A 61,804-nucleotide genomic window follows, 5' to 3' on the forward strand; every position below is an offset into this window, starting at 1 on the left:
CTTCACTATTTTGCCTGGTTTTGTTGTAGACAAAGGTCAATATTGAACAAGACATCTCAATATTCGTTTCAAATCTCAACATTTTGCTTTGTTGGGAACCAATGTCGACTTTTGGGAACACAAATTGCTTTTTATTTTAGAGGAACAATTTTTTTAAAACTCTGCTTTTTTTATAAACAAAATTTCACACCCGTTTGGAACTTCTCGGTCGCTCGTTTAAATCTCTCCAATATTTTAATTTAGTTGAGAACAAATGATTGCTCATAAATGTTTAAAAATTTTAAAAACACACGTTGGGAACAAAACGTCAATCTTTTGTTTGGAACAACATTTTCAACCTCAATCTTAGTGTTTTTTGGGAAGTCTTCAACATTTTTTGTTTCACTGGGAGCAAATGTGAGCTTGTTTCGGGAACATGTTTTGAGCAAGATAAATATGTTGATGAAAAAAAAAGCAAGTTTTTTTTCTAATTATTTGGTATTTTTCTGAGGGAAAGAGCTCCCGTCTCCGACGAGTGGTTTGTTTGGAACTGGCAATGTCCCCGTCTGTGACTGCTGTACACAACGCGGACGCCAGACTGTTTCACTGACTTTATTAAGCGATAATGCGAGTCCCATACACAGCGGGCGATGAGATTATGATGACGAGGCATTGCTCGGCGCATGGTGCCGAGGAGCGGAGAGGCCGTTCGGTGAGAATGGACCCTCTAATTCACAAGCCCAGCTCCATCAGTTCCAAATGCACATTAACAAGTCCGAGCCGTTATCCCAACACCAATAACCATAAGACCAAACTTGGGCGAAAGGCTGCAGCCTTGTAGTCAAATAGTGATGAGATTAAAGCTAGAATCTCATCAGACTGCCTGCCTCGGGTTTATATCAGTCAACATTCAGAAGCCTTAGCTCGCGAACAGACAAGAGGATGTCACGGGGTCATTCTCTCATTAAGACTCCCCGTGGCAAACGACCGACAACATCAATGAGTACAGGTCACAACCGCGCTGCGTGGCAAAACGTCCCCGATAATCCGGACCAGCGAGTCGAGCCTGGCCAACCTTTGCCCTACAAACCTGGGCACAAACCCACAGCCACACGACGGATGCACAATTGGTTCCATCACCATCAACAGGCCAATTGTGCGATTCTTGAATCGGCGGCACAAACGCTACTGGAATGTCAATAAATTCAGCTGTTGGCCAACTCGTACTATAAATGTGGACTCTCAATGTTCGTATAAGGTGCCATGTGATACAAAATTAGGATTTGGAGGAAGGAAAAAGAACAAGAAGTTTGAGAGTTTATACAAGCACCGTTTCTCCCCCTGAATCGTTCTCACGACAAGTTCTGGCAAAATCGTCCTCGCGAATTGTGTGAATCAAGCTGAACTGACTTCACACGCTTCGAAGCTACCCTGTGCGTTTCTGGTGTCCGGAATGACGTCAAACTTGGAAATGAATTATGTATTTTCCAAGTTCCTCGTTAATCCACGAGAATATCCTGGCATCCACAATACAATAGTGTTTTCAATGAACCCCAGCCACCTCCTGAGACTGTACTTGTAATTACTGCCGTAACAAAGCACTACTTTGCGACCAACACAGACGCATGTTTAACGATAACTGACTGCAACTGTTAATTTGGCTTAATAATAAAATGAACCAACAAGAGAGCGTAATGCCGCACCGAACGGTAAGTTCGACGACTAAATACAACGCAAGACGTGTTATTATTTGCACTTGTTCTCTGTTGGTTACGTCACAACCTCTTCCCCCAAAAAAGGCATTGCCACCTCATTTTTGCAAACCGGCCTGGAAGATCGGCAACGCTCATTTGAAAGACAACCGGTCCGTCTGCTGTCAACAGCGCTACCCTCGGTCACGTGCCATTCGATCGAAACCTCACAACGTAGAGATGCACAATAAATAAAACGTAGAGAATGCGTACATCATAGCATATCGTTTATGCACAACGACCGGATATCCGTCAAATTCACCTCCACATCAGCACTGCACCAGCGACAATGCACACACGCACGCACTCAACTAGCTGCTTAGTCGGGGCGCACAGTATTTGCTAATAAACTTCGGAGCATTCTCATGGTCCCTTTCTCCAGTAGCCTGGTCCTATTTCACAGTACGCTGTAACGTCAAGTGCTCGACAAAGATCATTCTAATTGGGTTAATTGCACGTCACTCATCCCCTCTACTATAAATTACTTGCTTTACTCAGTCACGCACACTCAACTTGCACACAACTCGACAGCGCAGCACTGCAAAACAGCCCAGGTGATGGACTGCCACGACCCTGCGTCAAGGGGCACGCAATGGAAAAAAACCCACCACAGGCGCGGGGAATAAAGAGGCAGCAGGGGTATGCAGGTAGACGGGTAGGTGGCTAGGCGGCTAGGCAGATGCGTACACCCCTGCTACCTTTATTTAACTGCTGTAGTAGCCACCATGATTCTACCTGAAACCACTTCTCTCCCCTCCACCAAACACGAAACAGCAGGACCTTCGCCTCCTTTCACGCCACATCTAACTCCACTTCCATCTTGGTCTCCAAAGTGGAAGTGTCTTCACTGTCTTCACTTCCAGCTGTTCCTGCTGCTGCTCCTGCTCCTCCTTCTGCTGCTGCACCTCCTACTCCTCCAGCTCCTCCTGCTGCTACTGAGACCAAGGCTGGCCGCACCACCACCTCGGAGACTTGCGAGGAAGGTGGCGGTGGTGGCACGTGCGGTGGCAGCTGGACCGGCACTTGGGTCGATGTTTGGACTGGTACGGCCTGAGCCGTGGCTTGGGCCTGGGCCGCCAGCCCCTGGCCGGAAGAACCCTGCGATGAGCCCTGGCCCAGCGTGATTTCGGGGCCGCCCCCGTAGAGGGAGACCAGGTAGTTCCAGGTCTCCCGGGAGATCTGCCCATAGTCTGCACCTGTAGTGGTAAGAGGGGGTCGACAAAGGTTCACGATTGTCAGCTGTTGCTCGGAGTTGCTCGGAGTTATTCACATCCACCGGTAATTTAATTAAAGCATTACACACGTGACTGTACTTATACAGGAGGTACAGATGTTACATATCGAGCAACTCCTGATGCCATCGAAAGAATTACCAGATTCGACACAGTTACAATTTCGTCAGTTGCTTTTCAAAATCCATGTGATTGAAAGAAAAGATTACACACAACACAAACTAAAAAGCGTGCATTGTTACAATTGCGATTCAATGCATGTATCACGAACTTTTAAACAATATTCATGCTTGTATCACAAACTTTGAATCGATATTCATGCATGAATCGACGCACGGCTACACTGCTTAATCATGCCATCTATTATAATACAAGTAGCTGCAACGTGAGCGCTACATTCATGACGGTTGGTTATTTCCCATCACCTGCTTTAGCTGCGATGTGGCCGCCCTTGTTAACTGCAATTTTGCTGTTGTCGATTGGCCCTGGTGCTTCTGCAACACAAACGCAAAACACACTCAACAGTGAACAGCAACAGACCATACTTCACCGTGCTGGTCAGCGCAGATTGAAGGGGGCAGCAGAGATATTGGAGCACAGAGGTACAATACAACACTTCGATTTTGCTGCACTGCTCTGTACTGCCCACAGCATGCATGGTGGTAACCACCCCCCGTGGGGGTTTCAATATTGCTCACTGCCGATGTTAGCTGTAGCTAAGAATCGAACTCGGGTCGCCAGGTTAAAAGTGTAGTGCACTAACCACTGCGCCACCGCCAATGGCGGAGCCAGTGGGGAGGTGGGGTTCACGTGCCCCCCCAATGATCCGATCAAAATCCCTAATTTCGATCGAATCATTGGGGTTTATTAGTAATACATCGGCATCTTGCGACCCCCACTGCCACTGTGTAGCATATTATCACGTGCCAGGGACACTCTGAGATGATAGGACAATAGTCCGAGTCCATAATTGGCAATAAGTAACGGCAAAGCAGTTATAAGTGACTCACATAATTGTGCGCAGTTGTGTATACAGGACACGACTTCCCTGAAGGCAAACACCTTCAGCGAGCGCAATGGCGATCACACACGGTTCGAATTCGACCCTCGATCGATGGCTGCGCCCATCGCCGCACACGCGTCGGATAAAAAGCAAGGGACAAGTCCTTACTTACTAACAACTCCTCTATCATTTTTCATTGCTGGAAGGTTTGCCCCCCCCCTACCTGAAAATCCTGGCTCCACCATTGGCCACCGCTGCACCCCCGATAAGTATTGTTGCATTTTGTCACTGCAATTGTAATGTGCCTGCAAGAACTAATTGATATTTATTTTCCTTGTATCAACTTTGTACTTTTAACCCAAAGAATGCCTGGATATCCAGGCGAGCCGCAGTCTAACGCGTTAAGATTCTCGCACGTGATCCCACACACACATCGCACTTCTCAAAGAGACCGACATTACGCACATATGGAGGCATCGGCCAGGGGAACTTGCGGCAGCTTACACAGCCAAACCCTAAGCCGCCCTCCTCGGCGATAATACTGCTGCTGGTGTTAATACTGCTGCTGGTGTTAATGCTGCTGCTGTTGATGATGCTGGTGGTGTTACTGTTGATAATGCTGATGTTGGTTTTTCTGCGACCGCCACTCACCGCTGTCTTTGCCTTTGACGAACCCCTCCCACTCACGGAACCACTCCATGCTGATGCAGTAGATCACGCCCGGGTGCTCGTCCGCCTGGAACGCCTTGTTCTTCTGCTCGCACCACACACAACGAGTCTAAATGGTGTGACCACACCTCAAGACTTTGGGACACATGCCCCTCATCTCTAGGGTAGGTCCCGAACAGGAACAAAACTTTATACCCAAGTTTTGCTCGTATCGGATCATCTTTACGAACATTATCGTGGGCCCCCCCCCCACCCCCCGTTAGAGTCAGACAAATGGGCAGACCAAAAGGCAGGTTGACTGAGCTAATGCATTAAAGCACTTTCAACCTGGACATTAAAAAACCCCTGACATCATTTGAAACGGGCAGACCATTTGTATGCCGGCATCATGGTTTGCCAAATTCTAAATATTACCCGCATATCAAATTAGGATTACACGCACGGGAATCATCGCCCCTGACTGGCAAGGCAAATGTCCGCTTGCAGGCCAGGTGCCGAGTGACCTTGCGCCGCACAGGGACAGCTGCTTTGAGATCCGGACATCTGTGAAAAAGAGCTTTCCAGCTCATCAGATGTCCTCTGATTCTGAGATTAAACGTGGCACAAGTCGCTTATCGCGTGCAAAGCGCTCCGAGACGCCCCGGCCGTAAAGGAGGGTGCTCTATAAAAACACAATAATTCTCATCAAACCTTAATTATCCTGATTATCATTAACCTCATTGGCAAAGTAAGCATGCATGTTGAACTTCTTTCTCACCGTACGGAGCCAACCGTGCTAATCGCAGTTGCGGGACGCTGCACAAAGAGGTAGCAAGTCTTAGCGAGTCTTGGCGACCTCACCCTGATGAAGGTGTCCATCTCGGTTTTGCGTCGTCTCTCGAGCCGGTCGATCTCCACTTGGCACACGCTGCACACGTACAGGTGGTTCACGGCTGGACCGCCCCCATATCTGTGCGTTGGTGGGGGGGGGGGGGGAGACAAGCAGAGATCCGCTATCAGCATGCAGAGCTCGTGTTTTTTTGTTACAGCATTTGAGAAGTATGATTTTAGACGTACAGTATTACCTCGTTACATAACGAACCGTGCTTGTAACCATCTCCCCATTTCGAGCAAACGTAGCCATAACAACGTGGATTTCTCCCTCCACATGGCGATTATGTTACGTCAGGGACCCCGCGTATCACGATCGCACGCAATGGCAAATGTCTAATTATTGCGTTCTTACACTATGCGGGACTGTATAGTACACATTAAAGTAAATAAGGACATTAAAACATCATCACCGCAAATGTGTAAATGTGTATGTGCACAGCTCTCCTGGTCAAATGCAAAAAATTAAAAACATGTACGTGTACAGTATTGCTTGTACAGTGCACACACATGTAGTTGTGTCGTGTTTTTGTATTTGTAGAACTGACCAATAACAACACCACACACGCCCAAAGAACGATGTTGACACCAACACCACCAACGCTGTTGTTACTGCTCGTTTTTGTACGTTTTAGCGAGTCGACAAGCCTCACCTGTTGTAAAGGTAATCCCACACGTTCTGCGGGAGGATCACCACCAGGTCGTCTATATAGCTCGACTTGTGTGGTGGAACACCTGGTGAAACACACACAAAGACAGAGATCCCCCGCATAACCTTTACCAGACTGTTGGGGCAAGTGCTGCTTGCAAGCGCAACGCACACTCAATGTAACAATTTGACAAATAATACCGACAGTTGTGTGTGTGAATGTGAGAGAAGCAGGTGACTTTCTAACTCAACGACCAGCCACACAGGGTCAACGGCGGTCACAGCCGCACCTCCGTGGGAGCACAGGAAGTCTTGGTTGGTGATGGGCCCAGGCTCGGCGAACGTGTTGAGGCGGTTGAGCCACTGGCGGGAGATGTAGAACTCGAGCAGACTGGGCTCCTTGAGCCCCGCGAGCGACATCACCTTCTGCCGCTCGCGCATGGCCTCCTCGTTACTCTTGCTGCAGCGGGGAGGAGAGAGGCGAGAGAGGCGCAGAGGGAACAGGAGGAGGGAAGTGAGATATGGAGTGGGGAGGGGAGAGGGGAGGTGCAGGGAGGAGAGTGAAGGAGATTAAGAAGAGAGGCGTGGGAGGTGAGCAGTGATGATGAGTGGGGCGGCAGAGCGAGTTGTGGAGAGGGGAGTGGAAGAGAGGGGAGGAAAGATGAAGCGAGGTATGGTGAGCGGGAAGGAGCGAGACGGAGAGGGAAGAGAAGGGAAAAGTTGAGATGAAGGGGGGGAGGAGAGGGGAGGAGTGGCACAAAGACAGGACGAGTGGGGAGGAGGGCAGAGGAAAGGGGAGGGGTGGAGAATATCCGTCTCAGGGTCATTCCAAATTGACTTCAATAGAATATCCGTAATGATCAGCGTCATAATAAAATCGTGATAATTTTTGTTTAAATGCACAGCCCTTTCGTCAATCCACTGTTGGATGAAGGCCTCCCCACGGCGTATTGGACACAAGAATTTCTTTGTGGCGGGCTTTGGATATAATCAGGTGGTGAGAACTCAAAGAGGCCAGAGTGAGTGTCATTTGCAAGTGACCTGGGGCATTGGTCTGAAAGTGTGAGTTCTTGTGACCTGCAGTGTGATGGTTCAACAGTGTAGAATAAAACCAAGTCCTCAAAAGTGTGCATGAGGAATCGACGAATCAAGCTCAGGGGAACAGTAAACCACGGCAGTAGCGATTGAACAGCGTCAAGGAGGCGACGGACAAAGCGCTGGGTCACGGGTTCTCGGTTTGCACGCGCCGTGAACGTTGGGCGGCACTCACCGGTAGAAGAGAACGTAGGCCTCGGCGTTCTGCACGACGGTCTCGTGAACCTCGGTGACGCACTGATCGTCGAACTCGTACCACTGCCCGTTGATCACGTTCTGGCAGTACGCCACGTAGTGTCCGCCTGCGGGGTCACGGGCAGGGAGGGTGTCCGTGAGCCGTCGCCCCCTGTTACTCGAGGCCACGCAGCCGGTGCCGATAAATGGATACATATTTATAATGTACAGACACGGCTAGTTGACAGGTGGCTCAGAGATCAGAGCACTGAGCTGGCATTATGATACAATGTGGATTTGTATTACGTCTAATTTATAATTATAATTTTAAAAAATTGATTTATATAGCTTCATTGTTCATGCAAATTGCATCTCACAATTGCATGAACGCTGAGGAAGCAAGATGGAAGGCGGCGAGCTGTCACAAGCAGTATATGTCCGAGATCTGCAATCATCTATATATATTAAGACGTTATGAACCAATTAATGCGCAAGAGGTGGGACCCACTTCCAGCTGTTCCGTGGTGGCAGATGACGGAGAGGAGGTCGTAGGTCGTAACTTGGGACTGGCTCTCCTTGGCCAGGAAGGGCCGCATCTCAAGGCCCTCGGTGGGGAACGCCACATGGCTGCCGATTTTGGTGGAGTACATGAGTTCGTGCCGGAAGCGCTTGAGGTGGACGCAGAGGATCTGAGAGGGGGCACAGAAGTAGGGGGGGGGGGGTGCGCGAGTGGAATTGTTTCATCTCAAGGAAGCTCTCAGATTCATTTTTATAACATGACAGTGAACGTAGCGGTCGCGTGACACAGCGGGACCCAGAGGAGAGGCGGGGGTCCAGGTGTAACGTGCAATGGACGTGAAATGTCGTCGTTCACCGACCTCGGGCAGCTTGAGCACCTTGCAGTACTTGATGCCGTTGCGCAGCCTGCAGGCACAATACAAACACGTGGGGGTCAGAGTTCAGAGGGCAGCGTGAAGAGCCTAGGTGGTTCCATGCTCCCTGGATCTACTTGGGTTGAAGCTCAGATTAATGGGGTCAGGATGCTGTTAGGGATACGACTGGGGGCAAGGGTTAGAGTTAGGGCTTCCACGATGGTTAGGGCTTTTCATCATCATCAGGCCTTCTCCCACCTCCCCCTCACCCCAAGCCATTGCCATTACTCATGGTCTCTGGATGCAACATCCATCCAATTACTGCACACAATTTTATCTCATCGGTGGGTGGTAGACTGTGGTGGATGGTGGGTGGCAAGGTAGTGGGTAGTAAGTGGTGGGTAGTGAATGGTGGGTGGTAGGTAGATGGTGGTGGGTGAAAGATAACAGATGAGGGCAAGTCAAGAGGGCAGCGGTTGCGCTTGAGATGCAATGTGAGCAGTGGGAGTCACTCACTTCTTGCACCGCTCACAGCTGTACATGTTGTCTCCTATCCCACCGGGTTGGCGGGGGGGGGGGGACGGGGGTGCAGTGAGAAAATGTGAGTGCAGGGTGATCATCATTGGAACAACATCACTGTCATTATCATAAATGTTATGGGGCGGTCTAGGCTTTGGTTCACACGCAAAACAACAATTCCCATCGCGTCCAAATGTGAATGCAACTCAAGACATTTCACATCATGCAACACAAAGCCACATTGCGGGAGAGGAGGACGGAGGAGGCTGGGTGGTTAGAGCAGGGGAAAACAAAACTCCGGCACAGCCCAAAGGGCAAAATAACCGGGGCAGCACCAACGAGTTCCAGGGCATCCCTTAGGGGGGGGGGGAGGGGGAAGGGGGGGTTAGGGCCTTCAACAAAGTCGAGATCATCCCTTGAAAGGGGCTTGCACCATGCAATAACAAATCAACGATCCACCAATCGATAAGAAAAAGCCGTTAAATGGGAAGCGGCTGGTGTTGTGGGTTCAACTCCCGTCCCATGCTGCCGGAAACGGCAGCCTCTCCCCCCAACCGCATACAAACCCCACGGACAGCTGTCACGGGCACGGGCACTGGCGATGCGGCGCGGGCGGCCGCCCCAGCAGCAAGAGACAGCGCCGGCTGGACCTAAGTGAGCGCCGGCGGCCGCTCCCTCACCCTTGAGCTCGTCGGCAGCGAAGAAGGCGGCGAGACAGTCCTGCAGCGTCACCACGGGGCCCCAGAACCAGCTGGGAACGCAGGACACCACAAACCTGCGCGTCACGGTGGGAGACGCGACATGTGACATGCGCCCTCCGCCCCCGCCGGGCACTCCGCGAAGGGCACCCGTGCGGCCGGCTTGCCACAAGGGCGGCCACGTGGCACGTCAGCCGTGTGCCGAGCTCGCCGCTGCCGCGAACGCGTCCTCTAGCGATCACACGCGGCACGGGGGACCCTGCCCCCGGCGCGATAGGCAGCACGCTGGACTCACAATCTAGGGGTGGCCGGTTCGATCCGATCTCCCGACGAGGCAGTCGATACAATGGAGTTTTATCCGGACTTTCTGCCTGGATCTTGTCCTGACAACGCTCGACGCAATTTCAAACAAAACGGATTTGCAACATTTTGTTGTGAGAATTCTGGGGAGATGATATAATGATAATAAATACTGGAACACCACGTGACAATTTAATTTGTGTGGCCGTGTCAGGTGGTGAAAGGTCGTAACGACACAAATTTGGCCAGATAATGTACGTGGCCTCGACTACAAATCTATGATTTATTATCATTGTGATGTGTGTTAACCCAGAAAAGTATAAACGAGTCTCCAGACTGCATAATCAGGAGGGTCCCGCCAATATTGCTGTGGCTGTGTGTGATCTCAATTGAGTAATTTGCAGGTAATTGTTGCAGCATTGGCGATGCTTAGGCCAATACCAGTTATATTGTACAGTTTAAATTAGCTATGGGTGGAAACCGGAGAACCCAAAGAACAGGGGGAGAGAACCTATAGACTCCACACAGAAAGGTCGCCCGACTCGTGAATTAACCCCAGGGCTCTGAAACACTGCACCACCACCCTGCTGTCCAGACCCCTGGCAGGCGTTCCACCCACCGGCCCCTCCCGCCCCCGTCTCACCTCCGCACCACCCCCCTCAGCACCCCCGTGCCGCACTCACCTGCGTATGTAGTCCATGAGGAAGGTGAGCCAGCTCTGGGAGCTGTACGCGTCAGAGCACGCGCCGCCCACCTTGACGGCGGCGCCCTGGTGGGCTGCCGAGTGCAGCTTCGCCAGGTCCTCCTTGCCGGGGATCGGCAGCGAGATGTCCTGGAACGTCTCCACCGTCGCCGACACCTGGGCCGCACGCAGCCGCGCGCCACCGTCCACCGCCGGCGCCGCACCCACAGCCACAGTCACAACCACGGCCGTGACTGCCCTGCCTAGACGGCCCCGCGCCTCGGCGTCGTGGCTCATCGACGTTTTCAAACAACGCTGCCCGAAGGTCGTTTGAAAAATCGACGACCCCTCGCACTCGACCGCGGTTTCCAAACGACCCCCCCCTCTCCCCGACGTCGATCACCCGCTCACTTGGCCAACGCAATGGACCACTCCCTGCCACTCATTTAAAGCCGAGTGCGACCAGGTGTTTACTTAAGGCCGAGTCGACCTGTACGCGTGCATGTATGGACGTTGAACTTCTCTCGCACCGTACGTAGGCAACCGTGCTAATCGGAGGTGTAGGGTAAGGACCTAAAGGAGCTGCAAGACCGGCGTGGATATCGCTCACCCCCGACATTAGTCGTGGCCAGGAATGGAACCGAACTCACGTCGCCGAGTTAAGGGCACTGCGCGCAATCAACAGCACCACAGCTCTACCTCTTCTCAACCATCAAGCTAAAGGTGCAGCCCTGCAAGTGCTTGCTCGCGCTACTGCAGGTGCAAGGGGCCTCCACTAGAAGCAGCTCCCGAGATGCACCTATGGAATATATCTTGGCTTAATCTTCGACGCTGGCCGGGCGTCTTTCAAGAGGCAGGAGCGCCCACACTTGATCCCTACATCCCACACGAAGGAAAGGAACCACACAGTTCTACTCGGGCAAGGGGAGGCAGTGGCAGGGGCTCACCCTGTCGCACGTCAGGCACTGCACCGAGCTGAGGATGGAACCGTCAAAAATGTCTGAGATGACGCTCCGGAACTTTGGCTGCTGCCGCTTCTTCGACATGAAGGACGAGCCTGCGACACGCGCACACGCACAAACAACAGAGGCAAAGGTCCCCGTGTAGCCTATACGGGCCGTTACAGCAAGCGCCGTTAGCGAGCCGCACCTATGAAGGCCGGCACGGCGCACGAGGGGGTGGTGTTACCAAAACCTTAAGCGCTGTTGGCGAGCACTGATGGGTTTGGACACGTGCACTCACGTACGCACGGGCGACATCGCCCCCCGCTCACCCCCCCCCCTCTCCCCCTAGTGGCGACGGTGCGTACCCTTGCCGTGGGACAGCCCCGGTGGGGCACGCACGGGGCTGGCGCGGGGCGGGCTGCTCGACAGTTTGGTGTAGACGCGGTCACCGGGAGCCGGGCTAGACGGCCGCGACGGCGTGTACGCGCCGTGCTCACTCTCGGGGTCTGCACGGCACACGCAGCACGTCGCAATGTCCGATCCACTGCAGTCGTCGTCATCGTCGTCATCAGCCATTGTCTATCCACTTCTGGATGAAGGCCTCTCTCTCGTGCCAGGAAAAGCCCAACGAGTCGAAAGACTCGTTCTCAGGAGGGCCCTGCTACATTGGGATGTTTGGCAAATCGTAATAAAACTCGAGAACCAGGGATGAAACCCGCGCAGAACAGGGGAGAAACAAACTGCACGCAGAAATGAGCCCGAGTAGCGAGTGAAACTCAGGCCCTCCTTGATGCGAGGCACTGCACCACCACGCTGTGTACAAAAAGTTTCCCCGGAACTGGGAGTCGCACACAGCTGAATACCGGCCACGGGACCGGCAGCGCGCAGAGCCATCCGCGTCGCCAAGCACAGCGACGGAGCGACGGAGCGAAGCAATCGAACCGCCGGGGGGCGTCTCACCGGAGTGCCGCGGAGGCACGGGCGAGCTGCGCTGCGCCGGCGGGGAGGTGCGGCCGCCGCAGCCCAGCGAGTCGCTTGCACCGCCGCCGCCCCCCCCCTCGCACCCCGCCTCCCCCTCCGTCCCCTCGGCACTCTCCGAGTCGGCCGAGCTGGAGCGGCGCAGCCGGCGCTTGCGGTCGCGGTGGCGCGTGGTGGGCGGCAGGTGCTGGTTCTCTTGCGCCGCCGCCGACGACGCCATCGACGACGACGCCGTCTCGTCCTGCATGAGCATCTCCATCTCCTGGTCCTCGACGAGGTTGGCTCGCTCGCGGCACTGCACGGCGCAAGGGGTTGGCGGCGGCGGGAGGGGAGGAAGGTGACAGTGATGAGCACCGTTGCACGCACGTACGCTCACACGCGGCACATTGTCAGTGCACCCTCGCTTCGCTTGGTCTGCTAGGGTCTGGTGCGTTGGTTCACAATGAACGCCGAATACGGCCTCATCCAAAATCTCACTGATGTACGTATGTGTGCATGTTGAAATTCTTCCGTGCCGTACATAGCCAACTGTACTAATCGGAGGTGCGGACAGCTGGTGGTAGCAGTGGAGTTATTAGCAAAGTGGTGGACCCAAGAGAGCGAAGGGCGACCGTCAAGTCTCTACAAGGTCGGTGACGGACGTCTGCCTCATCTTAAACAATCCATGGGGGGCTTGAGGGCTCTACGATGTTGATGGCGAGTTTAGTGGTTTCATGAGCAGGGGTGGACTCGTCCATGTGTGCAACACGCCCAGAGAGTGAGTCATTCACATGCGACCAACAGTTCAGTGCGGCATAAATTACATCACTGACAACACATTGCACGGCCCACTAACGCTGATGCTGGAGGGCGACTGCCACCAACTGTACAAGAACATCCTGCACGAACCTCCTCTATAGAGGCCGATCTTGAGACCGCTGATAGCGGTCATCGGGAAGTCCACTCAGCTCCACATCCTCCTGTACCGCATCAGTCCATCTCCTCCCTAGCCCACGCAACGCCCATTTTCTTCCGTTTGATATTAGGAAGCGACTAGAACTATGCACTTTTAGATCGAGATTAAAAACTAATTTCTTTCTAACTGCTTTTTTGATTAGTTTGTCGTCCTTCCCCCACACCTCCGATTAGCATGGTTGGCTACGTACGGTGTGAACAAAGTTCAACATACTGTACGTACATTTAGCCCCCTCTATCTGGCCACGAACAACAATATCTGGTTTAACACACAAACACGCGCGCAAACACATACACACACGTACCCCAGATCGCGGGGGGCGCCCCCCCCTCACCTCGCTGCTGATGCCCGAGTCGCAGGACACGAGCTCGTCGTCGGAGTGGGTGCGGTGCTGCTCGCACGGTGCCAGCTGCTCCATTGCGGGCCCCGGCGCAGGGGCATCATCCGGCTCGGTCTCCTTGAGCTCCTCGTGCAGCTGGTCCATAAGGCAGCGCAGGAACTCCTGGGCGTCCTGCGAGAGGCAACCTCCAGTATAAGTAAATATTCTGAGCTGCCCTGGAACCGCAGTTTGTCATCAACCGGCAGTGGTCACCGAACCGCCATTGCTGGCCTGCCGCTACCGTTACTGTCACTGCACGCAGAAGTGGCGTTACGTAATCGCCACCACAATTGCATCACCAACGCACGAGCTCTATCGATGCCCCATCAAAACAGAATCGCGCTCATCGCTCCACCACCACCACTACAGCAAGATCAGGGTGCCGCAACCACTGCATCATTCCATCACCAAACCATCGCAATAGCATCACCACTATTGCCCAATAGTCTCACCATCACAAAGCCACGTCCTACTCAATGTGACCATCGCCATCTCTCCAACGTCATCAGGGTTCCAAAATCACAGAATCATTCTCCCACCAAACCACCCCAATCGTCACTACCCCACCAACGCAGTCTCACAATCACCAAGCCATCGCCCCTATCGGTGTGTCACAATCATCACTCCTATCATGTCACCACCGCACCGCCACGGTCTCATCATCACCCACCGCACCATGACCAGTCCACCGTCACCACCATAACTGCCGTGTCACCATGGCCACCCTGCCAGCACCACCACTGACCCTCGTGTACTGTTCTATAAGTAGCCACACGTACCTGCTGTGCGTAGCCCCGGAACATGGGGTTGATGAGTTTGATTCCATGAGCCAGAGTCGTGGGAACCAGGTAGCCGTGCCTACGATTGATACAACACACGACATGACGTCCCGCGAAATTGATCATTATCATCATCGGTCATGATCCATCCGCCGCTCCTCCTCCATGAAAGAGCACGGCAGCCACTCATCTTGTTTTCTCTAGATTGTATACTCATCGTTCCGATGGCGTCACTTCACTAGACAATGACATTTCTATTTGAAACCTTTGCAGGGGGGAGCGCACCACCTTCTGATCCCGACCCTGACGCACGCTCCCTCCCGCTCTCACCTCTTCTTGTTCCAGATGTCGGAGACGAGCTTGTGGTAGCTCTTGCAGAGCGCCGGCTTCTTGTCGGTTCGCACCAGCCCTCCACACTCGAGGAAGAACTGGGTGAGCGGAGGGCTACTCATGTCACACGCGCACAGACACACAGAGACACAGAGACACACACACAAACACAGAAACACAAAGATCCCCCGTATAGCCTGAACAGACTGCTGGGGCAAGTGCTGTTAGCGAGCACCTATGAAGGCTGGCACGGCACACGAGGGGGTGGGTGGCCAACACTATGCCCGGCCGCCTTTGTCTCCCCAGTGGTGATGTTTTACACACCACACCAGGTACTAATTTGAGGATGAGTTGACCGACGGGTGTTGGGCATGAGCGGGATTCGAACTCGAGTCACCGGGTTCGTAGTGCAACGCACTAACCGCTACACGACACACACACACAGACAACGACACACACACATGGACACACAAACAAGGGCAAACATGCAAGCAGAGACACATACACGCGCGTACACACATGTACGCACGCACACAACACTGCATTATTGCAGGTACATGATGTTATTCATTCCTCGTGATTAATTTCGGTTCGGTCTGTCCAGGTCAGCGACCTGCAAGATATTTAGACACCCAGCACACCACACCCAGTTTACTTCCTCCGACTATGGCCGTCGCTCTCAGTCACCCTTCATCTCAAGCACCGGAACGTAGGTCCACGCCGCCGATACCCCGCACGAGCTAAAGTGCGCGAGGTCAACGCCCCGCACGCCGAGTTTGGAGGGCCACTCACCAGTTAGACAGCGCCTGCAAGGCGGCATTCATGTAGCACGTGTTCCCAATGTTCTTCAGACCGGTGAGGCCTGTAAGGAAGAGGTCGCTCACTAAAACTCTCGTCTCCGCTGGCGCAACGCTTCCCTGCCTCTGGGTGCATTCCACGAGGCAAGCGAGCACATCGCAAGCCCAAGAATCGATTTGAATTGACGTTAAAATCTTTATCATCGTCAGAGTCATCGTCACGATAATTGGTGACCTTTCCACCGCGGCCCTGACCTCGGGGTCGAAGGTCGTCATCGTCGACCTCGGACTCTCCCTCCTCGCCGGATGTCCCAGGGATGGTCTTGATGGGCGAGGCTCCTCGGATGCCCCCGTCCTGGCGAGTGATAGTCCACAAGACAAAGATCTCCCATATAGCTTTTACAGACTTTTGGGGCAAGTGCCATTAGTGTGGGCACACACACCAATGCTGAAAAATAACCTGCAAATGACACAGCAGCAGCAGAAATATCACCCTCCCTCCTGCGAAAACTCGGCAGCACCCTCCTGAAAAATAGGCTTGAGACTCATCAGTGAGGCTTTCCTGGGTAAACACACATCAGTGCTGGCTGGTAAAGGTGAATGCCCAGGACCAGCTAAGATATCACTTGTCACTGATGTTCGGCATGGCCGAGAGTCGAACTCCGGTTGCCGTGTTATAGGGCAGCGTGCAAAATGTTGTTCTTCTTTAATATTGCAGATTGGCAACGTTTAAATGTCTATATGAAGTTTGGTGAGCGAGCCAGTGAAACTCTGCCAGCGAGTGATTGAAGCGGGCAGTGGCGTTACTATGAGGTCCATGGTTTAAGATATATACTAACATGGACAGCCATTAATTTACATAGAAACCCACAGATTGACATTCACCCATAGACTTGCATAGAGACTCATAGACTTGATGGACACGGGGAGTGGCGTTACCATGTGGGCCATGATATGAGGTTTGTGGCTCGCAGTCGCACTACGAGCTAATTACGAACTGCCCATCAGTATTGGAGAAGAGGGCTAAACATGCCTGCGATGTGCCGATGCGGTCGTCCAATAACGACCGGGGAAACCTGAAACCGTGACCATCTTGTGTGGGGTTAGCGATCAAACGCTCCCGTGAGCAACGCTGCCGCTGCTCCAGCTCAACACCCACTGCCACTCACGATTGAATGAGGACGCTGTTGAGTGCTTGCGCAGAAACCACTTGCGACATGAACACATGAATTTGTTGCAATGCCGATTGTCCCGATGTTGAAGTCCAGAATACACACCTCATTCAAGACCCAAACATCACATCTCCTGGAGCTGACATTACTCCTCGAAGAAGATGGAGTAACCATCAACCGCATCAGAACATCAACAGGCCGATGCGCGAGCCTCCTTCATGAGTGTAATAATAAACGACAAGGTGCAGATTGGTGGCCATGCAACTCAAAATATGGACCAAAAAGATAAACCACTGTACTCTGCACTCTTTAACAGAGGGATAAAATAGCAAAGCTACACGAATGATCTCTCTCCTCAAGCCCTCTTGTCGTTGGCAGCAGACCTCGACTGAACATATTGCTGGTGCTGCTGCTACTGCTGCCATCATGCACGTGAATATAACGGTCTTTACTCAAGACCTTCTTCCACGAGAGTGAGAATTTCTGAACGTTGCCAAATGCGTTTCCGGGTCGTACCGCACGTCGCTCGGCATGAGACAGCATCGGAAGAGCCGTGCACAGCACAACTGTAAACGCCGACACGGGCAGTATATTTTCCCAAGACGTCTCCACATAACTGCTAACGCAATCTTTTAAACAAAAGAATCGCAAACGTTTAAACGTCAATTACGCTTCGCATGCAATCGGCCTACATGCAGGCGAAGAGCCGCACCACTTAGTTTGCGTTGCGGCGGCAGGCGGTGTCGACAGCCGCTCGTTACATTATTCATTGACCCCGCACTGCACCTTTTATCTTTTTGCTTTTAATTTCACGAGGCCACGGCTGACGACCGACATCAAGGGCAACCGTGGCAACATGCGCTCCGTCAATAAAACTACCGCAAGCGCACAGACACACACGACATGAACGGCACTGGCCAAAACGGTCAAAATGCTAATAAACACATTACCGGAAAATTATTCAAACGCGATAACACATGGCAACATCGCAGCCCACTCTGCGAGAACTGGGCAGGACCATCCTGAAAGGGAGTGTTGAGACTCAGTGAGGCTTTCCTGGCTAAACAAGTGTGCCAATCATGATAATACAAAACCTGCAAATTATTTGGGAAACTTTCTCGGGTACGTAAGGTTTGTCGGACTACGTTTTATGTACCGCAGTACTCTGGTGGTTTTTACAGCAGTTCAAAGTAAAACTGCGATAAGCATGTTAAGGCTCTGGTGGATGTACACCTCATAAGTTAGCGTTGCAGAGTGAACGGTATTTACCCCTGTGACTCGCGACTTCATGGCAACGTTGCATATTACCAAATGGAAATACATTTCGCTCGCATCGGGTCAAATGTGGAGGGTGAGTTACTCATCGACCCAAAACCTGAACTGCATGCACACGTAGGTGCTATGGAGTTCGCAGCAGACAATGGTGCAGCAAATTATAATGTTGTACTGCACCGCCATGCCGGCCCATCTATGCTCCGAGCCTTCACCCACCCGTACTGACCGTGGTGAAGGATGGTCAAGTAACCCCCACGACCCACATGGCGCCCTCCCTCATCCAGCAGTGGGTTGACAAAAGGGTTAAATATATATACGCACGGCAGGCGTACACTAATTAAAATCTGCATGTACGATTGGTTGCATTTTACAGCGCTTGAAAACGCATCCTACTCAGTGTCATATTTGGAGGGCAAATTATTCTCAAAGCCCCAAACACTTTATCTGGAGCGTCCCACGTGAGCATGGACGGGGAAGCAGAAGTGCGCACACACACACGCACACACACACACGCACACACACACACACGAGGGCACACACACAAGCGTGTGCATACACACACACACACGAGCACGCACACACACGAGTGAGCACAGACACAGACAGACAAGAGCGAGCACGCGCACACACACACACACAAGAGAGCACACACACGAGAGAGCGCACGCACACACACGAGCGTATGCACACACACACATGAACGCGTGCACACACGCACACGCGTGCGAGCGCGGGTGCGATCGTACCGGCATGGGCTGCGCGGCGGCCGGCGAGGGCTTGCAGGGCGCGGTGCCGCCCGCCGCCACCGCCGCCTGCTTGTCGAGGAACACCTCCCGCTCGCACACGTAGCACCACACCCGCAGCGTAGTGAGGTTCACCGTCAGGCTGTGCTTGCTCGTCTGGGCACACGCACACACGCACACACGCGGCGCAATAAGCCGTCGGCACGAACGGCCGAAACCTCCCCGGAGTACGTGCGGCGGTAGCGGCAAGATAAGCGGGTTTGAGCCTGGATAGTGCTAGTGTAGCGACATAGAATGGGTCACTACGGCGCATAGCGCTGGTTAATGGTAGACAGTGGGATGGTGGGTGTAGTGGCCCGGTCTAGCAGCAGGGCAGGTGAAGTGTGCCCAGGAGTGTGTAGCGCCGGTTGCTCACAGTGAAGGGCATTTGAGGATACAGTGGCCGGTCTGACAGTTGGGCACGTGACAGGCACGGATGTAGGGTAAAGGTGACAGAGGGGACACGTGGGGCAGAGCCCAGAACCTTCTGGTAGGTTCTAGAAGGGGGCGTGGCCGAGGGCGAGCCAGGCCACGCTGGGGAGGATAAAAGGGAGGCCCCGACGCTGGTTCGAGGCTGCTGCGGTTTGGGAATGGAGTCGTCGTCCACGAAGTCTTATATAGTTATCCCCTAGACTGTGGAGAGTGTAGAATTAACGTGTATGCCTCCTACTATTAGTGTCTCCGAAGTGACTCGCTACACGTGGAAGGGGCCACTCCCACCCAGAAGATGCTGTTGGCTTCTGGGTGGCACAGCGGTGACACTTGGACTTCACAGAATGAAGGAACTGGGTTTAATTCACCAATTGGGCACCTTTGAGTGTGCAAGTTTGTATGTTCTCTCCCTGTTCTGCATGGACTTCCACCGGGATTTACGGTTTCTTACTATAGCTAAAAACACACAATATAATCGGTTTGACTGAAACCCCCAATGTAGCAAAACTTAAATAATACGTCTTCAGACCGAGTGTGACTGTATATTGTTGGATAAATAATAATATTATAATCACTGCAACTCAAGACAGTGATGCTCCAAAAACAGAAGTTGAAATTACAAATTTATTTTAATTTATCTCGGCTGCCTATTGCAGTGACAGCCGATGCATCACCTACAACTGACACACGCAAACTGTTGAGACCACATAACTCACGTGCATGCTGGATTGACGCATCATCATCACAACCACAGCCAACATATACACTCGATGCACATCGCCACTGCATTTATCTGAATGCACTTCGTGATCATGAATAAAATGGTGGGCGCCTCAGCACCACCAGTCAAAGAGAAACCATCATTTCCCAGCACCATCGTTTGCAGCGTACACAAACAAGGCTGTGTCACTCCACCCATGACTACATTTTCAGTTCCCCTTGGTGCGAGTCTATGCCTTCAGAGATGCTTTGTTTAGCCTCGTAGACTATTGGGTTAAGTGCTGTTAGCAAGCACCTATGAAGGCTGGTATGGTACGCAACGGAGTAGTGTTGCTGGCACCGTGATCGGTTGCACTGGTCTTCCCAGTGCTGATGTACACACCTTACCAGACACTCGCTTAAGGTTGAGGCAACTTAGGGCAGGTGGATGAGTTATGCTACCACTTGCTACCGATGTTATCCACGGCCGGGAAACTAACGGCGGTCAGCAGATTCGCAGCAGGGTGTGTCGACCATTTTGCTGCCACTCCCGATACATCCAGAGCAACAGTGATGTCAACATCGCTCTTGTGCCAGGCTAGGTGCAGCAGTTTGAGGCCACCAATGTAGTGGTGTCCTGTGACCTCCGGCAAACCCTCCCTCTCATGCTCGTGCACACAGCACGGGCACTCCCATGCGTACCTGCGCATGCAGAGTGCTGTGGTCAGTGAACGATTCTCCACAGCCCACGTATGTGCAGCCATCCTTTCCGGTGAGATGAACAGACGCACACAGACACGCGGGAGTGTCATGGTCAGGCGGGAGGCATCAAACACCTTTAACCATCGCGATCAACTTCATTGCTGGTGACGCGCGTACGATCGCAAGGTCCACACTCGGTAGTTGGCTCGAGTTGTAACATTTCTGTTAAGCTTGGATGAGTAATGCAGACGTGCGTGCACGTGTGTGTGTGCACATGTGTGTGTGTGTGCACATGTGTGTATGTGTGCACGTGTGTGTGTGCACGTGTGTGTGTGCACGTGTGTGTGTGCACGTGTGTGTGTGCACGTGTGTGTGTGCACGTGTGTGTGTGCACGTGTGCACGTGTGTGTGCACGTGTGTGTGTGTGTGTGTGCACGTGAATGGTGTTCACCTGCAGGCAGGCCCAGAGGTTGGGGCCAGTCGCTGCGCACGACTGGCAGGTTCCCTGTAACACACAGTGGGGCCACAGTGTTTAGCTCCACGACCAGAGCGAGTGTCAAGGCTAGAGTTAGTATTCAAGCTTATAGCCATCTGTATGTCCATCAGCAAAGATTATAACTTGATACATTTTGAGCTGTTGGGTGGCTTCAGGAGGAGCCTGGTAAATATCTGAAAAGTTTCCAGTGAATGAGCTTGGCAGGCAACGGTGTTACTGTGCGCGATTCGGTGTTTGAAATCGGCAATTGCGATCGCACAGCGGGATGTGATCATTGCTTTGAATAAGGGTGTCAGAGCTACGGTGACAAACTACGAATAGGGTAAGAGTTAGCGTTGAGGCTTTGGTTATTCCGAGAGTAAGAGCTGGGATTGGTGCGAGTGCCATGTTGCGTATGCACGAGGTGTGCGGAGACATGCTTTTTGGAGCCACCTTGGACTTCTGGATGAGCTGCTCCTTCGTAACCTCCCCAACGCTGCCGAGGTGCACACACTCCCCCTCAGAGCTGCCCATATCGTCGGCCACACGGCCCTGCTAGCCGCATCACAAACACCACACGGCAGTTAACCTGACCCCACAGCACACACACAGGACAGTTAGCCCAGCCGCACACCATGCATATACACAACTTCCGCGCCACGGTTAACCCAGTCGTGCACCACCACGCTCACACACACCAGGTGACACCACACACACACACCTGGACACAACCCCATACTCCCCATCCAGGTAACCTCTTTAAACGCAAAACCCCAGGTCTTACCTCCACACATCATGCTCACATCACTCACACACACCCCAGGTGTCATCGCCACACACCATGCTCTCTCACACACACACACACATCACGTGACCGACCCACAACACACACAGCACCCTGGTGAACCTTTCAAACACAACACACTCACAAAATAATAGGTGACAAAAACCACACACAGACCAGGCATCCCCTACACACACAAACACAGACTCTGGGTCTCTTCTGCTCCCACCTCCAGGTCTGCATTGCTCACCGTGAACATGCGACCTGGCTGGGGGAGGGAGCCTGGTCGGAGGAATGTAGCCTGGCTACCCGCGCGTTGTGTCTCGTGTACCCTCGCCTCAATGCCCGCATGCCACGCCTGCCTATGGGCAGCAGGCGAGGATTATTTTGCGATGGTGGGGCTGTGTTTTGTTGACGGTGCTGTACAGTGCCATAGTCCAACTACATCGAGATGTCGATTCTGTCCACTCCGAGCTGTCTTCCTCTTCAAGTTGCTGCATGCTCCCTGCCCACCCCCTTCATTCAAATTGTCGAGCAGCCTCCATGGCTGGTCTGCCTCCTGACCTCTACACCGACATTCACAGCCCTTCCGGAGATTCCTTCATCACGCTCTCACCTCTGTGAAAATGTGCCCCGCAGATCTAAACATTTGACCTTATTCTGGGTCATCATCATCATCACACATAGCATCATCAGCACCGCCAGCATCATCATCACACATAGCATCATCAGCACCGCCAGCATCATCATCATCACACATAGCATCATCAGCACCGCCAGCATCATCATCATCACACATAGCATCATCAGCACCGCCAGCATCATCATCATCACACATAGCATCATCAGTACCGCCAGCATCATCAGCACCGCCAGCATCATCATCATCACACATAGCATCATCAGCGCCGCCAGCATCATCATCATCACACATAGCATCATCAGCACCGCCAGCATCATTATCATCACACATAGCATCATCAGCGCCGCCAGCATCATCATCATCATCATCACACATAGCATCATCAGCGCCGCCAGCATCCTTTCGTAGCGAACTTCCTTCATCACGCTTTCACGTCTGAGAATGTGCTCGATTCTGGATTGCACTGGACGCCTCACTCCTCCTGAACCCGCAATAACATCTCGTTTCGTTCCTCGTAAATAGGGGCACTGTAAATGAGTAATCAGAGGTACAATTGAGATAAATTAATTTAAATGGATTTCTACTGATTGGCATGCTTTGTTAATCTCAAAGTAGTGTTTGACGTTGTCTGTGGGTTGGTGAAATGTGCTCGCGAGAGCGTTAAGCAGCAGTAATGAGACCCCTGCAGTGAAATGTGCCTGATCATCATGATCATGGGTGCAGCGACGGTTCGTGAAGCTGTAATCGCGACAATGTGGGTGCCGAATCTTGTGTAGCCGGTGCTAAATCGAGGGCGAGTGCAATGGCTATCGTTAATGGTCGGGCTAGTTTTAGTGGCAATCTTAGCTTTAGGAAGAGTGCGATCGTCAGTGCTACGGCTGTGGTTAGCGACAGGGCTACAACGAAGGCAAGTGTTAGTGCCACGGTAAGTTGTTATTGCTGCTGTTGGTGTCAGTGTTAGTGCTACGGTTTGTTTTGGCTGATGTGACACGTCTGGTGCCATGGCTCGTGATGGCATGGCTCGTGTTGGGGGCGAAGCCAACGCTCGTTTCGTTTCAATGCGAATCGCTGCCGACGCCACGAACCCAGACGCGAAACAACCGCGAGCTCGCATGGCTGTCGGTATCAACAACAACCAAACAACACTCGCAACACAACAACGTTGTTATAGAACAGACGTGACAATGACCTGCTGCTGCTGCTGCTGGTGGTGAAGAGGGCTCACCTCCTCACGATGACGCGGCCAGGCCTGATGAGGCAGGAGGAGGTGGTGATGGCGGAGAGGGGCAAGAGAAGGAGGAGGCGATGGTGGTGGTGCTGCTTGGGGGAGGCGATGGAGAGGAGGCGGAGAGAATGAGGAGGTGGTCAGGAAGGGGAGGACAGGAGGAAGATACGGGGGTGGAGGAGGGAAGTTGATGATGGTGGTGATGATGGCGAAAATAAAACGAGGTGAACAGAGGTCGAGTGGAATTAGAACGAAGAGTAGATCAGACCAGAGGATGAGAGAGACGAGGTTGAGAATCAGTAGAGGACGAGGTTTCTGATGGTGATGTTTGCGAAGATAATGCGTCTGCTTATGTCAGTGATGATGCCAATGATGACCAGCGATGCTGATGTTTTTAACGATGGCGATGCTGCTGATGTTAGTGATGCTGTTGCATGACGTTGTTGATGTTTGATGATGATGTTTTTGACGATAGTGATAACGCTATCATTGATGTTGCTGATGATGCTGTTAGTGCTGATGCTGCTGTTAGTGCTGATGGTGTTAGTGCTGATGGTGTTAGTGCTGATGATGTTGCTTATTCTGTTCGTGCTGCGAATGATATTGCTGATGCTGCTGATGAGGATGATGATGTTGCTGATACTGCTGTTAGTACTGACTACTGAAGAGGATGTGGATGTCGCTGATGTTGATGCTGCTGTTAGTAGTGACTGTTGCTGATGATTTTGTTGATGTTGCTGCTGTTAGTATTGACTGCTGCTGATGTTGCTGATGATGTTGTTAGTACTGACTGCTGCTGATGATGTTGCTGATGATGCTGTTAGTACTGACTGCTGATGCTGCTGCTGTTGTTAGTACTGACTGCTGCTGATGATGTTGCTGATGATGCTGTTAGTACTGACTGCTGTTGCTGCTGCTGATGTTGCTGATGATGTTGTTAGTACTGACTGCTGATGATGATGTTGCTGATGATGCTGTTAGTACTGACTGCTGTTGCTGCTGCTGTTGTTGCTGATGCTGTTGTTAGTACTGACTGCTGCTGATGATGTTGCTGATGATGCTGTTAGTACTGACTGCTGTTGCTGCTGCTGATGTTGCTGATGATGCTGTTAGTACTGACTGCTGATGCTGCTGCTGCTGTTGTTAGTACTGCTACTGACTGCTGTTGATGATGTTAGTACTGACTGCTGCTGCTGATGATGTTAGTACTAACTGCTGCTGCTGATGATGATGTTAGTACTGACTGATGATGATGATGTTAGTACTGACTGCTGATGATGATGATGTTAGTACTGACTGCTGCTGATGATGATGTTGTTAGTACTGACTGATGATGATGATGTTGCTGCTGCTGATGTTAGTACTGACTGCTGATGCTGCTGCTGATGATGATGATGTTAGTACTGACTGCTGCTGCTGATGATGTTGTTAGTACTGACTGATGATGATGTTGCTGCTGCTGATGATGTTAGTACTGACTGATGCTGCTGATGATGATGTTAGTACTGACTAAAGCTGCTGCTGATGATGATGTTAGTACTGACTGATGCTGCTGCTGCTGATGCTGCTGATGATGATGTTAGTACTGACTGCTGATGCTGATGCTGCTGATGATGATGTTAGTACTGACTGCTGATGCTGCTGATGATGTTGTTAGTACTGACTGCTGATGCTGATGATGTTGCTGCTGCTGCTGATGATGATGTTGTTAGTACTGACTGCTGCTGCTGCTGATGATGATGTTGCTGCTGCTGATGTTGCTGAGTCTGCGGAGTCTTCCTCTGCGCAACGGAAATGTCCGCACTGCAGCGCGCGCCACTTCCGGAACGGAAACGGAATCGGCTCCGGCGGGAAGGAGGGAAACAATCTGGCGGCCACAAATTTGTTCCGGTTTTGTGATGTGTGTTCCCCCTATCGCCCTGACGTAAATTTTGACTTAACACGCCCTGACCCTCTTCATTTGACTTGTGCAGTATTCACGGTTAACCGTCGATACGCGTATGGGAACTTACTGTATGTTTATCAATCGATGAATGCAATAGAGTGCTGCATGTGCTCTCGATGCGCAAATCAATGTGATGTTTCGAATCGTTTAGGGTTCCATAGCGGGGCTCGCCGCTCGATGTTCAAGGTCGGTGACGGAACAGCAGCCAAGGCATGGAACGCGTGCAGAGGGGTGGGAGCGGCCCCCGAGGAGATGGAGCGATGACAAAAGAGAATTCTCGTGGGTAGATTGTTACATCGCAGCATCTTGAGAGGTGGCGGTGACATGGGTTGGGAGGGTTTCATCCAGCAGTGGATTGACCATGGCTGCTGCTGCTGATGATGCTGATGATGATGATAACGCTGCTGTCCAATAGAAGCGACGTGCACAATCGCAGTGGGAGAATGCACTTGCGAATCTCATGGAGGAGTGAACAATCGTCGCCAGATCAACAGGGGTGACCACGAGGCGGCAGCACGACCCACGTGTGTGTGTTCGTGAATCCATCTGTGCGGATCTGCACGCCGAGCACACTCGGTTCAGATTTTGTATTTTTTGGGTCTGATCGCGAAATAATCGTGGATTAGAGTGGATCATAATACGAGTTGAATACTGCACCTTTTTACACCATGGCGCCTGATATTAATTTAATTAAATAATGTTTTTAATTATGACCAGCAATTAGACGGGCATACCTACTGTAGTCACCCAGCAATGTCTGTCCTTAACGCAGGTGACGTCACTCCACGTCGACCAGCCCCCCTCATTAATATTCATGAGCAGGTGACGTCACTCCACATGACCCCCCCCCCCTCATTAATATTCATGAGCAGGTGATGTCACTCCACATGACCCCCCCTCATTAATATTCATGAGCAGGTGATGTCACTCCACATGACCCCCCCCTCATTAATATTCATTAACAGGTGACGTCACGCCACATGGAGCATCCTCAATAATCATGAGCAGGTGACGTCACTCCACATCGAACAGCCCCTTAATTAATAATCATGAGCAGGTGACGTCCTCCAAATGGACCCCCCCCCTCCATCAATAATAATTAGCGGGTGACGTCACTCCACATGGGGGGGGCGAGGCGCCTCCTGCCCCCTCCTCGGCGTCAACTCACAAGCCTCACTACAGAGGCAGAACCCTCACGTCACGTGATCTCTGTGACGCTGTTGAGACATCAAAGTAAAACGGACGTCGTGATGAACAAGGGATTGTAACCTTTAAATGAAATAAGTCTGTGTCACCGCGCCCTTACAAATTGCACACTAATTGATGCAATGAATATCACGTCGCGGTCTGATTTTCGCTTGCAAATTTCAGATTTACTGCAAAACACCCGTCCTTGGACGGGCAAAAGGCTAGTTTCAACATAATTAACATATAATTAAACAATTTCACAATGGTACAGGCGTCTCCCCAATCTTTCCCTACCCAAGATGGCCACCAGATCCCTATCCCTGTCCAAGATGGCCGCACGATATCTATTCCTGTCCAAGATGGCCGCACGATATCTATCCCTGCCTAAGATGGCCGTGCGATATCTATCGCTGCCCAAGATGGCCGCACGATGTCTATCCCTGCCTAAGATGGCCGCACAATATCTATCCCTGCCCAAGATGGCCGCACAAATATCTATCCCTGCCCAAGATGGCCGCACGATCTCTATCCCTACCCAGGATGGCCGCACAATCTCCCCCTGCCCAAGATGGCCGCCCAGACTTCACGATGACGTCGCCGCCTCCGACACGCTACATCGCCTCGCCTGCTCTGCCTCGTCTCTCCCCCCACGTCTCCCGCTGCTTCTCTTGCCAGTGCCGATGCTGCTGCCGCCGCCGCTGCTGCTGCTGCTGTTGCTGCTGCAGCGGGAGACGGTTCCGCGCGAGGCCCTGACCGCTGCCGCCCGGCCCGGCACCGCCCGGCCCGACCCGACCCGACCTTGCCCGCGGTGAGAGAGAAGGACGGAGGTCGCGGGGCCACGGGGCCACGGGGTCACGGCCTCCACACAGAGACCGGTGACGGGGTCACGGACACAGAGGACCGAGGGTCGTGGAGACGCAGAGAGAGAGACACACACACACGGGGACAGTTTCACAAGAGAGAGCGACGCGAAGGCGGCAGACTTGGGGGAGACACGCGGTGAGTGGTCAGCCAGAGGGGGAGACGCGCCGAGGTATTCTGGCATTAGGCAGAGACACAGAGACACGCGGGGAGAGGCGCGCACGTAGAGGCAGGAACTGGAGGGAAGACGGAGAGGTGAGGAGACCACACTGAGACAGGGGGTCGGGACAGAGACGGGATGAGATCGAGGAGACGGACACACGGAGACGAGGAGGAGATCACAGGGAATACACCATGTCGTGTACTGTACATGCCCTTTGTATGTCCACTGCTGGATGAGTGCTTTCGACGGCGTGTTAATCAGAGCAGCTTTGTGGCCACATCTCACCACACTGGTGAGTGAGAGTCGGTGGTGGTGGTGGGGGAGGTCACAACAACCAGTTCGGATATCGCTCACCACTGACGTGAGCCGTGGCCAGGAGTCGAACTCAGATCGCCAGGTTCGCAGCAGTGCGGTGGATACAAGCAGCAGGCGTCACTGATGTTCCTGTGCCCTTCCATCCACTCAAGCTCCTCGCTCGCCTTCGTTCAGTCGCCTCCTCGCCACTCGAGTTACGCTCTTGCCGACTTACACGACCCGTGCCGCCGCACAGCGGCCCTGAGTGGTGCTCGCTAACCCCTGCCAGGCTAATGGTGAGAACCCCGGTGTGTGTGTGTGTCTGTGTGTGTCTGTGTGTCTGTGTATGTGTCTGTGTGTGTGTCTGTGTGTGTGTGTGTGTCTGTGTGTCTGTGTGTGTCTGTGTGTTTGTGTGTCTGTGTGTTGTGTGTCTGTGTGTCTCTGTGTGTGTGTCTCTGTGTGTGTGTGTCTGTCTGTGTGTGTGTCTGTGTGTGTGTCTCTGTGTGTGTGTCTCTGTGTGTGTGTCTGTCTGTGTGTGTGTATCTGTGTGTGTCTGTGTGTCTGTGCGTGTGTCTGTGTGTGTTCGGGTTTCGTGTAAAATCTCCCAAGGGCCCGATGCCCCGCTCCAGGTCCTGACATCACCATGTCGTCTCTCCTGTGAGGCTGCGCGGCATCGTTTTTCCTCGTCAACTTCGTCGACCTCGTCGACCTCGTCGTCACCATGGCCGAGTCGACGCTGCACAGCTCGTCCGTGCTGCGAGCCGTGGTGCTCACGGTGGCTGAACTGCCGCTGTTCCTGCACGCAACCTGCTCACAGGTGAGACCAGGACTCACCTACTCACAGGTGAGACCTGGTCTCACTGGTGAGACCTTGTCTCGCCTACTCACAGGTGAGACCTGGTCTCACCTACTCACCAGTGAGACCAGGCCTCACCTACTCACTGGTGAGTCCTGGTCTCACCTACTCACAGGTGAGACCTGGTCTCACCTACTCACTGGTGAGACCTGGTCTCACCTACTCACTGGTGAGACCTGGTCTCACCTACTCACTGGTGAGACCTGGTCTCACCTACTCACAGGTGAGACCTGGTCTCACCTACTCACTAGTGAGACCAGGTCTCACCAGTGAGTAGGTGAGACCTGGTCTCACCTACTCACAGGTGAGTCCTGGTCTCACCTACTCACTGGTGAGACCTGGTCTCACCTACTCACTGGTGAGACCTGGTCTCACCTACTCACAGGTGAGTCCTGGTCTCACCTACTCACTGGTGAGACCTGGTCTCACGGGTTAGTACGACTCATAGGTGAGTCCTGGGCTCACCTACTCACAGGTGAGTCCTGGGCTCACCTACTCATAGGTGAGTCCTGGGCTCACCTACTCACAGGTGAGAGTGAATAGGTGAAGGGTGAAGGGAAGAGGGTTACATGGCCGGTTTGGGTATCCTGGTCTCACCATCACTCGCCACTGATGTTTAGCCGAGGCCGGTAATCGAACTCTGGTCGCCGGCTTCACAGCGCAGTGCCCTAGCCACTGCGCAGCCGCTCCACCTCGTAATCATCATGATAGTGCTATATTTGAGCTATGTTTGTGTGTTTATTGGTGCTATCCACCCTCTTTCCCTGGGTTGAGGACTCCTTAAACACAAAGCGTTGTGGCCGCTCTCCACGCTGTTGCAATAGACGGCTGCTGGACCGATGCCCTTTTTGGATTCAACTTTTGCCGGACCGCGTCCGAGAGTGCCTGGGTCTTGAGTAAATCAGTAAATGGGTGGCGGGTAAATGAGAGAGTAAGTCAAAGGACATTACATAAGACCTTGTGCAAAGCAGCTAACAACTCACACGGCTAATTGGAAAGGCGCCCCAAAGTGTATGAGATGTTAAGACCACTGACAATCACGTGCCAAATATGGAACGCACAAGCTCCCACCGTGGCGGGGAGTGCACGGTGCAGGACTAAGCTGGAAGTGATTTTGAGCACCGACGCTGTACTCTGCTAATAGCAGGGCCCATCATCCCGCCTTGTGCTCCCTGCGTCCCTCCGCACATCGTCAACACGCCCACGGCCCCCACCAGGTGCGTCTGACCCCGGGCCTCAAGCGGCTGCTGGTGGCCAGCGCGGTGGGCAGCATGATGCTGTACCTGGCCGCGCGGCACATGCGTCGCCGGCGCTGTCGCAAGAAGGGGGGCGCCGTCGACTCCCCCATCGCCGACGCCGCCCTTAACCCCCTCGCGGCCATCGCCAGGCTGCCGGCCCCCCGGAAAGGTGACCCCCACTTCCCCCCTCCGACCCTTCCTCCCTCCCCCTTCCCATGCTCCCCCCCCTCCTTCCTTCCCGAACATGGGCTCATGGGACACGAGTCAGATTTTTGGCAGAAATGTGTTTTCCCTTTAACTTTGTGGCAGAAATAGATTTCCATCAGGTTTCGCTAAAAACTGATTTTTGGCGGAAACCGCTTGGCATCGACTTGCGGTGAGAGCAAATGTGCGTCAATCATTGGTGAGCACCGAAATCCACCGATCTTTTCTCTGCCACCGTGTTGATTAGAGTGTCCGTCATCTTGAGTCAAAGTGTCAAACTCAACATGTTTGTCAATAACACTGTGGACTTAAAAGTAAAAATATATTAATAGACAATGCTGCAGGCAATGGCGTTTCTTCATAGCACATTATGCGTTGTGATCATAGCTTATAATAGGCGATGTTCTTGCTCTGAAGAAGGGCCGATCCCCGAAACGTCACAATTGAAGGCCACCGTGTTATGAACAATTGTTGAGTTTTTTTGTTAATTGTGCTCGTGCACTACTGCCAATGCAGCATCACCAAGTTAAAGCATTGTACTGTAGTTGCTTGCACAATAAATCAGGCTGTAAAATAATTATTAAACAGTAAAATAATTTAAATCTCCCCAAAGTGCTCCATTGTTTAGTGTTTGTTGAAGGGCTTATTCCTTGAGCTGTTTCGCATGACTCCTGGGCGGGTGAGAGTGAGTGTGGGGTTGTGTGAGGAGTGTAGCGATTAGCACGCTTTGCTCCACTCACTGCCAATACCAGTGATGATTGTCTAAGCCAGTCCTGGACCTCCTCTAGGTTGACTCAGCCTCAAATGAGTACCTGGTGCGGTGTGTAAAAACTTCGGCACTGGGAGAGACAAAGGCGGCCGGGCGTGGGGCCGGCCACCGCCACACGCGCACACGCGCGTACGTTTACCGATTTATCTTGCGTCCGCACGTTGTGTGTTTGTGCGCAGGCCGAGCAAGCGGCCTCAGGTCGGCAGGGGCCATGCCCCCCGCGAGGGGACCGGCTGGAGCCTCCTCCGCCAACGCCGCCAACGCCGCCAACGCCGCCGCTACGACGAGCAGCGCAGGAAGCGTCGCGGGGAGCGACGTGAAGCACTCGACCTCGGTGCAGAGCCTCGCCTCGGTACGGTCCGGCGCGACGCCGCTGCCACCGTGCTCGCGACGCTCCACTCGCTCGCTCTGCGTCGCCGCGGAGAGAGAGAGAGAGGCACCATCGAAAACGAGATGCAGTGGAATGCGGAATAACAACGGGAGTGTGTTTCCCACCGAGTAAAGCCCGGAGAGCTAAGAAACTCCTTTTCAAGGGCGATTCGGCCGGCAGACAACATCAAAGCATGAAAAAAAACGTCATCGTAATAGCAATTAGGTTGTAAAATTACATTCACACTTAAAATTAATAGTCGGTGTAAATAAGGCTATAGATGGCAGAATGGAGATGCCAAGAGACGAAACCAAGTAGTTACACAACTTTGTGGCAGCTACATTAAATGCATTTGATCCGAGTTATGTGTGAAATCTGGAAACTATTAATAGACAACCAGACGCGCGTCGCAGATTTTTAGGATTGCTGGTTGGTTATAACAGGTCATGTATTTATGTATGTTGAACTTGTTTCGCACCGTACGTAGCCAACCGAGATAATCTACGGAGTTCACTTCGGATTTACCGAGTGCCTGCGACCGCATCTCGCGACCCTGCACGGATAACGTGGGGGCACACGTGCACACGCACGCACATCTGTCGAGGCTACATGGGAGGGGGGATCTCTGTCTCCGTGTAGCTGCAGGCGGAGAGCACCAGCAGGGGCTGCGACTCACGAGCCTCGGCCAGCCGGCCCTCCCAGCTGCGCTCGCGCCACAGCTCGGTGTGCGCGCCGGCCGGCAGCCCCTGGGAGCCGGCCGCCGGCGGGGGGGAAGCGCCGGCCGTGGGCAGCCACACCACCCCGGAGAACCTGTACCTGAGCGGTAACGCTCGCACGCTCGCACGCACGCACAGGGCCGTCCCTGGGTAGACAAGCGGAGTCGTGACCGAGTTGCCGTGCCATCACGGGCGTTGTCGTTTCCGGCGTCCAGGCATGGAGCTGTTTGAGGAGGCTCTGCGCCGGTGGGAGGAGGCGCTGTTGTGCCGCAACCGCAGGGAGCCCGTGGAGGAGCCGTGCTCCGACCCGGAGGTGATCCGCGTCGCCGCCGGAGACGCCATCGCCGAGGAGAGCACCGAGGTGCGCCGGGTGACCACAGATTTTCTCTTCGGCGCAACGGCACCAACGCGCACACGCGTGTGTGTGTGCGTGCGTGTGTGCGTGCGTGTGTGTGTGTGTGCGTGTGTGTGCTCTCTGCGAACCTGGTGACCCGAGTTCGATTCGCAATCACGGCCAAAACCAGTGGTTATTATCTGAACAAGTCTTGGGCCTCCCCTAGGTTGGCTCAGACTCAAATGAGTACCTGGCGTGGTGTGTAAAAACATTGCCACTGGCGAGACTAAGGCGGCCGGGTGTGGTGCAGGCCACCCACCCTGTGTGCTGTGCCGGCCTTCATAGACGCTCACTCACAGCACTTGCCCCAACAGTTTGTTGAGGCTATATGGGGGATCTTTGTCTTTGTGTGTTCTCCTCCGGCAGGACGTGATGGACGGGGAGTTTGTAAACAAGCTGGAGACGCTGCTGACGCGCGCGTACCGCCTGCAGGAGGAGTTCGAGTGCACCATGTCGTCCGCCACGCAGACCCCGACGCGCGACCTCGGTGCGTGCGTCTCTGCGTGTGTCTCTGCGTGCGTCTCTGCATGCGTCTCTGCGTGCGTGTGTGTGTGTCTGCATGCGTGTGTGTGTGTCTGCATGCGTGTGTGTGTGTCTGCATGCGTGTGTGTGCGTGTCTGCGTGCGTGTGTGTGAATGCATGCCAACATGATGTCCCCTCCTGATGGCTACCCAAATCCAGCCCACATGCAAGCCTGCATTCAAGCGCTAGCCTAAATCCTGTCGCCTATAATCACTCATCAATTGGCTGAGAATATCCTGAATATATATAGAGGACCACAGAGCTTGGGCAATTGTTTGTAGTGCCGGCTCATCGTTGCCTGGCTGCTGTGTTCCAGCTTCGTGGTTCCGCAGCGATTGTGATGTGCAATCTGCATGAACAACGATGACGCTATAGATAAAAGTAAACATTCTTATCCTTAACTCTGTCACTAACCCAAACTTGAACCCATAAACCATAACCTGAACACGTAAACCCACCAAACCTAACTCAAACCCACCAACCCTTACACTAACCCACAAACCCTAACACTCACCCACAAACCCTAACACTAACCCACAAACCCTAAAACTCACCCACAAACCCTAACACTAACCCACAAACCTTAATACTCACCCACAGACCCAAACAAACACTCACCCACAGACCCTAACACTCACCCACAGACCCTAACACTCAACCACAAACCCTTACACCAACCCACAAACCCTAACACTAACCCACAAACCCTAACACTAACCCACAAACCCTAACACGTGCACACAGCAGCACACATACATACAAACACACACACACACGTGCAAACTCACCGTGCCACTCTCACGGTGTGACTTGATGACCGGGTGACCTCTGACCCTTCCCGACCCTCCGTGGCACCTGCAGAGGGCGACATGTCCCTGGCGGACCACTCGGGGCGGCTCTTTGGGCTCGACACCCTGAGCCTGTCGTCCGGAGAGTCCTTCGTCTCGGCGGCAGAGGTACGCGTGGAACCACCTCCCTCCGTGTCTGCCCAACAAGCCCTCGCTGTCCGTGTGCACATGTGCGTGTGCTTGCATGTGTGAATGTAGGTGCGTGCGTTTGTGCACGTGGGGAGCAGTGATTGCAGTGGTGAGCGTGCTGCGCTACGAACCCGACGACCCGAGTTAAATTTCCCGCTCACGAGCAACAGCGGTGATTATGTGAACATCGCCACTCGGGAGACAAAGACGGACGAGCGTGGTGCTGGCCACCCACACCCTCATAGCCGTGCCGGCCTTCATAGGTGCTACTCGCTTCCAGCACTTGCCCCAACAGTCTGTTGAAGGCTACACGGGGGATCTTTGTATGAACGCGTCTGTATACGGACGCGCGCGTCTACGTGCGGACCTTTGTCTCTGCGCGTGAAGTTGGTGGAGGAGCTGGGCGTGGAGGCCCAGCGGGGGGCGCGGGGTCGCCTGGCGCTCTACGAGGAGGCGGCGCGGCTCGTCAGGGGCGGCCACGTCACCTGCCGCAGTCTGAGGTCAGCGCGGCGCCGACCCCGTGGCCGCTAGCCCAGCACAGCAACCACGAGCCGCTAGCGGCCGACCAATGGACACTCGCTCGGCAATGCACAACACAGGAGCCCACCGCTAGGCCGCCGCTAGCCCACCACACCACCGTTCCCCCCTAGTAGTGTTCGCTCGAGAAACGAGCAAAAACAACGGCAGCCGTATTAGCACCACCGGCCGTGTCGGTCGGCTGCAGTAATATCTGCCGGACGTTGTGACGTTGCGCGCTCCGTTGAGTCTGTTACGACGGCGCGCGTGACGTCGATGACGTGGAGATTTGTCTAATCGTGCGTGCGCGTGCTGGCAGGACGGAGATGCTGGACTGTTACAGCGACATGGACTACCTGGCTAAACTTCACTGCGTGCGGCAAGCCTTCCAGGTGCCTCTCGATCGCCCGCGCCGCGCATCCGCTCCACCGTCCCGCTCCGCTCACTAGCAGCGCTTGCCACTTGGTAATATAATTCTACGTGGGGATCTCTGTCTCACAGCTGCTGCTGGAGGAGGAGCTCAACAAGAAGATGTTCTCCAACATGGGGCGGCTGATCATCGCCGGGCTGCTAGTCAAGGCTGGCAAGGTACCGCTGACGATCACGAATAGCGCCAAACCCCCCACCACCACACCCCCCTCCCGAGGCGCGATCGCTGCCCAGGAACTCCCGCAATTCGGAGACCGCATTTAGGGTGAAGGGAAGAGTCGCGGAGGTTCTTCTTGCATTCCCGTCACGTGGTACATCATCATCGTCGCGATGTGCGTCGTGTGCACGCAGCCCAGTTGGGATGATTGAGAGTGCAGGCGGGAGGTGTGCCGGCCGTGTAGATGGGATGGGTGGACACTAGGGGGCGAGCGTCGGTTAGAGTTGCGGTTTACAGGGAGATCCATATTGGCTGATGAGGCGTAATCGGTGGAGCGCTGCCGATCTACGGAGTTCTGCTGAACCACAGAGAGGCGACAACGCGACTGAGTGTTCACCAAAAATCGCTCAAAAGCAGTTCCCATCGCCAATTGCGAGCGTGTCCTTGGGAGCGTGGCGGTGTCGCGGTGCGCCGGCGTGTGCTGAGCGCAGGCCCAAAGGGGCAAGCGGCCAGCAACAACCAGCGCTATTAAACATCGCAATAGGTAAGAGTTCACGAGTCTCTTGATTTAAGCAAGGTTATTATTGTAACAGCTTGGGGAGAAGAGACAATGATGACGATGATGATGGGAGGAGGGGAATCCAGAGTGGAACAGTGCAAGGGAATAAGCCGGAAGGGAAGTGAGGTGACCTGCAGTGTGGCGAATGATTGGGTGAGTGGGTGAGAGAATTGTTGTGAGTAAACCTGGGTCTGTCCCGTGACCTGTCAGCAAGCCTTCGACACTTCGCATGGCCTGTACCTCGCCTGGCACAAGGGCTGTGGTGACATCACCTCCACATAGTGGCGAACCGCGACTGTTGTTGTTGTTGTGTGTGCACCTCTCAGGATCCCAAGGGCTTTGTGGAGTCCTACGAGGAGATGCTGCGCTACTCAGAGGAGGCCGAGCACTGGGCCACAACGCAGGCCGAGCTCGAGGGACGTGGGGTGAGGGCGGCACCAGCAGCAGCACCACAACCAGCACCACAACCACTACCACAACCACGGCCACCATCACGACTCACTGGCGAGGTGCCCCACCCCTCCCGCCCCGTGCCCGTGCAGGTGCGCTGCATGAACTTCTTCGACATCGTGCTGGACTTCATCCTGATGGACGCTTTCGAGGACCTGGAGAGCCCACCGTCCACCGTGCTGGCCGTCGTGCACAACCGCTGGCTGTCCGACGGCTTCAAGGAGACGGTAGCGCTCGCTCCGGCCTCTCTACTCTCTACCGCCTCCCGCTACACACCTCCCACCCTTCACTCCCTGCCCTCGCGCGCACCGACACGCACGGGGGCCGGATCGCTGTGTGGCGGAGCCTGCGTGTGCGACGCAGACGCGACGATCGATTCGTTTTCCCGACCGGCAAGCGGCGCTTCGGCGGTCGGTCCCAGAGTCGCGCTCGCCCGGCTGCGCAAACCGCAGGCAGCCTCCCCTAATTGGCAACGGGCAGCGGTTTCTCCCCGCATCCCCTGGGCCTCGAAATACTATTGCCGCCACTTACCGCCCTGCCGCCCCACCTCCCATCGCTGCCCACCCCCCCACCCCTTACCTACTCTCACCTTCTTCCCCCCTCGCATCAGCGCCATCCTGTGCCTAACGCTACCCCCCTCCCCCTGCATCATTGCCCCGTGGCACTGCCGCCCTCCTGGACCATTGCTGCCCAGTCCGTACCGCTACCGTACCCTCCCTGTCCCGACCAGCGCTGACCTCTCCGGCCCTTGGGTTCCAACCCAGCTCCATTATTAAGGAGCCGCGCTAACACGCCACTGAGCTCCGGCGAGAGGTTCCCTGTCGGGCGTCGTTCGTCCCTACCCCCGGCAAAGGGCTCCGCCGGATTCCGTCAGCAGAACCGGCGCTGCTAACGAGGCCTCATTAGCGCGGCGCGGCCATGCTCGGGGGGGCGGCACGTCGCGCGAATATTGGCCGTTTGTCCGGATCTTGCCGAGTCGGCGGCACGGGCGCGATGATTGCCACACTCATCATATGTTTTTTTTTATTTTTGCACAGCATCGCTCGTGAAAATTGCAGCGCAGAGCGCCGCGCAATTTGTAGCGCATGCGGTTTTTGCATGGAGGCGCGGGAAACCGCAAGCAAGCCGCTTGGCAAGGCAGCCAGATCCGGCGCCAATCGTTGCCTGGAGCATCCGGAGAAAACCCCGCCATGCCTCTTGCGCCAGGAGTGGCGCCGTTGGCACAGGCGGCCACGCAGTGGCTCAGCGGTAGCGGCACGATCGCCGCTCGACACAAAAGGCTCGCGGTTTGACTCTAGCGGCCCCCTATCAAACATTGCGGGAATTGAACCTGGGCCCTTGGCGCCGTGAGGCATGCGTGTCACCACCGCGCGCCCGCCCTGCCACCCGTGACGTGGCTCTCGAGTAACGACCGTCGATCACGCGCCCAAGACGTGTGGGCGAATCACACGTTCGTGTCCTTGCTGAAATTGCTTTTTGTCTTGATTAGAAAATATGTTTCGCCTCGATTTTCTGAGTGACAAATTTCACCCTATGATTCTGTTTGCAGCCCAATTTGTCCCACGCAAAATAATCTTGTGTCTCCTTGGGCTCTCGCGTGGTTCGTTATCATTGCCTGTGACAGGACTCGCCCCTTCAATCTGTTACAGATATACGGAGGTAGGAAAATTGTCTTTTTCCTGATGACGACCGCTAGTGTTTCGATCGAAGATTTTTTATTATTTTCTTTGAACCTATCTCCAAAAGACCCAAAGAATATGAATTACTGCAAGTCACGAAAGCTTTAAGTCAAGATATACGGAGGATCATTGATCTTTGTCTGTGTGGGGGTAGTGTAGCGCTTAAGCACGCTGCGCTGTGAATCCGACCACCTGAGTTGGATTCCCGCTCACGGCCAACATCAGTGACGGATAACTGAGCCAGTCCTGGGCCTCTCCTGGGTCGATTCAGCCTCCAATAAGTACCTGGTGCAATGTATAAACGTCACCACTAGGGAGAAAAAATTGGCCGGGCATGGTGCTGGCCACCCACACACGTGTGTGCCGTGCCGGCCTTGTGCGTATGTATGTATGTTGCACTTCTTCCGCACCGTATGTAGCCAACCGTGCTAATCGTAGGTGCTCCTCGCTAACAGCATTTGCCCCAACAGTCTGTTAAGGCTACACGGGGGATCTTTGTCTTTGTGTGCGTGCAGGCGCTGGCCACTGCCTGCTGGTCGGTGCTCAAGGCCAAGCGGAGGCTGCTGCAGGTGCGAGTGCCGGCGACCGTCCCAGAGCCGTGCCGAAGCCCTGCACGAGGGATTGACATCGGGCCTTTGTTTGGCGCTTGGCTCTGGCTCGAGTGAGCCACGCGGCTCAAAGCCACGCGGCTCAAAGCCACGCGGCTCAAAGCCACACGGCTTAACTTGAATTCGGCTCGGAACATGGTCTCCGGCCGTGCTCGGAGCTGAGTTCCGTGGGTTGAGCCCGGGCCGGGGCGGGCCCCTCGCGCGAGCGCCTTTAGGAGCAGCCGAGCGGCTCAAGCCTGAGCTGGGCCGTGTTGGAGCCGAGCCAGAGCCGAGTTGAGCCGTTACTGCGAATTCAGCTCCCCGGGCTTTAAGACAACGTCAAATGCGTGTCTTACTAACACCAAACACACCGATGATTCACAACATGGAACGCATGCCTTACTAACACCACATTGTCTCGAGGCATTGAAGCGCGTCCTCTCTTGAGCATTGTGACCATTTGTGACCTTGGTTTTGTTTTTGCAGCTGGGGTGGATGGGGGGGGTTGTGGGAGGCACGGGGTCCGAGCGGTCTGAACTTTGGGGGCCGGTGTACCAACAATGTTGAGCACCACTGATTTACCCGGTGATCTGCATGGCAGGAGGCACGGTGCGAGGAAGGGGGGGGGGGGTGTGGGGCGACGCGGCCGCCCAGTCCAATCTGTCTCACGCCGCTGCCACCGCGCGCAGCCGTCAATCGTGGAATGAATCCACGAGGCACGGCGGTCGTCGCGCCCCAGTTCACGGCTGGCATAGCCAGGCTCCCCGCTTCACTCGGCTCATCCCAGACAGGCTCCCCGCTTCACTCGGCTCATCCCAGCCAGGCTCCCCGCTTCACTCGGCTCATCCCAGCCAGGCTCCCCGCTGCTCCCAGCCAATCCCAGCCAGGCTGCCCGCTGTTCCCGGCCAATCCCAGCCAGGCTCACCTGACCTCTGACCTCCGGCATCCACCGCCGCCACCTATGCCCTCACAACCACCGACATGACCACCAATCACCATGACCGCCACCAACGCTCCGCTCCCCGTAGGTCCCGGACGGATTCATCTCGCGTTTCTACGCCATCTCTGAGCACGTGAGCCCCGTGCTGGCCTGGGGCTTCCTGGGGTGCACGCAGCCACTCCGCGACCTCTGCAGCTTCTTCAAGGTCAGCCTGGGGTGGACTCGCGGATTCCTCCACCCCTGTTGGAGACTCGGTCTACCAGACACTGATTTTCTCTCATCCACGACCACCATGCTACTGAGACAACAGCCGCCATTTGCCATAGAGTGGCAGTGACATAACGAAGTTTGTGCCAGGCTAGGTGCACCTTGCGGTTCAACATCACACCGCACACTCGCCACACTGCAGGTCACCTCACTTTGCTTTCTACTGGAATTCCCTCCTCCCATCGTCGTAGTCATCATCACCACCATCGTCTCTTTCCCCCCAGATATTATAGCAATAACCTTGCTTAACTCAAGAAACACGTTCATTTGTCTCTTACATCAATGACTTTGAGACCCAGCGACGTGCACAGAGAGAGCTGCGTATCACCTCTGGCGAGCAGATGGCCCGGAGGAGGATTTCTCGCACCAGATGTTCGCGTGTTTTTTTTTGTTTTTTTCGAGCCGCACGTCCCCCCGGCGCGCTACGAACCCGGCGACCCGAGTTCGATTCCTGCTCACGGCCAGCATCGGTGATGATTATTTGAACCGGGCCTCCCCCTAGGTCGATCCAGCATTAAATGAGCACCTGTTGCGGTGTGTAAACAACAAGCACCGGGGAGAGACAAAGGCGTCCATACGTGTGCGGTTCCACTTTCGTAGGTGCTGCTTGTTAACAGCACTCTGCCCAACTGTCCATCAAGGCCATCCGGGGTATCTTTATCTTTGTGCGTGCGAGCAGGAGCAGGTGGTGTCGCTGCTGCGCGACGTCTTCGACGCGGAGAAGGTTCGCTACTCGCGCCTCGAGCACCTCGCCGACGACATCATCTGCCTCTTCCGCCGCCGCTCGCAGATCCTGTGCGCGTACCTCGAGGTGCCGGAGGCCGCGGTGGGCCCCGGCGAGCTCGACGCCGCCGCCGCCGCCCCAGAGGCCGGCGGCGCGACGGAGGCCACGGTTCGGGCCAACGGCTCGGTGCGGCCGGGTGGCGCGATGCAGGGCCGCGGGGACGGGGAGCTCGCCAACGGCCTGACGTGGGGCGACTGAGACGACGACGGCGACGATTGTGAAGGTGGCGGCGGCGTCGTGGCGGCGACACTTGCGCCTAACGGCAAGGAGCTGGGCTCGATTCCCCGACGAGGGCGCCTCTCTGTGCGGAGTTTGTGTGTGCTCTCTCTCTCTCTCCCCCTGTTCTGAATGGGTTTCCTCCGAGTTCTCCGGGTTTCCTCCCATGCTGAAATAACCCACACTCACAATGTAACCGCTATTCACCGAAACATCCCACTGCTGAGAACTCACGTTGCGAATTACTCGATTGGTATCTCAGCAGCAGCAGCAGCAACGACGCCCCCTGCCCATGAGTCTTCAGACTCTGCTGGGTAATCGAGCGTAAGGAAGAAGATGGCAACGACGATGATGACGACGATTAAGATCCAGGGCTTAATAAACTCAGCCGTGTCTGTCTGTGTGGGCGAGCCCACAATAGAATTCACACTCCGTCAAGCACCGCTCCTCTCGCTCGCTCCCCGCCGGCTACGGGTCGCGTGCCACTTATTCCGCTAGAAGATGCCAGCGACGAGCCCTGATGGAGCGGGATGGTGGGATCGGGGGGGGGGGGCGTGGACAGCGTTACAACTGCCCGTCTTGGTATTCCCCGGCACTGATTGTTGGCGTGCCGGGACGGGTACTCGTTTAAGATCGGCCTACGACAGGCGCAGGATATTTTTTAACGCTCGCCGCGTGTAACCGGGAGTCGAACCTCGACTTCCGGGGTCAGAGTTCAGCGTGCGACGGCTACATCGCCCGCGACCCACTGCTGCGGGGACGTGTCACACACGCGAAACGCGGCACAAGTTCAAACCCAGAACGCGCACGTCGGCAGCAGTCATCGGCCCCCAATGCCAGACTAATGTCCGCCTGCAAGGCCAGGTGCTGAGTCACCTTGTGCTGCACAGGGGCAGCTGCCACTGAGGGTGCCCTTTTGCGATGTAAGTTGGGGCAAAGGGTGTTCTATCAAAAAGAAATGATTATTGAGAGCGAAATGATTGAAAAGTCACCGAACTTTCGATCGCACGTGTGTGTGGTTGACTTCTCGTGGAGCACAGAGGGGCGTGATGAAGCTGGCACTACACGCATCGACGCGCGTACGTCACAGAACGGATGTTTATTATTTGCGAATGTTATATTTAATAGGGGGCGCTACGCTCACCCTAATATTTATCTGCAGAAGCCGTAGAATCGGTTCTTCACTTGAATCGTGACCATAATTGCCGACTGAGGCTGTGGAATCACGAAGCCTCTGTTAAACGTGCACCCGACCCACCCACCCACCCTTGACCGCATTCCGGCCGCCCGAGTTCTCGTCCACTGCAGCCAGGACGAGAGTCCCCCGGTGGGTCTGCCATGGCCCTGCTGCCCCGCTGCTCCCACCCCCACCGAGGCGTTTGCAAACATCTGGGTTTTGTCGCCGGTTGAATTTTTTTTTCTGACCTCTCGCTTGACTTCTTGATCGGGGCACAGGGACGGGTGCGCGATTGCCTGGGCGGTGGGAGGGGTTGGCAAAGAGAGAGATGGGCAGCATTTAAATGTCATGTAATTCTAATTTTAATTACATGTAATTTTAATTACCTGTAATTTACATCGCGGGGGAGTGGTGGCTCTGCACGTGGCTGCTGTGATCCAGCGCTGTGTGGAGGCAGTGGCGAGGGTTGGTGGATCGCTCACAGGCAGAGCCCTGGGTCGCCCAGTTTCCTCCCACGTGAATAATAATCACGACTCATCGTTAACTCATCAATAATAATAATCATGACTCATCGTGATTGGCTGAAAACATCTTGCAAATAAAAACCCAACGTAGCATCGGGACCCTCCTGAAAAATAGTCCTACGGCTCGGTCTGTCTCTCCTGGATGCATAGATATTGTTACGTAATGAATTTACATAGCAGTATAAATATGCAATTTCATTACGTTTGTAATTGTTATCTAAATCGCACACCTAAAATTAATCCGTGTTTAGTATCTAAATTCCGGGAGACTGTGTCGATCGGTGTGGCTGTGGCCACGTTACATTAGCCCAGTGGGTTGTCATGAGAGCGTTTGCCCCATCGATGTCTGCAGCGGAGGCAGCGAGTGGTCAAGTTGCCGGGCCTCGTAAACTCTAAAACGATCAACTATATTTTATTAAATCAGGTAAGGCCCACTGAGCTACGTAGCTCTCTTTCAGAAGCGACCTGGCGATCACAAATGATAGCTCAACAAAGTGGCTCATCATCATCACGTGGACATTCATAGCAGTAGCCAAATACTCTGAACGCGTGGTGACGTTGATTCTAAATGTGGAGGGGAAAACCCGGAGGACCCGGAGAAAAATCCACGCGACCACGGGAAGAGAGACACGCAAGGTGTAGGCGCCAGGGTCGGGATCGAACCCACGACCTGTAAACCAGGCGAGGTCGTTAACATCTCGTGGTGGAGTGGACGTGCCTTTGTGAAAGTGGGCCAGAGGGAGGGGCTGCCTTCTCGAGTGGGACACGTGGAGAAACCGTGTCGGTGGGGTCACGGCGCTACGTGCGTCCTGGTTCGTCTTGTGATTGAGTGGCCGTCTTGTGAGTGCGTGGCCGTTAAGAAAGCTGCTAATTGTTTTGTGATCAAAACCCTGGACGACGATGCGTTCCACGCAGAATGATTGTATCGCACGCATCCGCACCGTGAAGACGTGATTAGAAACATGTAATAGTGTAACCACGGTTACTGGGCACAGGCCCAACACGTCAAGCGGTCGGCAACAAACAGCACTACTGAAGGTGTAATATACGAGTTGGTGCAGCGCAGTGCGAGGAAGTGGAAATAGACGTCTCTTGTCCTGTGGTGTGGTGTGTGAGTGGGTGAGTGGGCGAGCGAGCGAGTGGATGGTTGAGTGAGTGAGTGTGTTGTGACCTGCAGTGGGATGGTGGTGGTGATGGTTGAACACTGTGGTGGCTGAAACCAATGAGTCGGTGTCCGGTGTAGAACAAGTCCTCGAAGTGGGTGGATAAATTAACGAGCGAAGTTCACGCGGGCTGTAACCATGGCGGTAGCGGAGCGATTAAACAAAATAAACTTTAAACTTGAACGTGACGACGAGGGCGTCTGAGCGCTGCATCACCGATCCAACCGGCGAGAAATCCCCGACCCGGGTTCCAGGTTCCCCGGCCTCCCGACCTTCGCCGCGGCCTTCCCCCAAGACGCCGACCCCGCGAGCGGTGACCACGGCGAGCCAGACCGCCCGCCGAGACGGCCGTGGCGGCCGTGGCGGCGAGGGCTCGAGTCCCCGCGAGCTGCCTAGACGCGTGGGGCATTCCGCGACCGACGTTACGTTTGGGTCGGGTCGCGTGAGTAGAATGCCGCCGTGCGTGTCGTCGTCTGTAACCCAGTGCCGTGGGGGCAACGGCGAGGGTTAGTGGATCGCCGCACGCGGATGGGGTGCGGGAACTCTCCTCCACCTCGCGCATGGTCACCGCCACCGCCCGGCTTGGCTGTCGGCGGAACACCACGCGGCATGCGCCGATCTGTGGCCGCGACCGGTGGATGAGGGGTTGGGGGGATAGTGGAGATGAGCGAGACCGTGATTAGAGGCTGCCACCCGCTCTCGACCGCCCCGCCGCGAAGCGCAGGGGAGGAGAGGTCTGACGAGCAGGACATTTCAGGCCTGCACATCTATCTCCGTTCTGTGGCTCCGCATAGCCGGGCGGTGGTGGTGGTGGCGGCTATGCTGCTGCTGCTGCTCCACGTGGCTGCCTGAGACCCAACACTGTGTAGGCACCAGCCAGGGTTGGTAGATCACACAAAGATGTCGTGACACTCCCTTCCCGTGAGCGTCGCCAGGAGAAGGCAGTACAGCAAGTAGACTAACCACCATCTGTACGGGGATAGAGTTGTACCCCCTCACGCAAGGCGTGGAGTTTCTCCGGGTGCTCCGGTTTCCTATCCGCGTGAATAATAATAAACACCGCTCGTCATAAATTATATTATATTTAAATATCTTACAAATAAAAGCCCAATGTGGCGAGGTCTGTGTTACACCTCGCGATGTGCTCCCGATTTTAGGATAAAAAAATAAAAAAGAATTACTAAACCTCGGGCCGAGGTACCGAGGCTCGGATCTGGTTCGGGCTCGGATTTGGCTCGGATCTGGCTCTGGCTGGGATCTTGCTCGGGCTCGGATTTGGCTCGGATCTGGTTCGGGCTCGGATCTGGCTCAGATTTGGCTCGGATCTGGCTCTAGCTGGGATCTTGCTCGGGCTCGGATCTGGTTCGGTCTCGGATCTGGCTCGGATCTGGCTCGGGCTCGGATCTGGCTCTGGCTGGGATCTTGCTCGGGCTCGGATCTGGCTCGGGCTCGGATCTGGCTCGGATCTGGCTCGGGCTCGGATCTGGCTCTCGCTGGGATCTTGCTCGGGCTCGGATCTGGCTCGGATCTGGCTCGGGCTGGGATCTGGTAGGGCAGGATGAGCGACCGGCTCAACGCGCACGCTCGCACCTCGGGTAATTCGATCCAAATAAACAGCCAGGCCAAGGGCATCTGCCTCATCGCCTCGGCCACTCAATCTGTGGTAGCACCCTCCCGAAAAAGAGTATTGAGTGAGACTGTTACGGGTAAATTGATTAAATAGCCGATGTGTCGTAGGCAATATGATCTTACAGACACGTTGAGATGTCAACAATTTGAGCGTCTACGTGAATTCTAATTGGGTCCCTTTCTCTCTCGGCATTAATCCCCGACACTCACGCGCGAGTGGAAATTCACGGTGCGCGCGCGAGATAGCGAGAGATCGAGAGAGAGATAGAGAGATCGAGAGAGATCTAGAGAGAGAGATCGAGAGAGAGAGATCGCATCGCACGTTTGCCGGTCCGGCTCTTGCCTCCCGCTCTGGGCGATCGAGTGGCATCGGTACCAACGGGCGGGACGCCGCCTGGGAGCTCTGTCCTGCCGAGACGATGACGAATGCGGCGCTTTGCTAATTGCGTTGGAGCCTCAGTCCCTCGATGTTGTTACCCTCGCTGAAAGTGCCGGATGAAGCGCGTGCGGAGCCTGCAGCATATGTTTATAAAGGAGCCCTAAAATGAAAATAAATTAAAACACATTTGTAACTTGCATGGTAAAGCTATTGTATTTTTTCATTTGCTATACAGCCAGATAATACGACATAACGCAACCTTAAACACCCAGTCGTTCATGAAAGTTGAAGGCGGGACAGTACTATAGTAATAGAGCAAGTGCAGAATCACTAAACCGGAATTGATAGCTTGAAAGCATTTAGCGCGGGGCCCTTGAAAGTGCGAGGCCGTAGTATTTGCGACTTGTGCTACGAGGATAATCCGGCACTGATCGCTGAGAGCCTCGGCAGCTTCGCCGGCCTCACTGCTCACACGCGGCCGCGCCCTCGGAAGGGGCCGTGAGCGGGAACGTCGTGCGGTACCGGCCGTCGAGTCACGGCCATAACCCTACAGAGGCGCAGAGAGTTACAAAGAGCCAGGGAGTTAGCGATACAGAGAGTCGCATGGAGACACAGAGAGTCGCATGGAGACACAGAGAGTCGCATGGAGACACAGAGAGTTGCATGGAGACACAGAGAGTCGCATGGAGACACAGAGAGTCGCATGGAGACACAGAGAGTTACATGGAGACCCAGAGAGTTGCATGGAGACCCAGAGAGTTACATGGAGACACAAGAGAGTTACATGGAGACACAGAGAGTTGCATGGAGACACAGAGAGTTGCATGGAGACACAGAGAGTTGCATGGAGACCCAGAGAGTTACATGGAGACACAGAGAGTTACATGGAGACACAAGAGAGTTACATGGAGACACAGAGAGTTGCATGGAGACACAGAGTTGCATGGAGACACAGAGAGTTGCATAGAGACACAGAGAGTTGCATGGAGACAGAGAGTTGCATGGAGACACAGAGAGTTACATGGAGACACAGAGAGTCACATGGAGACCCAGAGAGTTACATGGAGACACAGAGAGTTACATGGAGACACAGAGAGTTGTATGGAGACACAGAGAGTTACATGGAGACACAGAGAGTTGCATGGAGACACAGAGAGTTACATGGAGACACAGAGAGTTACATGGAGACACAGCGAGTTGTATGGAGACACAGAGAGTTGCATGGAGACACAGAGAGTTACATGGAGACACAAGAGAGTTACATGGAGACACAGAGAGTTGCATGGAGACACAGAGAGTTGCATGGAGACACAGAGAGTTGCATGGAGACCCAGAGAGTTACATGGAGACACAGAGAGTTACATGGAGACACAAGAGAGTTACATGGAGACACAGAGAGTTGCATGGAGACACAGAGAGTTACATGGAGACAGAGAGTTGCATGGAGACCCAGAGAGTTACATGGAGACAGAGAGTTGCATGGAGACACAGAGAGTTACATGGAGACACAGAGTTGCATGGAGACACAGAGAGTTACATGGAGACCCAGAGAGTTACATGGAGACACAGAGAGTTGCATGGAGACACAGAGTTGCATGGAGACCCAGAGAGTTACATGGAGACAGAGAGTTGCATGGAGACACAGAGAGTTGCATGGAGACACAGAGAGTTGCATGGAGACACAGAGAGTTGCATGGAGACACAGAGAGTTACATGGAGACACAGAGAGTTACATGGAGACACAAGAGAGTTACATGGAGACACAGAGAGTTGCATGGAGACACAGAGTTGCATGGAGACCCAGAGAGTTACATGGAGACAGAGAGTTGCATGGAGACCCAGAGAGTTACATGGAGACACAGAGAGTTGCATGGAGACACAGAGTTACATGGAGACAGAGAGTTGCATGGAGACACAGAGAGTTACATGGAGACAGAGAGTTGCATGGAGACACAGAGAGTTGCATGGAGACACAGAGTTACATGGAGACAGAGAGTTGCATGGAGACACAGAGAGTTACATGGAGACAGAGAGTTACATGGAGACACAGAGTTGCATGGAGACACAGAGAGTTACATGGAGACCCAGAGAGTTACATGGAGACACAGAGAGTTGCATGGAGACACAGAGTTGCATGGAGACCCAGAGAGTTACATGGAGACACAGAGAGTTGCATGGAGACACAGAGAGTTACATGGAGACAGATAGTTGCATGGAGACCCAGAGAGTTACATGGAGACACAGAGAGTTGCATGGAGACAGAGAGTTGCATGGAGACACAGAGAGTTACATGGAGACACAGAGAGTTGCATGGAGACACAGAGAGTTACATGGAGACAGATAGTTGCATGGAGACCCAGAGAGTTACATGGAGACACAGAGAGTTGCATGGAGACACAGAGTTGCATGGAGACCCAGAGAGTTACATGGAGACAGAGAGTTGCATGGAGACACAGAGTTGCATGGAGACACAGAGTTGCATGGAGACACAGAAAGTTACATGGAGACACAGAGTTGCATGGAGACACAGAGTTGCATGGAGACACAGAGAGTTGCATGGAGACACAGAGTTGCATGGAGACCCAGAGAGTTACATGGAGACAGAGAGTTGCATGGAGACACAGAGAGTTACATGGAGACCCAGAGAGTTACATGGAGACACAGAGAGTTGCATGGAGACACAGAGAGTTGCATGGAGACCCAGAGAGTTACATGGAGACACAGAGAGTTACATGGAGACACAAGAGAGTTACATGGAGACACAGAGAGTTGCATGGAGACACAGAGTTGCATGGAGACCCAGAGAGTTACATGGAGACAGAGAGTTGCATGGAGACACAGAGAGTTACATGGAGACAGAGAGTTGCATGGAGACACAGAGTTGCATGGAGACACAGAGAGTTACATGGAGACACAGAGAGTTACATGGAGACACAAGAGAGTTACATGGAGACACAGAGAGTTACATGGAGACACAAGAGTTACATGGAGACACAGAGAGTTACATGGAGACAGAGAGTTGCATGGAGACCCAGAGAGTTACATGGAGACACAAGAGTTACATGGAGACACAGAGAGTTACATGGAGACAGAGAGTTACATGGAGACACAGATAGTTACATGGAGACACAAGAGAGTTACATGGAGACACAGAGAGTTACATGGAGACAGAGAGTTGCATGGAGACACAGAGAGTTACATGGAGACACAGAGAGTCACATGGAGACCCAGAGAGTTGCATGGAGACACAGAGAGTTACATGGAGACAGAGAGTTGCATGGAGACACAGAGAGTTGCATGGAGACACAGAGAGTTACATGGAGACAGAGAGTTACATGGAGACAGAGAGTTGCATGGAGACCCAGAGAGTTGCATGGAGACACAGAGAGTTGCATGGAGACACAGAGAGTTACATGGAGACAGAGAGTTACATGGAGACACAGAGAGTTACATGGAGACACAGAGAGTTACATGGAGACAGAGAGTCACATGGAGACACAGAGAGTTGCATGGAGACACAGAGAGTCACATGGAGACCCAGAGAGTTGCATGGAGACACAGAGAGTTACATGGAGACACAGAGAGTCACATGGAGACACAGAGAGTTACATGGAGACAGAGAGTTGCATGGAGACCCAGAGAGTTACATGGAGACAGAGAGTTACATGGAGACACAGAGAGTTACATGGAGACAGAGAGTCACATGGAGACACAGAGAGTTACATGGAGACAGAGAGTTGCATGGAGACCCAGAGAGTTACATGGAGACACAAGAGTTACATGGAGACACAGAGAGTTACATGGAGACAGAGAGTTACATGGAGACACAGATAGTTACATGGAGACACAAGAGAGTTACATGGAGACACAGAGAGTTACATGGAGACAGAGAGTTGCATGGAGACACAGAGAGTTACATGGAGACACAGAGAGTCACATGGAGACCCAGAGAGTTGCATGGAGACACAGAGAGTTACATGGAGACAGAGAGTTGCATGGAGACCCAGAGAGTTGCATGGAGACACAGAGAGTTACATGGAGACAGAGAGTTACATGGAGACAGAGAGTTGCATGGAGACCCAGAGAGTTGCATGGAGACACAGAGAGTTGCATGGAGACACAGAGAGTTACATGGAGACAGAGAGTTACATGGAGACACAGAGAGTTACATGGAGACACAGAGAGTTACATGGAGACAGAGAGTCACATGGAGACACAGAGAGTTGCATGGAGACACAGAGAGTCACATGGAGACCCAGAGAGTTGCATGGAGACACAGAGAGTTACATGGAGACACAGAGAGTCACATGGAGACACAGAGAGTTACATGGAGACAGAGAGTTGCATGGAGACCCAGAGAGTTACATGGAGACAGAGAGTTACATGGAGACACAGAGAGTTACATGGAGACAGAGAGTCACATGGAGACACAGAGAGTTACATGGAGACAGAGAGTTGCATGGAGACACAGAGAGTTGCATGGAGACACAGAGAGTTACATGGAGACAGAGAGTTGCATGGAGACACAGAGAGTTGCATGGAGACACAGAGAGTTACATGGAGACAGAGAGTTGCATGGAGACACAGAGAGTTGCATGGAGACACAGAGAGTCACATGGAGACACAGAGAGTTACATGGAGACAGAGAGTCACATGGAGACACAGAGAGTTACATGGAGACAGAGAGTTGCATGGAGACACAGAGAGTTGCATGGAGACACAGAGAGTTACATGGAGACAGAGAGTTGCATGGAGACCCAGAGAGTTGCATGGAGACACAGAGAGTTGCATGGAGACACAGAGAGTTACATGGAGACAGAGAGTTGCATGGAGACCCAGAGAGTTGCATGGAGACACAGAGAGTTACATGGAGACACAGAGAGTCACATGGAGACACAGAGAGTCACATGGAGACACAGAGAGTTACATGGAGACAGAGAGTCACATGGAGACACAGAGAGTCACATGGAGACACAGAGAGTTACATGGAGACAGAGAGTCACATGGAGACACAGAGAGTTACATGGAGACACAGAGAGTTACATGGAGACAGAGAGTTGCATGGAGACACAGAGAGTTGCATGGAGACACAGAGAGTTACATGGAGACACAGAGAGTCACATGGAGACACAGAGAGTCACATGGAGACACAGAGAGTCACATGGAGACACAGAGAGTTACATGGAGACAGAGAGTCACATGGAGACAGAGAGTTGCATGGAGACACAGAGAGTTGCATGGAGACAGAGAGTCACATGGAGACACAGAGAGTTACATGGAGACACAGAGAGTTACATGGAGACAGAGAGTCACATGGAGACAGAGAGTTGCATGGAGACACAGAGAGTTGCATGGAGACCCAGAGAGTCACATGGAGACACAGAGAGTTACATGGAGACAGAGAGTCACATGGAGACAGAGAGTTGCATGGAGACAGAGAGTTACATGGAGACAGAGAGTCACATGGAGACAGAGAGTTGCATGGAGACAGAGAGTCACATGGAGACAGAGAGTCACATGGAGACAGAGAGTCACATGGAGACAGAGAGTTGCATGGAGACAGAGAGTTACATGGACACAGAGAGTCACATGGAGACAGAGAGTTACATGGAGACAGAGAGTCACATGGAGACAGAGAGTCACATGGAGACAGAGAGTTGCATGGAGACAGAGAGTCACATGGAGACACAGAGAGTCACATGGAGACAGAGAGTCACATGGAGACAGAGAGTCACATGGAGACAGAGAGTTACATGGAGACAGAGAGTCACATGGAGACACAGAGAGTCACATGGAGACAGAGAGTTGCATGGAGACAGAGAGTCACATGGAGACAGAGAGTCACATGGAGACAGAGAGTCACATGGAGACAGAGAGTTGCATGGAGACAGAGAGTTACATGGAGACAGAGAGTCACATGGAGACAGAGAGTCACATGGAGACAGAGAGTCACATGGAGACACAGAGAGTTGCATGGAGACAGAGAGTTGCATGGAGACACAGAGAGTTACATGGAGACACAGAGAGTTACATGGAGACACAGAGAGTTACATGGAGACACAGAGAGTTGCATGGAGACACAGAGAGTTACATGGAGACCCAGAGAGTTACATGGAGACACAGAGAGTTACATGGAGACACAGAGAGTTACATGGAGACCCAGAGAGTTGCATGGAGACACAGAGAGTTGCATGGAGACACAGAGAGTTACATGGAGACACAGAGAGTTACATGGAGACACAGAGAGTTACATGGAGACCCAGAGAGTTGCATGGAGACACAGAGAGTTGCATGGAGACCCAGAGAGTTACATGGAGACACAGAGAGTTACATGGAGACACAGAGAGTTGTATGGAGACACAGAGAGTTACATGGAGACACAGAGAGTTGCATGGAGACACAGAGAGTTACATGGAGACACAGAGAGTTACATGGAGACACAGCGAGTTGTATGGAGACACAGAGAGTTGCATGGAGACACAGAGAGTTACATGGAGACACAGAGAGTTGCATGGAGACACAGAGAGTTGCATGGAGACACAGAGAGTTACATGGAGACACAGAGAGTTACATGGAGATACAGAGAGTTGTATGGAGACCCAGAGAGTTACATGGAGACACAGAGAGTTACATGGAGACACAGAGTTGCATGGAGACCCAGAGAGTTGCATGGAGACACAGAGAGTTACATGGAGACACCGATAGTTGCTTGGAGACCCAGAGAGTTGCATGGAGATACAGAGAGTTGCATGGAGACACCGATAGTTGCTTGGAGACCCAGAGAGTTGCATGGAGACACAGAGAGTCACATGGAGACAGAGAGTTGCATGGAGACACAGAGTTGCATGGAGACCCAGAGAGTTACATGGAGACACAGAGAGTTGCATGGAGACACAGAGAGTTACATGGAGACACAGAGTTGCATGGAGACACAGAGTTGCATGGAGACCCAGAGAGTTGCATGGAGACACAGAGAGTTGCATGGAGACACAGAGAGTTACATGGAGACCCAGAGAGTTACATGGAGACACAGAGAGTTGCATGGAGACACAGAGTTGCATGGAGACCCAGAGAGTTACATGGAGACAGAGAGTTGCATGGAGACACAGAGAGTTACATGGAGACAGAGAGTTGCATGGAGACCCAGAGAGTTACATGGAGACACAGAGAGTTGCATGGAGACACAGAGAGTTACATGGAGACAGATAGTTGCATGGAGACCCAGAGAGTTACATGGAGACACAGAGTTGCATGGAGACCCAGAGAGTTACATGGAGACAGAGAGTTGCATGGAGACACAGAGTTGCATGGAGACACAGAGTTGCATGGAGACACAGAAAGTTACATGGAGACACAGAGTTGCATGGAGACCCAGAGAGTTACATGGAGACACAAGAGAGTTACATGGAGACACAGAGAGTTGCATGGAGACACAGAGTTGCATGGAGACACAGAGAGTTGCATGGAGACAGAGAGTTGCATGGAGACAGAGAGTTGCATGGAGACACAGAGAGTTACATGGAGACACAAGAGAGTTACATGGAGACACAGAGAGTTACATGGAGACACAAGAGAGTTACATGGAGACACAGAGAGTTACATGGAGACACAAGAGAGTTACATGGAGACACAGAGAGTTGCATGGAGACAGAGAGTTGCATGGAGACAGAGAGTTGCATGGAGACAGAGAGAGTTACATGGAGACACAGAGAGTTACATGGAGACACAGAGAGTTGCATGGAGACAGAGAGAGTTACATGGAGACACAGAGAGTTACATGGAGACACAAGAGAGTTACATGGAGACACAGAGAGTTACATGGAGACAGAGAGTTGCATGGAGACACAGAGAGTTACATGGAGACACAGAGAGTTACATGGAGACACAAGAGAGTTACATGGACACAGAGAGTTACATGGAGACAGAGAGTTGCATGGAGACCCAGAGAGTTACATGGAGACACAAGAGAGTTACATGGAGACACAGAGAGTTGCATGGAGACACAGAGTTGCATGGAGACCCAGAGAGTTACATGGAGACAGAGAGTTGCATGGAGACACAGAGAGTCACATGGAGACCCAGAGAGTTGCATGGAGACACAGAGAGTTACATGGAGACACAGAGAGTCACATGGAGACACAGAGAGTTGCATGGAGACACAGAGTTACATGGAGACAGAGAGTTACATGGAGACAGAGAGTTACATGGAGACACAGAGAGTTACATGGAGATCCAGATGCATGGAGACACAGAGAGTTGCATGGAGACACAGAGTTGCATGGAGACACAGAGAGTTACATGGAGACAGAGAGTTACATGGAGACACAGAGTTGCATGGAGACACAGAGAGTTACATGGAGACAGAGAGTTACATGGAGACACAGAGTTGCATGGAGACCCAGAGAGTTACATGGAGACACAGAGTTACATGGAGACACAGAGAGTCACATGGAGACAGAGAGTTACATGGAGACAGAGAGTTGCATGGAGACAGAGAGAGTTGCATGGAGACACAGAGAGTCACATGGAGACCCAGAGAGTTACATGGAGACACAGAGAGTTACATGGAGACAGAGAGTCGCATGGAGACAGAGAGAGTTGCATGGAGACACAGAGAGTCACATGGAGACCCAGAGAGTTACATGGAGACACAGAGAGTTACATGGAGACAGAGAGTTGCATGGAGACCCAGAGAGTTACATGGAGACAGAGAGTTACATGGAGACAGAGAGTTGCATGGAGACACAGAGAGTTGCATGGAGACACAGAGAGTTGCATGGAGACACAGAGAGTTGCATGGAGACACAGAGAGTCACATGGAGACCCAGAGAGTTGCATGGAGACACAGAGAGTTACATGGAGACACAGAGAGTCACATGGAGACACAGAGAGTTGCATGGAGACACAGAGTTACATGGAGACAGAGAGTTACATGGAGACAGAGAGTTACATGGAGACACAGAGAGTTACATGGAGATCCAGATGCATGGAGACACAGAGAGTTGCATGGAGACACAGAGTTGCATGGAGACACAGAGAGTTACATGGAGACAGAGAGTTACATGGAGACACAGAGTTGCATGGAGACACAGAGAGTTACATGGAGACAGAGAGTTACATGGAGACACAGAGTTGCATGGAGACCCAGAGAGTTACATGGAGACACAGAGTTACATGGAGACACAGAGAGTCACATGGAGACAGAGAGTTACATGGAGACAGAGAGTTGCATGGAGACAGAGAGAGTTGCATGGAGACACAGAGAGTCACATGGAGACCCAGAGAGTTACATGGAGACACAGAGAGTTACATGGAGACAGAGAGTCGCATGGAGACAGAGAGAGTTGCATGGAGACACAGAGAGTCACATGGAGACCCAGAGAGTTACATGGAGACAGAGAGTTGCATGGAGACCCAGAGAGTTACATGGAGACAGAGAGTTACATGGAGACAGAGAGTTGCATGGAGACACAGAGAGTTGCATGGAGACACAGAGAGTTACATGGAGACACAGAGAGTTACATGGAGACACAGAGAGTTACATGGAGACACAGAGAGTTGCATGGAGACACAGAGAGTTACATGGAGACCCAGAGAGTTACATGGAGACACAGAGAGTTACATGGAGACACAGAGAGTTACATGGAGACCCAGAGAGTTGCATGGAGACACAGAGAGTTGCATGGAGACACAGAGAGTTACATGGAGACACAGAGAGTTACATGGAGACACAGAGAGTTACATGGAGACCCAGAGAGTTGCATGGAGACACAGAGAGTTACATGGAGACCCAGAGAGTTGCATGGAGACACAGAGAGTTACATGGAGACCCAGAGAGTTACATGGAGACACAGAGAGTTGCATGGAGACACAGAGAGTTACATGGAGACACAGAGAGTTACATGGAGACACAGCGAGTTGTATGGAGACACAGAGAGTTGCATGGAGACACAGAGAGTTACATGGAGACACAGAGAGTTACATGGAGACACAGAGAGTTACATGGAGACACAGAGAGTTGCATGGAGACCCAGAGAGTTACATGGAGACACAGAGAGTTACATGGAGACACAGAGAGTTGTATGGAGACACAGAGAGTTACATGGAGACACAGAGAGTTGCATGGAGACACAGAGAGTTACATGGAGACACAGAGAGTTACATGGAGACACAGCGAGTTGTATGGAGACACAGAGAGTTGCATGGAGACACAGAGAGTTACATGGAGACACAGAGAGTTGCATGGAGACACAGAGAGTTGCATGGAGACACAGAGAGTTACATGGAGACACAGAGAGTTACATGGAGATACAGAGAGTTGTATGGAGACCCAGAGAGTTACATGGAGACACAGAGAGTTACATGGAGACACAGAGTTGCATGGAGACCCAGAGAGTTGCATGGAGACACAGAGAGTTACATGGAGACACCGATAGTTGCTTGGAGACCCAGAGAGTTGCATGGAGATACAGAGAGTTGCATGGAGACACAGAGAGTCACATGGACACACATAGACCACAGCTCATAACTGAGGACAGTTGACGGCAGTTACAGGATATAATGGGCGGGAGGTAACGTGCAAACTAATTTTCCAAAAGTAACAGCCTCAAATTTACACAAACCCCACTCCAGCAACAACAACAACAGCGTCTAGAACGACGCTGTCAGGGACGTTCTTATGGCCAGGCCGCGTGCCCGACCACCGCGGAGCGACAGAACCGAGTGGCATCTGCGGTTTGTGGCAACAGCAGCAGCAGCAGCAACAGCAGTAGCAGGAGCAACAGCAGCAGCAGGAGCAGCAGCAGCAGGAGCAGCAGCAACGCTGACACACTCGGTCCGGGTGCGACCTCAACCAAGCTCCATTTGGAATTTGCAATTCGATATTGAGGATGTTGAGATGTATATTTGTGTACGACATGAAACCGGACCGAACTTTTCACTGCAAACCGGACGACCGGCGGGAGCTGGCTCTATAGAGTGACAACTTTGCGCAAGTTGTTGTTCCCGGCTCGGCGTCTCTGTCCGCCTGCGTGAGTCGCCATCCCATCACGGGGAGTGGCGTCCCCCGAACATTCACATCAGCAACACGCGTGGATTATTAAAGAGGCGCGCTCGGGACGGTGAGATTACACCGCCATTCTCCCCCTCCCTCTCTATCTCTCTCGTGCTGCCCGGGAATGAGCGATTAATAAATAATGACGACGCAGGAAAGCATTTCTCTGTCTTGATGGAAATCTGAGTTTTTCGTTTTTTGAAAAATGTGGATCTGACCGGATTCTAATATCCCCCATTGCCGCTCCTCCACCTCCTACCGCCTTCACCGAGGTCACCATCACATCTCCCCTGGCAACCGTCCCCATGGCAACGCGCGCCCTGGCAACCCTCGCCATGGCAACCGACCGCAATCCATCATCCCCCACCCCCCCGTGGTCTCGGATCCACTTTGCGGACGGATTTGGGTTGCGGTGGAGACGTGGGGAGAGCGGCACCCAGAGAGAGAGAGACGCCTGCCTTCGCTCTTGCTACCTCTTAACACGATTTCATAACACAGACTACGCCCATGTCCAGTTCTAACCTCACCAATCAGTTCACCTTCAGTACTGAACTCACCACACAGCTCAGCAGCACGATCCTCGCCACTCAGCTCACCAAGACCTATGTCCACGTGTCTTTGTGCAGTGAAATACAACGGCAGAAGTAGCAGCAGCACGGAGGAAGAGGCGGCCTTGTTGGACTGGCTGGGGACGAGCTTGCATCATCGGATATTTACACGATCCTGGTTCGACTCCGGGTCGCGTTAATCTCCCCGGCGTTGCGTTCTCGTCCGTGGAGTTCGGCAAAGCTCGCCGTGATCACAGGGTGCAATGGAGGCGGTGGTGTACACACGTGGTGGTGGTGGGTGATGGGAGGGTGTTGATTCGGAATGTTATACAGCGGGAGGTGGTGATGGGGGCGGTTGTGCGAGGAGCAGTGACGGCCCGAATTCGATTCACGCTCACAACTAATAATAACAATGGGGAATATATAGAACCGATCCTGGGCATCCCCTAGGTCGACTCAGCCTTAAATGAGTACCTGGTGCGCTGTGTAAACCATCAGCACTGGGGAGACAAAGGCGGTCGGGCATGGTGTTGGCCACCCACTCCCACCCCCTCGTGTGCCCCAAAAGTCCGTTGTATGTGTATGCATGTTGTATGTGTATGCATGTTGTATGTATATGCATGTTCTATGAGACATCTCCTTTACCAGTGGCAAAATATAGTAATAGGTTTTTACCCTTTCAACTGGTACAAGAACTGACACCTTTATACAAGGCATCATGTTTGCAATAACCACAACACAAGCAGTCAAAATGCAAACAAAAAGAAACAACTCTGATGATGATAATGATATGCACTGTCCTTGAAGTTGATTGGTCCACACCCGAGACAGCTTTTCTTAGAGCCTAGTCTCCATTGGTGTTGGACCAGATGACGCCAAAAGGCGTACAACTCAAAAACAGCGCACTATCAGAGTATTGAGAGCTCGGGGTAAGCATTTATACTATGAGACATCTCCTTTACCAGTGGCAAAATATAGTAATAGGGTTTTAACCTTTCTTTTTGTTTGCATTTTGACTGCTTGTGTTGTGATTATTGCAAAATTATGCCTTGTATAAAGGTGTCCGTTTTTGTACCAGTTGAAAGGGTAAAAACCTATTACTATATATGCATGTTGTATGTGTATGCATGTTGTATTATATGCATGTTGTATGTGTATGCATGTCAAGGCTATACGGTGGATCTTTGTCTTTGTCGTGGTTTTGGGGTGAGGCCGTGCGGTGAGTGTTGTGGTTGGCTGTGTGGTGGTTGTGGTTGAGCGAGTCTGTTGGTCTGGTATTGATTGTTGCTGTGATCTATGGAATGTGTAATCAATAACAGCAGCGGCGTAGCTAACCGGTAAGTGTGCAGGCGGTGCAACTGCGCCAGGGATCCAGGGGCTGTCGGGATGGGGGGGGGGCATCCAACCCACGCTGCGCCTCGCCACTTGCGATTAGCGCGGTTAGCTACTGCGTACGGCGTGAAAGAAGTTCGCGTACATACTGCTCATTAATCCTGTTGCTGCTGCTCTATTGACACTTTTGGTCCGCGTATCGATCTCCATGGTGTGGCTCTCTCGCCGAGGTCGCGTTCGCGAGATGCTGCTGCTGAACCCCCGCCCGGCTCGCACGCACAACAACAACACACGCACAACAACAACACAGGCACACGCACGCACGCGCCGATCAATGCGATATCATAAACATTTGTGTGCCCCCCCTCGCCCCTGTCCGTGTTGATTTGCCGCATTCATTTCATGTCGCCGCGAGCGATGCGACCCACGGGATGGATGTGTGTCGGGCACTCGGCTCAGCGACCAGAGGGGCAAGGTCAAGTGAAGGTGAATGGGTCGCCTCCTGACATTCACGTGATTGCTGTAGTCACCGTGTGAGTTCGTGCTGCCACCAGTACGAACTGGCCCAGCGGTCGAGCAAAGCAGAAACTTTGAAGGTTGCGAATTCAAAATTTGTTTGGCGCGGAAGGGCGGGAGGGGGTGGGGTGACTCAGGCCATCATCCCTGCCGGGGTCGATAAAATAAATACCACTTCTTGTGGGGAAGTCGACAGCGGTTTGTCCTATGGATCACTCAGTCCCGGAATGGGAACGTGGAATTTCCACCACTGGCTCTGCAAGGCTGTGAACAGGAGATGGGCAACGATGTCGCAATACTCGTTTGAGCCGCAGTATAGATCACTCCGACTTGAACTTTTATTGAATGGTATCGTCATCCATCATCATCACTGATTATAATCGTAACATGATGTCATTACAGTATTATGGAATACCATTGATGTAAACTCAATGATGTAAAATCATTATTGAATATCAGCATTACATTCTATTACGTTCATCATCGTCATTACCACGGAATTAAAACGATTAAAGTATATATAAACATTGTATAGCTAAATTGTTTCATTTACTCATCACTGATATTATTCATATAATATTACCATCACTTAGTGGTATCGTTTTTATTGATTCATATCTTTCAATGATATCACAGATGCTTAATAAATTACATCATCCATTAATTACGCAATTGATTATATAATCTGAGTAATTAATTATAACCACCATTCAACAATATCTCCAGAATTGATCAATATCGTGAAGTGATATAATCATCGAATACAGAGTATCAGCATCATCATCAAATATAATCAATTTTTCCTGAACAATATCAATAATCATATCTAAACAATATCATCATGGCACATAATCATCATCAGTGAACAGTAGTACCACCACAACTCGAATGGATGAGCATCATGAACGCACCACTATCATCACCATCATGAAATCATCGTCATACACCTCTCCCAACAGTCTTCTCAAAACATCTACAACGAATAATATAATTCAAAATCATCATCATATCGATCCAGGATCGATAAAGTGAGTACCTACTCTACAGGAAGCCGTGGCTGTTCTATGATACTGGTGCCCACCACAGCAATGTGGAATGTCCACCCACTGTCTCATGGCCTGCGTGAGTGGACAGGCAAACGTCACCTCGACTTCGCTGACCAACGTTGGTTCTCACACGTGACCCAAGGAGTGGTTATGGAAGTCACGTGATGTAGATAGACCCCCCCCCCCCCCTGTTACCCCAATTGTGCTCTCGGTGCCACGTCCAGAAGAGTCCATTCGGAAATCTCGCACAGCAGCAGTGCAACCCTCCCCACTGTGGTAGTCCGTGGAAGCAGATGCCACAGAGCTACTTGTGAGATCCCTTCACGTGACCTCCGGTCTTCACAGAAGCGGGCAGCACTTATGCCACCGACCCTGCTGTAGAGATAAATGCTCGTCACGTGACAGTGAAATCGATATTATCTTACGAACCAAACTGGGTGCCGAACCAAAAAAATAACCCGATCATTTCTGTGTGCGGTCATTGGTGACCGGGTTAAGAACATCAACTCGCTACACTTAAGAACCCACGTTAACCACAACACAGTCCAAGGGGCTATATGTGAGCCTGTGGGTCTCTATGTATGTCTGTCGGTCTCTATTTATGTCTGTGGTTCTCTGTAAGAGTATATGGGTCTCCACGTGAGTCTATGGGTCTCCACGTGAATCTATGGGTCTCCACGTGAGTCTATGGGTCTCTAACTGAGTCTATGGTTCTCTGTAAGAGTCTATGGGTCTCTGAAAGAGTCTACGGGTCTCTGAGAGAGTCTATGGGTCTCTGTAAGAGTCTATGGGTCTCTGTAAGAGTCTTTGGGTCTCTGTAAGAGTCTATGGGTCTTTGTAAGAGTCTATGGGTCTCTGAGAGAGTCTATGGGTCTCTGTAAGAGTCTATGGGTCTCTGAAAGAGTCTATGGGTCTCTGTAAGAGTCTATGGGTCTCTACGTGAGTCTATGGTAACCGAGCTGAGGCCATCAACATGCTGGCGGTTTCCATCCCAGTGGGCGGCTGAAACCCAGCAGGGGGAGGGGGGCGAGGGCAGAGGGGAGGGAGGAGGGGGCGGGGGGGAGGGGGGCACCAAAGACGCCCCCACTCCCAGCCTCTCCTAATATTCCCTGTTCACTCCGGTAAGAGGCAATTGACGTAATATTAAGAGCCAAAGGTACATATTATTTATTAATACGTGCTTTTTTACTGTTGCAAAATCCATAACGCATTAAACATGTAAAATAAAGTAGCGTGGATTTGTGTTGCAAGAAGACCGACGAGCAGCACGGCTCGTTGTGGAGCCGCTGCAGCTCACGAGTCGCAACTCTCCCCTGGCTCTGCCCCCCCCCCCCCCCCCCACTGCGAGTTTCTCCTCTCACACGCGGCGGGGAGGAGTGCCAGCAGTGGCCAGGGTGATGGATGAACCGGCACCCATCACCGAGTCGCTCCAGCCACTCGCGAGCTCGCTCACCGGCGGTCAGTCGCCTCCTTGTCGCCCTTCTCACGCGACTACTACTACCCTGCTGACTG

General features: G+C 53.0%; 2 protein-coding genes across 16 annotated transcripts; one reads left to right on the top strand and one right to left on the bottom strand.

Moving 5' to 3' along the window:
• Positions 1-576: 576 nt before the first annotated feature.
• On the bottom strand, positions 577-25,680 carry LOC133341697 (ubiquitin carboxyl-terminal hydrolase 20-like). 12 transcript variants are annotated; one of them, XM_061550313.1, is made up of 26 exons: positions 25,564-25,680; positions 23,845-23,936; positions 21,646-21,744; positions 21,169-21,222; positions 20,718-20,780; positions 18,849-19,001; positions 15,911-16,010; positions 15,651-15,720; positions 14,859-14,972; positions 14,529-14,607; positions 13,675-13,881; positions 12,398-12,710; positions 11,803-11,943; positions 11,440-11,550; positions 10,495-10,705; positions 9,494-9,588; positions 8,811-8,844; positions 8,301-8,346; positions 7,931-8,111; positions 7,424-7,550; positions 6,444-6,613; positions 6,158-6,239; positions 5,475-5,583; positions 4,617-4,719; positions 3,388-3,456; positions 577-2,926 (listed from the first exon to the last, which is right to left on the bottom strand). In XM_061550313.1, exons 3-26 carry the CDS (start codon positions 21,724-21,726, stop codon positions 2,523-2,525), a joined length of 3,117 nt encoding a protein of 1,038 aa, XP_061406297.1. In that variant the 5' UTR covers positions 21,727-21,744; positions 23,845-23,936; positions 25,564-25,680; the 3' UTR covers positions 577-2,522. The 12 variants fall into 12 exon arrangements, with proteins under 12 accessions (XP_061406297.1, XP_061406301.1, XP_061406310.1 ...); XM_061550317.1 differs by having other exon boundaries at positions 21,646-21,747; XM_061550326.1 differs by having other exon boundaries at positions 23,809-23,936.
• Positions 25,681-27,574: 1,894 nt separating this feature from the next.
• Positions 27,575-45,952, top strand: LOC133341702 (mitoguardin 2-like). 4 transcript variants are annotated; one of them, XM_061550335.1, is made up of 16 exons: positions 27,579-27,785; positions 28,905-29,112; positions 30,369-30,558; positions 31,542-31,714; positions 32,372-32,555; positions 32,664-32,809; positions 33,209-33,329; positions 34,226-34,320; positions 34,729-34,841; positions 35,177-35,249; positions 35,359-35,445; positions 36,329-36,427; positions 36,545-36,679; positions 38,647-38,700; positions 39,747-39,863; positions 40,605-45,952. In XM_061550335.1, the coding sequence occupies exons 2-16, from the start codon at positions 29,017-29,019 to the stop codon at positions 40,905-40,907; spliced, it is 1,986 nt and encodes a 661-aa protein (XP_061406319.1). In that variant the 5' UTR covers positions 27,579-27,785; positions 28,905-29,016; the 3' UTR covers positions 40,908-45,952. The 4 variants fall into 4 exon arrangements, with proteins under 4 accessions (XP_061406322.1, XP_061406319.1, XP_061406320.1 ...); XM_061550336.1 differs by having other exon boundaries at positions 28,925-29,112; XM_061550337.1 differs by lacking the exon at positions 27,579-27,785 and adding an exon at positions 27,856-27,976 and having other exon boundaries at positions 28,925-29,112.
• Positions 45,953-61,804: the final 15,852 nt, after the last annotated feature.

Source organism: Lethenteron reissneri, chromosome 12 (genome assembly GCF_015708825.2).
Source record: "Lethenteron reissneri isolate LAM-NWPU_2019-01 chromosome 12, ASM1570882v1, whole genome shotgun sequence".
In the NCBI taxonomy this organism is placed as follows: domain Eukaryota; kingdom Metazoa; phylum Chordata; class Hyperoartia; order Petromyzontiformes; family Petromyzontidae; genus Lethenteron; species Lethenteron reissneri.

Bases quoted from the DNA above. Each gene is read 5' to 3' on its own strand.
- LOC133341697 (XM_061550313.1), bottom strand. From the start codon at position 21,726: ATGGGCAGCTCTGAGGGGGAGTGTGTGCACCTCGGCAGCGTTGGGGAG. The intron at 20,781-21,168 runs GTGAACACCATT...CTCACCGGAAAG, and splicing joins ACCTCTGGGCCTGCCTGCAG to GATGGCTGCACATACGTGGG. The intron at 11,551-11,802 runs GTACGCACCGTC...CGCGTGTCGCAG, and splicing joins GGGGCTGTCCCACGGCAAGG to GCTCGTCCTTCATGTCGAAG.
- LOC133341702 (XM_061550335.1), top strand. From the start codon at position 29,017: ATGGCCGAGTCGACGCTGCACAGCTCGTCCGTGCTGCGAGCCGTGGTG. The intron at 34,321-34,728 runs GTACGCGTGGAA...CTGCGCGTGAAG, and splicing joins CCTTCGTCTCGGCGGCAGAG to TTGGTGGAGGAGCTGGGCGT. The intron at 36,680-38,646 runs GTAGCGCTCGCT...GTGTGCGTGCAG, and splicing joins CCGACGGCTTCAAGGAGACG to GCGCTGGCCACTGCCTGCTG.